This window comes from Zeugodacus cucurbitae, chromosome 6 (assembly GCF_028554725.1).
Source record: "Zeugodacus cucurbitae isolate PBARC_wt_2022May chromosome 6, idZeuCucr1.2, whole genome shotgun sequence".
In the NCBI taxonomy this organism is placed as follows: domain Eukaryota; kingdom Metazoa; phylum Arthropoda; class Insecta; order Diptera; family Tephritidae; genus Zeugodacus; species Zeugodacus cucurbitae.
The window spans coordinates 38,219-110,307 of NC_071671.1; the positions used below are offsets into that span (position 1 = coordinate 38,219).

Genomic DNA, 72,089 nt, shown 5'->3' on the forward strand with positions numbered 1-72,089 from the left:
AGGAGCGTGACAATCATATGAGTACCATAAAAACCAAATTTTTCACTTTGACACGCTCCTGAGGAGCGGGTGCGTCCGGGTGGTGGCTCAAACGCTTTGGGCCACCTAGTAGGTTCCATTGGCTACCATTAGAGCCATTTTTGGCGAACCTAGCTTCACCAGGAGCGTGACAATCATATGAGTACCATAAAACCGATCTTTTCACTTTGACACGCTTGGACACGCTCCTGAGGAGCGGGTGCGTCCGGGTGGTGGCTCAAACGCTTTGGGCCACCTAGTAGGTTCCATTGGCTACCATTAGAGCCATTTGTGGCGAACCTAGCTTCACCAGGAGCGTGACAATCATATGAGTACCATAAAAACCAAATTTTTCACTTTGACACGCTCCTGAGGAGCGGGTGCGTCCGGGTGGTGGCTCAAACGCTTTGGGCCACCTAGTAGGTTCCATTGGCTACCATTAGAGCCATTTTTGGCGAACCTAGCTTCACCAGGAGCGTGACAATCATATGAGTACCATAAAACCGATCTTTTCACTTTGACACGCTTGGACACGCTCCTGAGGAGCGGGTGCGTCCGGGTGGTGGCTCAAACGCTTTGGGCCACCTAGTAGGTTCCATTGGCTACCATTAGAGCCATTTGTGGCGAACCTAGCTTCACCAGGAGCGTGACAATCATATGAGTACCATAAAAACCAAATTTTTCACTTTGACACGCTCCTGAGGAGCGGGTGCGTCCGGGTGGTGGCTCAAACGCTTTGGGCCACCTAGTAGGTTCCATTGGCTACCATTAGAGCCATTTTTGGCGAACCTAGCTTCACCAGGAGCGTGACAATCATATGAGTACCATAAAACCGATCTTTTCACTTTGACACGCTTGGACACGCTCCTGAGGAGCGGGTGCGTCCGGGTGGTGGCTCAAACGCTTTGGGCCACCTAGTAGGTTCCATTGGCTACCATTAGAGCCATTTGTGGCGAACCTAGCTTCACCAGGAGCGTGACAATCATATGAGTACCATAAAAACCAAATTTTTCACTTTGACACGCTCCTGAGGAGCGGGTGCGTCCGGGTGGTGGCTCAAACGCTTTGGGCCACCTAGTAGGTTCCATTGGCTACCATTAGAGCCATTTTTGGCGAACCTAGCTTCACCAGGAGCGTGACAATCATATGAGTACCATAAAACCGATCTTTTCACTTTGACACGCTTGGACACGCTCCTGAGGAGCGGGTGCGTCCGGGTGGTGGCTCAAACGCTTTGGGCCACCTAGTAGGTTCCATTGGCTACCATTAGAGCCATTTGTGGCGAACCTAGCTTCACCAGGAGCGTGACAATCATATGAGTACCATAAAAACCAAATTTTTCACTTTGACACGCTCCTGAGGAGCGGGTGCGTCCGGGTGGTGGCTCAAACGCTTTGGGCCACCTAGTAGGTTCCATTGGCTACCATTAGAGCCATTTTTGGCGAACCTAGCTTCACCAGGAGCGTGACAATCATATGAGTACCATAAAACCGATCTTTTCACTTTGACACGCTTGGACACGCTCCTGAGGAGCGGGTGCGTCCGGGTGGTGGCTCAAACGCTTTGGGCCACCTAGTAGGTTCCATTGGCTACCATTAGAGCCATTTGTGGCGAACCTAGCTTCACCAGGAGCGTGACAATCATATGAGTACCATAAAAACCAAATTTTTCACTTTGACACGCTCCTGAGGAGCGGGTGCGTCCGGGTGGTGGCTCAAACGCTTTGGGCCACCTAGTAGGTTCCATTGGCTACCATTAGAGCCATTTTTGGCGAACCTAGCTTCACCAGGAGCGTGACAATCATATGAGTACCATAAAACCGATCTTTTCACTTTGACACGCTTGGACACGCTCCTGAGGAGCGGGTGCGTCCGGGTGGTGGCTCAAACGCTTTGGGCCACCTAGTAGGTTCCATTGGCTACCATTAGAGCCATTTGTGGCGAACCTAGCTTCACCAGGAGCGTGACAATCATATGAGTACCATAAAAACCAAATTTTTCACTTTGACACGCTCCTGAGGAGCGGGTGCGTCCGGGTGGTGGCTCAAACGCTTTGGGCCACCTAGTAGGTTCCATTGGCTACCATTAGAGCCATTTTTGGCGAACCTAGCTTCACCAGGAGCGTGACAATCATATGAGTACCATAAAACCGATCTTTTCACTTTGACACGCTTGGACACGCTCCTGAGGAGCGGGTGCGTCCGGGTGGTGGCTCAAACGCTTTGGGCCACCTAGTAGGTTCCATTGGCTACCATTAGAGCCATTTGTGGCGAACCTAGCTTCACCAGGAGCGTGACAATCATATGAGTACCATAAAAACCAAATTTTTCACTTTGACACGCTCCTGAGGAGCGGGTGCGTCCGGGTGGTGGCTCAAACGCTTTGGGCCACCTAGTAGGTTCCATTGGCTACCATTAGAGCCATTTTTGGCGAACCTAGCTTCACCAGGAGCGTGACAATCATATGAGTACCATAAAACCGATCTTTTCACTTTGACACGCTTGGACACGCTCCTGAGGAGCGGGTGCGTCCGGGTGGTGGCTCAAACGCTTTGGGCCACCTAGTAGGTTCCATTGGCTACCATTAGAGCCATTTGTGGCGAACCTAGCTTCACCAGGAGCGTGACAATCATATGAGTACCATAAAAACCAAATTTTTCACTTTGACACGCTCCTGAGGAGCGGGTGCGTCCGGGTGGTGGCTCAAACGCTTTGGGCCACCTAGTAGGTTCCATTGGCTACCATTAGAGCCATTTTTGGCGAACCTAGCTTCACCAGGAGCGTGACAATCATATGAGTACCATAAAACCGATCTTTTCACTTTGACACGCTTGGACACGCTCCTGAGGAGCGGGTGCGTCCGGGTGGTGGCTCAAACGCTTTGGGCCACCTAGTAGGTTCCATTGGCTCCTGGTGACGCTAAGTTCGCTACCAATGGCTCTAATGGTAGCCAATGGAACCTACTAGGTGGCCCAAAGCGTTTGAGCCACCACCCGGACGGAGCGTACAAGTACAATCATTCACATGATTTCTGCATGCGGTAGAGTGAGCGAGGCTACCTCTACTGCAGTTCTTCACTGTTAACTACTATTACTTACTCTTCTGCAGTCCTCTACTGCAGTTCTTCACTGTTAACTACTATTACTTACTCTTCTGCAGTCCTTCTATAAAAACCTCCCCTTACCCCCATCCTCTACTGCAGTTCTTCACTGTTAACTACTATTACTTACTCTTCTGCAGTCCTTCTATAAAAACCTCCCCTTACCCCCACCCACCTACTGTAGAGTTATTTTTATTGTTAATGTTTATTTTTGTTTGTTTGTATTATAGTTGTTTACTTACCTGTTCGTCCGTGCCGTAAAACTAATTTTCTAAGACTGCCTAATCCTGGATTCGAACTCGCTACCTCTAACCTATCAGTATAAAGTCCTATTGTCTGAGCTAATCCAGGTAATGGTGGCGGCGAGTTGGAAACTCTTTAATATGTTACACTTCATATATATTATTGTAGTTACAGATGATTTGGTTTAAAACCCTGCTTCAATATTTCATATAATATTGACATATAGGGGAAACGCAGATAGCAAAGACACAGAAATAGCAGATATTTAAATGTGCTGGCAGTCAATGGTAAAGAACCTAGGAAAGTATGTGATGTGATAGGAAAAAACGTATAACAATTATTATAGCACTATAAGCACTATAATAATAATTATTATACGGTATTTGCATATACGCGAATAAAAGTATACATACAAATCTACATTCTTCAATTTCTAATATGAAAATATGTAAATTAATATAAAATATATTTTATTTTTTAATCAATATAATTATTTTTCATTTAATATTTGATTATTTTTAACTAGACCTTATATAATAAACAATTATTTTCTATAAAAATTTTTGATTTCAACATATGTACATACTTTTCATATAGAAATTTGACTGGCGTACAAGCAAATTACATACGTGATACATAAACACATATGTATATATTATTTTCATACGTACTTTTGTTTGTATGTTTACGTAAGCAAACGGGAGTTAGCAAACGTACATACATACATATGTACACTTCGGACTTCTCACATAAGAAGTTCTACTGAGTTCTTACATTCATACTTCTATATACATTCATTCATAAGAACTGATAACAATATTATATGTTGACCCAATCTATACTACTATTATAAAGAGGAAAGATTTGTGTGTATGTTTGTAATGAATAAGATCAAAAACTACTGCGCCGATTTCAAAAATTCTTTCACCATTGAAAAGCTACATTCACCCCGAGTAACATAGGCTATATTTATTGCCAAGATCTCAACTTTCTGGAAATAGTTCCCAGGTGAATGTATCAAAAAGACTCGCAGCTGCTTGCTGAACAAAATTTTAAATTCTCTATCTGCAGCGGCTTGAATAACAAAATATTAGAAATATACACTTTCGCACTAGGGACTCGAACTCTGATTCCCAACGCCTTCATAATCAGAGAGAAAGACAACGGACATCAAAGGCTGGAGGTCGTCATAAGTTTTAGTTCATTACAAATAAAATATAATTTCACGTTCGGATTTTCGTCATTTTTCTTATTTTATAATATATGAACTCACACAATAAACGGGAATATATATACATACATATGTATGTGTGTATAAACTTATAACTTTTGAATTTTTTATTTAAACCCGTGCGAAGCCGGAGCGTTCTGCTAGTTATTAATAAAATTAATAAAAAATTATGTTTATGATGAACGTCGAACCTGGGGAATTCGACTCATTTGGACTGAGTAGGCGATTGAAAAGTAAAGTCCTCTCTCGACAAACAAAACTCAAACTCTACATCAACAAACTCTATGTCAACATCAGATGAGACGACACTAGGAGTTTTCGTGAGGAAACTTTTGCGCAACATTTATGGTCCTCAAAACACTGGCACCGGCGAATACCACAGACGATGGAATGATGAGCTGTATGTGTTATTCGACGATATAGACACAGTTCAGCAACGCTGGCTATGTCATGTTGTCCGAATGGACGAAAACACTCCAGCTTGAAAGTGTTCGATGCAGTACCCGCCGGAGGAAGCCGAGGTGGAGAACGACCTGGTTACACATGGGATCTCCAAGTGGCGCCGAACAGTGAGGGAAAAAGAGAAGTGGCGCGCTATCATCGATCCGGCTATAACCGGCTAAACGGGGTATACACCATTAATTTATTATTAACAGCAACACGCCACCGCCATATGGGCCTCGCCGCTGTTTCCAATTATGGGTGACACATTCATCTCGGTGGCGGTAAGTGGCAACGCCACTCTCGCGCCGCACTCGCTCGCCCCACACACAGATGCAGAGCCGACAATGGCACGCTGCCGCAAACACATCAAACCGGCAAACAACACAGCTAACGGTACAAACACATAAGCAAGCGCGCGTGCAACCGTTAGACCGCTAAAACGTTTGCCGTTTGCCAGCAGGGCCGACACAAATAATTTCACAAATAAGCACGTTCCTCATGTTGTTGTGCTCCCTTCGGGTGGCGTTGGCACGTTGATAAGTGTGTCAACAGCAGCAAGACGTTGTTCGTCATAAAAGCAGCGACTTAAAATATCTTATTTAAATAATGAATGAAATAACGGGCACACCTCCACCTCCTATTTTCTATAACTACTACTACTATTTTTTACAATTTCTCTATAATTTTCTCCTATTTTCTATAACTACTACTACTATTTTCTATAATTTCGTCCTATTTTTTTCAATTTCTCTATAATTTCTCCTATTTTTTATAACTACTACTACTATTTTCTATAATTTCGTCCTATTTTCTGCAATTTCTCTATAATTTCCTCCTATTTTCTATAACTACTACACACTATTTTTTACAATTTCTCTATAATAATTTCTCTAATGCAGATAGCAAAGACAATGACATGGAAGATATTTAAATGTGCTGGTAGTCAATGGTAAAGAATATTTACAATGGGGATAATATTTGACAATGTTGACATATAGGGGGAAACGCAGATAGCAAAGACACAGACATGGAAGATATTTAAATGTTCTGGTAGTCAATGGTAAGGAATATTTACAATGGGGAAAATATTTTACAATGTTGACATATAGGGGGAAACGCAGATAGGAAAGACACAGACATGGAAGATATTTAAATGAGCTGGTAGTCAATGGTAAAGAACCTAGTAAAGTACGAGATGTCAAAGAACGTATAATGATAAGCAGCAAAAAAAGGGTCAAAATATATTTTTAATTTGTAATTATATTAATTTTAAAATTTCTATAAAACATCTTGAAATATAAAATAAATTGCAAATGTAAATCTTAATGAGCAAGCACATGGAGAATTGACGTGAGAACACTTATTTCCCCTTTGTGTCTAATGATCTCAGTTCTCTCATGCTGTGGTGTATTATTTTTCTTTCGAAGTGGCGAGTTTTCGATGTTCCCTTTTTTTTTGGAAAAAACTTAACCATTGCGAATGAAAAAAGGTGATGAACAAGGCAATGCCTCTAGATCAATATACAACTTAATCTATGATAGCTTATGATAAGGCAACATAATTATGTTGGCTAAGTCTTCCATACAAAATAATTAATAGCTTAATTTGCTGGTCAAATAAAACACGCCTAATAATTATAACTTATAAGTTATACTTGATGAAGACTTATGTATTTAATTTAATGAAATCAATTTAAATTAGTATGAGTTTACGATAAATGAAAATATGTGGCATCTTTAAAAAGCTGTCACAGATGGGAAAGCACCATTGTTTTCCGTCTGTGTTTCGTTTCGTTAGTAGTTGGTATAGAAGTACATATGTGTTTATAATTACGCTTCAATAATAAAGAAAATTGCACAATTGTCTTAATAATTTGATTTAATAGTTTAATCTGTAGTAAATATATATAATTTATATTAATAATTTTGTGGCGAGGTTTGTGAACCAAAGTTATCTAAACCTTTTTAAGGAAATATGTTTTAAATAATTTTATATAAAATTTGTTAAATTTTAAATTTATATAATGAGTGAATGTATAGGGGAGCTAAAGTTGGTATATATCTTCGAATGATGCTCTAACAACCTTTTTTGGTTTGTTCGACTAAAGTAAATTCGCAGTCATTCGTCATTAAAGCTCAAAGTTCGAGCAAAATGCGCATAAAGTAAATTTCTTTAATAAATATGTACACTCATATATTCATTTTATATTAAGCAAGTGAAAGTAGAAAATTTTGATTGTGAGTATTAAGAACTTAAAAATGTGTCTGCTAATAAGAATGAATAAAGTTGTATGAGTTTCCTTGTATATATATTCCAAAAAAATGTTTTCATACGCTAACGATTTCGCAAGCAAAGTACATTTTGTATACATACAATACATATGTACAAGTGATTATGTTAGTAAACAATTATCAGCTGCGCGTTTGCATATACGTATGTATATATTAATTAATTTATAGATTAGTCCGAAATCAGCTGTTCGCTCTTGTTTTGTATAATATATCTCGTTGATGTAACACTTTGGCAATATTCTTTATTTACCATCAATTTTTCGTACCTGTATTCTTGACAAATATATGTGTGTTATACATAAGTATGTATCCAATCTTTGCGATCTATGTATCTATGCACCATACATACACCCTTCTTTGCTAGTATTTTGTGTGTATCTGTAATAAATAAGTATGTATATCTATATTTTCGTGCATTTTATTTAGTGGTAGTTGTTTTTGACTTTGTGAGATAGGATTCTATTATATTTTCGACTTGAGCCAAATTAACTCCTTGCACTGACTGTTCAATTTAGTTGACAGTGTTGTGTCGAATTAGTAAGTGGCTGAACGATTCTTTACAGAAGCAGTGGAATACAAGGAAATTGAATTTGGAATATTAGAAACTGAAAATAAATCTAATTGCTTTATATTGTTTGAGCAATCGTTTTTAAATAGGTAAAAAAATGTTGGTACAATTTTTTTTTTACAAACACACCTACACTTTATATATATAAAATTTTGATTTAAATTATTTGTATGTTATAACTTAATATATGTTTAAATATGTATGTATGTATAAACATATATGCATGTAAATTATAATTACTTGTATGAAAGTTTCTTTGTCCCAATTGGGTATATAATTTGGTGTTATATAATTATAAGAAAAAATTGCAATTATCTAATTTATTGCTTGATTACCTAAATAATATTTTTATAATGATTGAAATTAAACAAATAATTCAGTTTCGGTTGTAAAAATTTACATGTGAAATAATTCAAGGTTAATGTTGTTTTTCGTACTTAACTTAATCACCATAAAATCGACACAAAAATTTTAACTAAATAAGAAATATATATAAGAAAGGCTTATATTAAGAAATATTATATACATATAAGAAAACTTTTGCAAATATATTTATAGATGTATTATGATGCAGACACATTTACAAAAACGTCAGGTCTATACACCTATATTTATATTTACAAACAAAATAATACATGTATACATATTTGTTTCAACTCATTACTTTGTATATTTGAACATACCAGTCATATATGTATGACGTAATTTGCTTTGTTTTATTGCCAGCATATACTCAATAAAAACTAAATAATTTCTGAATTCTTTCAAGGTCAAGGTGTGCAACATTTGAAAAATTTTATAATGGACTTGTATTAAATAATTATATGCTCCCGATTTTGAGTTAAGGTCGTTCTGTGAAGATTTTTATTAGAATATTTGTATTTAGAGAGTAAAATATTTAATACATCGTGCACTGAAATTTAATTAGAATACTTGTATATAGGGAGTAATGTATTTAATACACCCTGCACTGAAATTTCAAGAGAAAGTCGTATTTTAAATTACTATATTTCTATTACAGAAGAAAAGCTTGGAAACTTTCGCGCAAATAAATAAGACTGAACGGAACTGAAGCAATTTCCTCAGCTTTAAAAAATATCTTATATTGTACATGCACGCAACAATTGACATAAAAGCAGATAGTCGTTAAAATTGGTGTTACAAGGACTTTTTATTCAAATCATCTGGCTATAAGCTTTTGGTGTTTTCATCGATACGTATATTGTTGTATAATGTTTAGCAGTATTGCGTCGTTTATCTTTGGATCAAGTACCACCGAAAGCACAAATTGTAAACCTATTAAAATTTCTGAATTACAAGAAGGCCAAAACTGTAATCTTACTCACGATAAGCAACGGGAAGGACGCTCTGAAAAGCATTCTAAAACCAATGAAACTAACGTTGAGTATCAAGGGAGACGTAAAAGTAATAAACGCAACAATCGAAAGAATAAAAACAACAAACATGTCCTAAATAAAATAAAGCCAGTTAATTCCGGACCAAATTCCGTTTTAGATGTCTTAACATCAGCATCGTCTGATGCCGATTTTGATTTAGGTGATGATTGGTTTCTTGTTGAAAAAGAGGGTAAGTGATTATAAAGATACTTTCTGCATAACCAAAGAAATTAAATGTAGTAAAATTTTGTACGGTTTTTGACATAAATGCTGGATTCCGTGCAAAATGGAAATGATATATAGTAAATATGTAATAATATGTAAATATATTAAAATGTATTATATACATATATTCGAATTTTATAGATAATATTTGTATGATATATGCAATCTGTCCTTTGATTAGAAGCAAAAGTGTTAACTCCTAAAATTATTTAAAGTGAACTCAAAAAATAGCAAATAATTGATATCATAATATTTTTATTAATGTACGTATATAAATAAGTTTTCCTAAAATGTATTGTTTGCTTCAAGTTTTTTCCCTTATTTCTTATACGAATTTTTTAATGCTGGAATTAAACTTTATTTTTTGAAATTACTTTGTTTTATTTTTTAAGACGTGAATAGCTCGAGCTCAAAAGAGGATTTGAGTTTAGCTGAACATTACAATAGAACATCAACGCCGATTTCGGAGATATCAGATTTTTCAACAGTGCACCAAGACAATAGTAACAACACGTATCAAAATCAGCAAAAGAATTTTGAAAAGCATAATTGTGACTTAACCTCTGGATTTATCGGAGCTAGTATTAGACCTACTGCAATAAGTAAATTTCGTAATACAACTAGCAAATCTGACGTTGATGGCTCCAACAAGTCGAGGTTGTTTGCTGATAACAGCGTCAATGAACCGCTGCACACTGTTGCCGATAATAAAGATTTAGGACATAACCTTAGCTGTGGCAGTAGTGATAGTAATGGTTCTGGAGCTAAACTATTTACAATGGTCGATTCATGGTATATGACACCTCCGCCATGTTTTGTTTCTACTGGCCCTATTTACATGGAAATGTCACCATTTGAAAATTTACTTATTGAACATCCTAGGTAAATGATTAAATTAAATGTTATATGTTACCACTGTTATATACTACCAACTTTTAACTTAACGGACAAACATCAATTTGTCTCCATGCAGTATGTCAATATATCACAGTATTAAGGCTGCTCAAAAAGCTTCTGAATGCTTTGCAAATTTTGATCTCGAAGCAGATGAAATAAGTCAGACTCAGGCAGACACAAAAGAAAACTTCAATCCTCTAGAGTCACATGCAATAATTTTTGTCAAGCCATCGTCAGCTTTATTAGGACAAGTGAGTTCAAAATGGTGTCTATTACATTTAATATAAATTAACTTTTTGTTTCTTTTTAACTAGAAAACTGATCCAAGTATCGGAAAAAGTGCTAAAACTCCGCGTATTGACAATTGTAATGCGACTAAGCTAAAAATGGAGCTATTTGCCTTGAATAGCCAAAAGGTGTGTATATAAGAGTGTCATTTTTTTAAATAATTTTTAGCTATGAATGATACATTTGTTATTAGGGAAGAATATGGACCTATTATTTGTTTCACTATATATTAAAAGTAATATGTTCAGTAATATTGTTGAAGTTGTAGCGGTTATTTAAAAATATGCTTAGAGAAAACGGTCGAAATTATCCAACAGTAAGCCCAGATAATTAGCCGTTTCTTGTCATAGTAGAAGTGATGTTAGATAACTAGTCTTGAGTAAACCAATTTTATACTTTATACTTTAAAAATTCGGCTATTGAAGCGGAAGAAGATTTATTTGGAATAAAACAATATGCATCACTTTTATAAATTTTTAGTACTAAATCACATTATGCTAAGCGAAATAACCTTAGCCAATATGTATTAATGTAAATATAATATTTCAATGTGTTCTTGTTTATTTATATTTATTCTTCAGAGTTTAGCAATTTCCGACCGTCGAAACCTTCGTCGTAATGCCATTTTGCGTGCAAATCAGGTGCGTGAAATCCAAGGCAGGAGTGCTCCTCGGCGTCGCACTGACATGCAACACTCTCGAGTTATTAGTGGAGCTAATAACAATCGTAAATGTTGTTAAGTACATTAATTATTATCAACAAAGCTAAACTGCGAAACGGATATATTCATATAAACCGATATAATAATAAGAATAGAAACCATGTATTTAGTATTATATATATAAATAAATTTTATTATTGTTTTTGAATAATATAAATAAATATATTATGTCCAATGCTCAGATCACTTCAGTTATTAAATATTGTGTATTTACAAATATGTACGTATGCAGTCCATAGTACAGAGAATCGAAAACTTGTTAGTGCAATTTTATTGCAGTTTAGTGATTGAAGGATTATTTAAAAGACCCTATTTTGTTTAAAATAACGAAACAATTATTTTAGTTTTAGATAATGTAAACCATATTATATTTTCTCACTTTTAGATAAATATAAACATTACTAATGCATAAACTTACCAAATTATTAAATAAATTTAAATACAAAATAATAATATATATATTAATTACAAAATACAATTTCTCAGCCGTACTTGGAATTTATTATTGATAATCTTAAACATATTTATATGGTTATTGTTTGAAGGTGAAATAGAACCAGGAGAAATTATTTATCTACAACATTATTAAGATAACGTCGGATTCATTTTGTTTGTATATGAGTGGCTAAATGAAAATATGTAATACATAATAGATGTAGGATAAACATCGGTCAATATGTAACAAGTTATTCTTTCTTATATTTAGCATGGTTTTGTGATTAAAAATATCCTGTCCATATTAGACATGCGCGTATTATAACGGATTATTACTTAGTAATAGGGAGGGATGGGTATACATATAACAGGTACATTTGAATGAACAAATACACAACTCCATAATATATTCACCCTACCTCCAAATTCGATATTGTGTCAGAATTTCTAATAATACATTAGAATGACATTGATTTTGGAGCTTTGAATATAGGATACATTTTAGTACACGATCCCCCAAATAAAAACTAAAATGTTTAGTTAAAAAAAAAATTTACAATAATTAATATCGTATACTAAATCCCAGCCGGAATATGTAACTTAGTTTCTATAATATTCCTATTAAAGATTTATAGATCTATGTTTTTTTGTATTATCTTATTGACTTCCAAATGATTTTAATAAATAAATTACGTAATACTATTATTAATTTTTTCAGTACATTTTCTTTTGGGCCTATGGAAATATTATCAAAGATATACGGTATGTTTGTAATAATGATCACACCTGTAGAAGAGTTTTTACCAGTATGTATATCAGTTTTGTCAACTCGCCCTTAAGAAACTATAATTAATTAATGCTATAGCTATGTCTAGATGTCTAGATATTAAAAACGCATGATAAATTATCCTGGCTAGAAATCGTTGGTAGAGCTCTCTGGTAATTAACCAATGGTTGAATTACTGGATTATATTTAGATGAACAGTTGGTAATAGTGATTTTTGATTTAATATTATACGTTCTCTGCTGATAGTCATGTTTACATGTCATTTATAAATTCACTAAGTGTTTCTTTTTGTGTATGTCAATACGCCCTGTGGTTTTTCGCAGAGGTAACATTGTGAATGCATAAAGTCGAAAATACGTTTATTGTCGTCTCTTTCGCAGAAGTTGCAATTTTACTTATTGACAGACGGTCAGCACAGCAAAGAATGCATTATCAATTGATAAATATACAGTGATATAGAACGGCAAGGGAATTAACTTATTTCCACTATCCAGAGGAGTAATATAAAAATCCATACTGGAAATATACCGAAACCGAAGGTGAACAAATTTTGCTTCTAGTCATGAAAACATTGGAGGATATTCAAAACGAATTTCCCCTACACTGGCTGGTGTGGATCAACAACGTAGATGAGTTAAAACGGGTGTTGAAAACGGAAACGGTGAGGAAGTGAATGACGATAATGAAGATGATTCGAAATAAAGATTGGTGATGGTGTCTATGTCAGTATAAACAAAATAGTGGGATTTATATCCATTAATTACACAAATTTTCAGCATCTGGTTTCGAATAACCAAAGATTTATTGTTTCAAAACTTCATAAAAGGGGGTGCTGTGCTACCCGGTGAAATGTCAATTTACATCAATATGCTAATTTAATTAGAGGTATTTGTAAATTTACACTTACATTTCTGAATGGAAATTGCCTGGGATTATTCATAAGCGAATCCATTTAATTTAAATATTGTCCTAGTTACGTATACTAATAACTACTATCTTCAAAATGCCATAATATTAACTAACTAAAGGATCTCTAAAAATTCCCAACCAAGCAGTTTTCGAAATAAATTAACATATATTGCACTACTATACATACGATATATACAATAATTAACTGTACTCAAGAATTAAAATCAGACACCTGAGGCCATGGAAGATCTTTATCCCTCAACAGAACGTATAATGTCCAATAGCACGGAATGTATATATTTGTACTTTGCGTTAAATAGCAGTTGGGACAACAAAAAGTTTAGGAAGAACTACCTACAATAAAATTGATATTTTGATGTCTAATATACAGTAGAACTTCTCTAAATGGAATCACCATAATCTACAAAAAAAACTTCGAGTTAGAGAGACTTCGACTTTTAGAAACTTTCTTTAAAACATGCTCCTTTAAATTGTTCCTTGATAGTAAAATTTTAAACTTTGTATTATGTCCTGGTCGAAAAGTTCGATTTATGGGAGAAGATTTGTATGAAAAGATGTCTATTGCCAATGTAAGAGTTCGAGTTATGGAGAACTTCGAGTTATAGAAGTTTGAGTTATGGAAGCTACTTTGTATGAAATATGTTTTCTAAACGCTATTGCCAATTCAAAAGTTCAAGTTATGGAGATCTTTGACTTATAGAAGTTCGAGTTATGGAAGTTGTATATATATGTACTTATTGTTTTATAATAATCTATCCAATAATTATACGTTTTTGTTCAATAGATTGACAAAGAAAAAGTCGATAACCATGGACGAACACCATTAATGTTAGCCGTAAAATTATCACATTTACAGTGTGTCAAGTGCCTTTTAGCGGCTAAATGTAACGCCAGCTTCGAACATGAAGGATGGTCAGGTAAAAAATTTGCAACACTTATTTTCCTTTTATAAAATAATATACGATTTTAAACGACTATCTCTCAGTGGTACAAGAAGCCGTTTGTTCAGGAGATGAAGCTATATTAACTGCTATCATAGAGGTCCGCGATTTGCAGCGTCATATTCAACGAGTAACACATGTACCGAAATTGCTACAACACTTATTAGACGCTCCCGATTTCTATATTGAAATGAAATGGGAATTCACATCTTGGGGTAGGTATTGGTTTAACCTATTAGAGTCATAGAAAAGTTGAAATCGTAACTTGATGTTAACCTAATAAGCTTAATCAAATATTCCAGTACCCCTCATGTCTCGGCTTTGTCCTAGTGACACCTACAAAGTTTATAAACGTGGTGCGAATGTCCGAATCGATACCACATTGCTTGGTTTTGATAACAATACTTGGCAACGAGGGAATCGCTCTTACATTTTCAAAGGAGAAAGTAAGTAAAAATGTAAAATGGAAGTACAGAGAGTTAAGGAAGTATACATAAATTCAATTCTCGACAATAGTAGTATATTATTCTTGTTACAACGGCATGTTATATTTATTGATTGACTTTTGCATGTTGTTTTGGTTATATCAAGCTATACATACATATATCTACTTGGCTTCGTTCATACTTGATCATTGTCTTAACTATATGCTTTTTTAAATTATACTCTTATAATTATTTGTTTTTAACGTGTAGAAGATTCTGCCGTAATGATTGAAATCGATCACGACACTCATGAAGTAATGGAGGAACAAATGAATAGTGATATAGGAGACATTGTGGCAATACCACCCCCGATTGGAGCTGTACGTGCAAGGCTAAATGCGCCTGTTATTACGAATAACATTGAAATTGATAAAATTAGCTTTGAACGTAACAAATCAGGGATTTGGGGCTGGCGTAGTGAAAAGTCCGAAGTAGTTAATGGATATAATTGTAAAGTTTATGGAGCGAGCAACGTTGAGTTTATAACGCGCACACGAATGGATCATTTAAATGAGGACCAAATAAAGGTACGACAATTTATTTTCATTGAACACTGTAAATATGTAAAATATATTTAAAAATATATTCATTTTAACGCAGAATAAATGTGCGCGCACGCCATTGCATAGCTTTTTAGGTATTGCTGATGATGAAGTTTCCAGTATACGCTCTAATGAGGGAATAAATTCCAAAGAACGGGTAATATTTCATATGAAAAATATAAAAGTATATTATCATTTTCCAGGCGACATCCAATAATATGTATGTATGTATTAATGTGAGTATTGTTTGACTTATTCGTAAAATATAAAAATTACAATCGCACTGCAATAGGTTTGTTCAACTTGTACAAAGAAATTAAATTTTTTGTCACAATATCCCGGTTTAACGTGTTTTGATTTTTTACAAATTTTAATGAAATATTTAGTGTTATTTATATAGAATCCATGTTATATATATATATATTTATAGAACTTGGTACTTGAGTTCAATGGTACACTTGATAAGGCTAATATTTCAGATGTGCAAAGTTAAATCAGTTAATTAACAGTAAATTGAAAAAAATATACTAGTTATAAATATCTTTTCGGAATATCGGTAAATATATAATGCATTATAACAAAAATAAATGAAAATATTATGTTGGACATTCTTTAGTTTGGTGCCGAGAATTATTGAAACCTGATTATTTCAGTATATAGTTCATAATGAATAGATCGCCAATTGTGAAGGTTGGCTTAATAGAGCTGTTCCTGTAACGCTACCCAATATAGTGATTTTCACGCTTATAATTATATTGTATTATTGCTGATTTGGAAATTTTTACTCTATTTAAGACACCTTCTCCGTCCGTTGAATCTCGATTTCGAGAAGAAAGTTTTGAAAATTGTACGGGGGAGGAGAATGCCAGTTGCAGTTCAGGTACGAATTCACCCAAGTACGTTATTACTCCAGAGGAATATTTTTCTGTCGATGTCGATTTGGACGGACGTGACGTTGGGCGTTCCAAGAAAATCACTACTAAGGTATAATTGTAAACCATTTTTTTCTTAACTTAAATGTATAGCTTGCTTCATATGTATATGTACATAAATTCATTTTTTATGCAAAAAGTTGTTGAGTAATTGATAGTGCTACTAAACTATCATTGTAGTTAGCTTGCTCTATACTGGTTTAATATTAATACCTTTTTATAGGTTCAGAGGTTTAAGGCTAACTTATGGCTCTCCGAAGAGTTCCCTATGCGATTGCAAGAACAAGTTCTTCCTATATTAGATTTGATGTCAACTATGGCGAGTCCACATGTTTCCAAATTGAAAGACTTTATCACTATGCAACTGCCGTCTGGATTCCCGGTGAAAGTTGAAATACCGTTGTTCCATGTCTTAAATGCATGTATCACATTTGGTAATGTGTTTGGAATGACAAGCGCTGTAGAAAATGTAACTACTATTAATGAAGACGATCGCATAACTTGCATTGTGGATGATCGATGTTTTGATATACCAACCCATTACGCCAATAGAGGTATATATGTTGAAAAGATACATATATTCTTTTAACTCCACTATTTTTCAGATGTGGACTTAAGGCGACAATTGCCGATAGATGAGGATGATATGTTACAATACGCTATTGAACAAAGCATGGCGCAAACCACGAGTAGAGCTGTTTCTATACCAAATATTGCAGAGGATTCGGATAAAGTGGATATATGGGAAGCACTGCGTGGACAAGGAACTGATGGAATTCCAGACGAAGACGAACAGTTACAAAGGTATATACATATATATATTGATTTCTTATGTATATAATATTGTATATATTTCAATTACTTGTTATATATTTCTATTTAAACTATTTTCCTAATTTCGCACGACATATCGCTAATTATTGCCGATTTGTAGACTAAAAATTCCCTCTAAATCGTTTAATAATATGCGGGCATCCCCAAACCGTTTCACAGCTAACAATCTAGAATTCACAAAGACAAAGATTCACACAAACACATTAATAAATAGCGAGAGATCGCGTGATTCTTTATCGCCAACAGCTACACCTCATCGTGGGCGTACTCCAACACCAACGAATCAATTCAAACCCGACATAGCTTACATGAAAAAAATATTTAAATAGTTGGGCTTTTATATATATTATCGTCTGTCTGCTTTAAATGTCATTGGCAACATTTTCGCAGTGTTTAAGATTCCACGTCACTGTGTGAAACGACTTTATGTATTCATACTTACGTTATCAATCACTATTTAATAAATTCAATATTAGCTAATTTATATATGAACTCACTAGAAAATTTAAAATCATTCGCATGATATTCATATACGAGTACATAATATGTACATATATGTAGTTAGTGAATGTCTTTAGTAAATGCTACTTGCTTCGTATTTCCTATCCGCTTGTTCTTCTAAAAATAGAGTTCTACAGGAGTCATTATACGGTGCAATGCAAACTGGGTCCCCAGTGATAGATGATGATGATGATGATGGCGGATTCGGCTACGTGGATTCTGATTTGGCAATGGCTTTGCGTCTTAGCCGTCATGATCAGGAAGAATATGAATTAGAGCTTCAGCGAGAACAAGAAATGCTTGAGCAGGCCTTGAAGCTGAGTATGCAGGAGAACTAATTTTCTAAGTACTTCGGGCAAATTGAATATAAATATTTAAAATGTTGATAACATTCAGCCATAATGTTATATGACGGAATCACTTGTGGCAATAATAAGAAATATTCCTTAAATAAACCGCTATTGTAAAATGAGGCATTATGTAAAATTGCAGTAATTTATTACAGGGTTGTCTTGTGTATAAGGGGCTCGAAAACAGTGACATTACACGTTATACAAGATGGAGGGATTATTACACAAATTTTAAGTCAGATGTTTGAAACCATCAAAAATGTACACAAAGCATTTTTTTTAATTTGAAAAGAATCGGATGTATAAAGAATATCCATATGAGTAAAAGATCCGTTAAAATCCAAAAGCACATAGAAAACCAACCCAAAAATATTAGGAATATTTCGTACTTTTGTTTCAAAAATACACTAGGAAAAACATCAACGACCTGGATCGTGTTTCGACAGGGATGAGAACCCTCGATCGATTCACTAATTGCTGTTTTGGATGTAATTTTGACGGATAGTTATGGTCACGTATGTTGAGTAGTCAAATACTCGGTTATTGCTATTGACACCTCTTCATTTTTATTAATACCTTATTAACACAATTAATCATGTAGTGAGTTTTAAACAAAACATCATTTGTTAATTTTGAAGTTATTTATCAATAAAACTGAAAATATTTCATAATATATTTTAGGTATAAAAACTTAATGAATAAATTATTAATTACTAGATATATTAGTGACGGCGATAATCTGTTATATCCACTGCATACATTACCTAATATGAACACTAGATCTAATAACTTTGTTTGAAATCTAAATTTTGCAATACAAATTACTGCGAAATTGATATATGACAACATCCTTATCCAGGCTTACAATGTTAGGTGTATATATATAGAGTAATTAATAAATTTAATGAATTTATAATATTCCAAGGATCTTTTAAAACATACACTTTAAAATGAGTGTGGTTATATTTCACATGTATTTGATGGTTCACATTCTCATTCAATTTCAAAATACGTTTTATAAGCATAAGACAAAATTGACATGTGTTATAGATTAAATAATGTTGTACTTCGCAAATAATTTTTGTTGTGTATTGTAATAAGCGAAAAATGACAAAATATATTATCATTCATCAGTATATCTGCGTGTGGTGTAGATCTCGTAAAAGAATTTGTGAATATCAAATATAGTTAAGAAATGCATTGTGTATTTTAGATATATTTAAAGCACTTTTGTTTGTCGTGCGGTATTCGTGTTTTGAACAGTATTGAATCAGCACGGTATTGAGTATTTAATAACGGTGTATAGCCGAATACCTAGGAAGAAATGATTTAAATTTTAATAATTGTTTGAATATAACCTGTATATATTAATTTTAAAGGTTTATATTTATATTGTACCTGTGCAAAAAAATTTATACATTTGTGGCGTTCTTGGAAATGTGTATCGTCCTCGCTGAGCGATACTGGACAGCCTGGGCATCGAAACGTCCATCTTGATGTTACCTTTACTGGGGGTTTACGGGTTATATGCGAAACTAAGAAATTCATAGCTATATCTTCACAGTTCATGTATTCATCGACTTTATCACGTATAGCTTGAGGTAAATGATAAGTATAAAGATACATATAATATTTGTGTATAAATGCGGCTCCCGTTAGCACCATGCTGAGTTCACAACTGTAATTGGAATTATAGTTCCAATTTCGATTTGAGTTCAAATCCCATGCAAGAAATCGACCGGGAAATCCTACAACGCGATCGCGATGTTCTCGCCAAACTCTAAAACCAAATAATATTTCATCATGACGTAAATGAGCATCATCATCAACAGAGAGAATCGCTTCTGTTTCAATAACGTCGAAAGGTAAAAAACGATTATTCAAGGAATTTCTTGGGGCACGTACCACCGCCACTGGTACTCCAATGTCGGGCCAACGCAAGTCATCAAGCGGAGGTTTGGGGGAATTCCAGACCACAACTACCTTATGCAAATAAGGCAGACCGTAAAGGCGACCAAGAGAGTCCATTAGTACTTGTTCGCGTTCATATGTAAGCATAACAATGGTGAATTGTTCACGTGGATAGTTGCCTCCGAGTGCTTCACTGAACTCTTTGCCAGCACCACCGCTGCCTTTTCCAATGGGCCGGAATCCCATATGGGAACCAAGAAATTTTGCTTCTGCAGGCAAAACTGGATCAAATGGCAATTGTGGATACATGTAAAAAGGGTCAACCTAAGGTTAAAAATATAGTAAAACATTCAACTAAAGAACGTATCTTTATTCACTCACCCAAAGATTCCATGCCTCACCAGATTGCATACGTAAAATTGTGTAATTACGACGAAATGCTGGACTGGGGTACGGCGGTTCTATAGGTCCCAATGATTCCTCTGGTTCCGTATCTAAGCCTACAGGGGGATCAGATTTTAGCGGAATAAATGTATTGTTAAATACACTCTGTGCGATAATAGGTAGGACTGGACGTGGTGGTATACCAAGGCGGTCACGTAGGCTAGCTATTATTGTATCGACCGTTGCTTGCACTGAGCTTAAGTATCTCTCCCAAATCTGTCGACCTTGGCGGCGCATTTGTACTAAATCAACATCTTGCACTGCCCGTAACAAAAAATGCAGTTCGGTAATGCGAGCTTTCGGCAGCAAAATTGTTAAACGTCGCCAATCTATGGTTTCTGCATAAGGTAAGCGGACTTCGTCAGCACCGAGGATTACAGGAATAGCACCAGATCTCAGAGCTTCATAAAGCCGTGCTAACATTAGAGTTGAACTGATTCGTTCTTCCAATGGCGGAAGAATTAATACAAAAGTCGATTCTTTAAGAATTGATTTTCGTGATGAGTCAGTACCGCAAAGTGCCCAATCAATAAAAGCCTGTTCATCTGATTGCTCAGTGGCTGGTATACAATGAAATTGCAATAAAAATTTGTCCTGAGTGGAACCTTTGGACATGTCAGCAAGATGATCTAAAATAAAATCATCTAATGGATGTAACTGCACTGTTTTATCTGTGGGACGCAATTCCCCTTGAAAAGATAAAAGATAACTACGTCGTGCTGGAACCATTGGGGCACATTCCTGCCAAACATCACCACCAGGTGGTCCAAGAATAGGTGGTACTACGAGATCATAACCGTGTCGGAATTGCAGTCTTTCAAATGATGATTGCACTATTATCGCTCGCATAGTATTTTGATTAAGAAAAGCATTGGTTCGCGGTGAATGTAAATCGCGCCGTGCGAAGTTTAACAATACGTGATTTCGACCATCACCACCCCAATATGGCAATTGGTAAAGTTTCTCAATATCGATGGGCATTCCCATTAAATGAGATTTGATATCGGTCTTGTGTTCTTCTTCTTCCACTGCGTATCGGTTGTTCTTCATTAAATCATTTTCCAGCATAGCTTCACCTATAAGCACCAAAAATATGCAAGCCATTTTAGGATCATGTACAATGTGAGCGTTGTAGCCGAGTGTTTGTTTAATAGTAGTTTTCAGAAATCCATCAATGTCGTAGCCACTCCTCAGTACATTATTTAAATCAGGATCGTATAAATATACAGGGAATCCAGATGTTAAACTACAACGAGAATAGTCGAAACAGTTATACATTTCGCAGGACAATCCCGCTTCTGCAGTTATTGATGACATTTTTCGAGGCAATATATTGGGGTATAAAGTACGGGGTAAAGCCAAATCAGGAGTATTCCGTTGTATTGCTTCTCGCTGAGCTACTTGGGCTTGTTCAACAGATATTTTTAATCTTTCTAGCTCGGTTTGTTCCCGCAATAAATCTTGCTTTAAATCTTCTATTTTTTGGTTATATTTTCCTATTTCTGATTGAAGTTTTTGCCGACGCGATTCTAGTTCCCGTAATTCTACGGAAACAGTGCTCTTTTGCAAACAGTTATTATGTGTAAACAAATAATATTATTTTACAAGTTTACTTTAGATATATTAATTTTACTTACTTTTATGTGCAGCATTTCTTCAATACGCATCTTCAAATCGCTAGCTCGCATAGAACTAAAGTCCTCATATGCATCCAAGAGGGGTCGACTGCGATGAATATCTGCAGATGGCACATCGTTTGTAGGCTGCTAAAAATATATATTCGGACGTGATGTTATTTTTGTATGCAATAATGATATTAATCAACTTACATTTAGTAAACTGTAATGCGCGAAAAGAGGCCATAATACTAATATGAACAATGTAAGCAAAAGAAATTTATAGACGCGTTGGAACCGAAACCACGTAAATATCATTCCACTTGTACCACTTCTAACATCACATTCAACTCCAGTACTGGAAATAGCTCCTGAGCAAAGACTACTTACACGGTGACGATTGCTTAAAAGTTGTGAATAGTTGGGAGACAACTCCAGGCCTAATTTGGACATTCTTCCAGTATACTTACTGAATTTGCAATATTTGTAATTATAAAATTTACTTTCGGACACACATCCTTATATTTAAATGGATTTATTTTTAATAATGTGAATTCCAAACCTAAACAAAATGTGTTGGTAAATATAAGGATGTTGGTGCTTATTAAACAGCTGATGTTCAGTCTATGATATATTCATTCACAATTGCATAGTTTAGATTAAAGATAGTGGAAGCATATGAACACTCTAATAAAAGAAAGGGTTTCAACAATAATATTGGAAAAATTTTATTTAATTATACCATTCCCTTAATGATAATTATATTATCAAAATTGTTACATACATTTCGATAAATTATTTAGACGATAAATTAATTTTTTTTGTTTTCGTATCTGTAGTGAAGATCTTTACAATCGTCTTCCGATATTTTTATCCAACCATCTTTCTTTAAGTGATATACACGAATTATGCCACCGGAATAAGCATCTCTGAATGTTGCATGATATATAGCTCGTCGTCCTAATTCGTATGCTTCTTGGTCTTCTAAATCATTTTTGTAACCTGAATCAAGTACACCATATGCATAAATTGAACCACTTCCCACCGAAAAAATATTTCCTTGTGATCGAGATCCTTCCGAATCAACATAGTATAGACCGGCTCCTTTATCATCATAACCAGCTAGCATCATACCCATACTCAAACCCATGCCTTTATACTCATGAGCAATATTGGCCATGATTTTACTTGCGGCTGCTACAGAAATGTGCTTTTTGTTTCGTAGTTCATGTAGGCGGCATTCCTTTGCAAGAACACGATCCCAGTATACACAATCAGCAGCTCCACCAGCTAACGTACCCAGCAAATACTTGTTGATTTCTACAATTTTTTTCATTTCCTGAGAACCAATAAACTGACCACCAGTTGCACGAGAATCAACCGCCAATATAACACCTCCTTTGTACTTGAATCCCAAAGTTGTAGTACCGTGGTCATAATTAATTTTAATACCTTCCTTTGCTCCAGCGTCATGTAGAGATTTTATATCCACCAACTACAATAAGAAATCACATTAAATACCTTAATTAATAATAAAGACCACAGAACTCACATTACCAGACGGCGGAGCCAACAAGCAATAGGGGTTCTCAAGATTGTATGTCTGACATGACAACGCCATTCTATCTTTCAAGTATGACGTGTTTGTAATTCCAGCTATTGCTGCTAAAGCCATTTCAGAAATTTAAATAGTTTTACTTTCTTCTGTAGACGAAATTTAATTAAATGTCTTAGTTGCAGATGACAAGCAAAATTTTATCATCTAATAAATAATGACGTTCAAAATAACTTTTATTTCATTTGAAACGGTCTAGCTCACAATAGAATTATTTAATGTTGCCAATTTAATTTACCTTATCGTTTAGAATCCAAAATTTGTATATAAATTTATAGATTGTGAAGAACATTCTAAAATATCCTGTGGTTACTCCCCAATTGTATTTCAATTAACAAATATGTAAAATTCGTATATAAAGTTTTTGTCGAGTTTTGATAATAATGTACGTTGTGAACCATTTCTTTTTGTGAATTCCCAGCAAGTCATGCCCAGCAAGTCATGGGTACTGAAACTCCAACACATTCAAAGAAATTTTAATAACACCACTACATACACACATACACAACAAAGGGTAAAATGTGCATAAACATTTAACTCAACTCTTCTCTTATACAGCACCCTGAATGATAGAAAGAAACAACTAAAGTTCTCGTGTTTGAACAAGTTTTGTTTTGAGCTATATCATGGCTGCTTGTGAAGTATTATTTTGCGTGTTTTATTTAATTCAGTGATCTGCAGCCTAATTAAAGTTTAAATTTTTGAAGCACGCATTTTTAAATAAGTAAAACGTAAAATAAAAGTTTTCTAAAGCCAAAATATGGAATTGAAAAGGGTGATACAGAAATACTTCATTGCACTGTCAATTCGAAGCACGCAATAGAAGCTACGCCAACAATGGTCAACATCAATGGCGAAACCATTTAATACGTAAATAATTGTTGAATATAATAATATTATCTTGCCTTAAATTCTAATTAATTTTCCACACAGATATTTCAAACCTCATATGGCGCGTTAAAGGTACGCAAACTTATTGGTGTCACTTATTGTACCAGCGTAGAACTTTCGAAGCGATGGAATATATGCTGCAAGCAAATCCAAAACTATGGACGCAAACGCTGCTACATGGAACACAAATCATTCACACACCAGATATTACGTTTAATGTCACTTTTTTGCGTGCAATTAAACCTTTTGGTCAATACAAGCACGAGAATTGGAACGACATGGCGTGTGTCAACTGGGTTTTGCCAATGAGCTAGAGGGCAAAGCAGTTTCAGTATCTTTGAGCTTACCGGCACTTGGCTGTGCCATTAGCAGCTAAAACACAGAAATTAAAGGGTAAATTTAAGTGAATGTTTGTGCTCATAGAAATTTAAAAACTTTTTGTATGTTTAATTAGGAGGACTTTTTTGATTCATTTTCACCTTGTATTGAGGAACCATAACGTTGTTGTATCGCTTTACAAGGACATAAATTCACCGAAATTAGTTCAATGGAAATACTAGAGCAAGAGCATGGATGTTAAGACTTGAACGGTGCCGTGTTAGATTTAGAATTCCTGAAACATAAGGTAATTATTACCAACTTTTATTACAAACTTTATAAAAATTCAAATTTTACTTTATATTTTATTGAAACCCTCCTCCCAGATGAATCTAGTACTAGTGAAATTAATGAAAGAACAGATCTTATAAAAACTCCGAAAGAAACCAAGAGTCCTCACATAATGTGCGCAGCTTACACTTCAAAACCGTACGGGGTATTTGACATTTTCCACTCTTCCTCCAGCCTTTGTCCGATAGCAAAAATTTTTCAAATATTCATTTTCACCTACTTTATACATATGTATATAGTGTAGTACGATAATATATGTATAAAGTAAATATAATAATAAACAACTAAATGGCATGATATTTTCAATAAATATGTAATATAATTAATGATTTTGTTATTAAATTTCATTCATTTGGGATTTTGGTAGAACTAACCGAAAACAGAGGGTATAGTTTCTGAGCTTTTGTGGGTCGCAGTACTGAAAGTGCACGTGGAGTTTTGGTTCGCAGTATTGGGTCTTTCATCCGTGATTGTACCAATACCATTCCCCAAATTGTGCAAGAGGTATATATACATTACTAAATGATGAATGTAATGTGCAAGAAAGGGATGAACGATCACACGTACACAATAGTTTCGGGTACTTTTGTCAATTCGCCCTTAAGAATGGCATAGAAACTTTCATTGAAACTGCGGGTACCGCTCCCTGGCATTTCACCGGAGAATTCGCCGGTACCTGTCTTGCAGGGTTGCGCATAATATTTTGATCACAGTAGAATATACGCTTGGATTTTAATTGTGAATCGTGTTCATAAGTATCAGAAGTGAAAAGCGCGCCTTTTCGAGAGTTTAATTTTTTCGGTGAAATAATTTTAAACGCTTTTAGAATGTTTAATGTCGATAAAAATAATGAGCTATCTCATGTTCTACATTCAGGGATTCTTAGCTCAAAGGGGAAGTCTGTGGAGTCGTTGATTCGAGAATATGGTGAAAAGAAAAACCTTCCTGATTTGCATAGCTTAATTGAGAAGACTGACACAATGACGGTAATTAATTATATGATTTATTTGAAAATGATTATTATCTAAATAGGTGCGAATATTTTATGATTAGTTAGTTGCTATTTTGAATTCAAAATTTGGACGAAATGATTGTGTATCCTTTTGGAGTTACATCCTTGAAGGTCTAAGTTTTGGATACAGTAGTCGTCATCTCGTAGAAAAACGGTTTGCTTGCGTAAAACATATGCTTAAAGGTTTACAACGTGTTGAATTAAGATATAAGCAAACTTACGATTTGATAATACGACTATGCCAGCATATATCAACATTTCCTTCTGACCAGTTAATTTATATACTCGAAGTTTGTATAGACGGAATACGCATGGGTGATCGCAAATATGTGTGGTAAGTGTTATATTTTTATATATGTATGAAATTGTATACTCTATTATGGTTTATAGTTGGAAAGATTTACTACCAGATGTACTGGAAGTGTTGGCGAAGCAGCCACAATTGACCGTTGATGGCATACTTGTCAAAGGGAGTGAATTTCGTGCAAATATTATCAATAGCCTAACAACTATGAATTGGCCCATAGAGATATTAACGCCGATTGCGGATATGTTAAGGTAATTAACAAATAGTACATTATGAAAAGAAACTGAAATAACTTGAATTCCGTAGGGCGCTGAATTTGAAAAATACTGAAGTAAATGCCGTGCTTAACAAATTCGGTGGATTGGTTCAATCATTGACTCCTATTGATTTACCGCCTTTAGCTTTTCAATTGTTCTCTATATGTTCGACATGTACAGAAGTAATGATATTAGTATTGGCTTTTGACAAATATTTCTATCGTTTTTATTACAAAAAGCTGTTTGCTGATATGGAAAGCAATTCATCTGACTACGACTCCATTGGTTCGTTATTAAAAAATAAATAGAAATTTGCGCATTTTAATACATTTAAAGTTCAATAATTAGATTCATATTCCGACAAAGAAATGCGTGAGGCTGAGGAGACGACTTTATATCATTTGAATTATTGCACACAATATAAAATAGGCGAAACTCAAATGTGTGCTATTCTGCGAGTAAGTATTTTGTTAAATTTGTTAAGGATTGAAATTCGTTTAACAGTGAACTACCAGTAATTTCTGTTTTTTAGAACTTTTGTTCAATGCCCGACTTAATATTAACTCCTTTTGTGTTAAGTTCAATTATATCTTTGAGCTCTGCAAACCGGGAACCCGAATCACTGCGCCATACTACATCAATACTTTTGAATTTTCTGCGCAATGTCATTCATAGTAATGAGGAAGAACAGAAGATGGCAGAATATTCGGCATGGTGTCGGGATACTTTGCAACGAAAGCAAGTAAAGTTGGATTATGTACTTTCAGTACTTATTGATCATAATAAGGATGGACAAGATGTTATAACACCAGGTTTGGTTGGTTTAGCTTTTACTTTGCTTAAAACAAAGAACAATGTGCCACTAAACTCGCTGGCTATGAGTTTTTTAACTAAATTTATACGCAAACGTTTTGTATTTGGACAAGGTGTTGTGAAAAAGTTGGCAGAGTGGATGATTGTAGAACAAGATCAGTTTCAATTTGGTGGTAAGAGTGGCGTGGAATTATTATACTTTTTTTTTAATAAAATGTTTTGTTTGGTAGAGTGCTTACTTATGTTGACTGTTGCAGATACATTTACAGTTTCCGAGTGTATAAAGACTATTAAATATGTAATGGAATTTTTTTTATGGGTATGCTAATGAAAAAATAACTATCATATGTGAAAGTATATATGTGTATATATTTAAGTTACCAGGTGATCATTCAATGCGTATGATGTCCTTTATACTGCCAATACTAAAAATATCTGCAGTTGTGCGTGACGCTTTCATTGAAGTTCTCCGGAAAGCTATTAACTCAAGGTAGGTTATTATTATTTTTATTATTATTTTTGAATGTTATTGTACTTTACAGTATGCAACATATTCGAATTGTGGCTGTTTATGGTTTTTGTATGATACTTAAGCAGTTGAACAATAGTAATTCTCAACGATCGCAATTAAATGCCTCCAGCTTTTGTACACAATATAGTATTTCTACATTCTCATTGATGTCCCAAGTGACTATTGACAATCGACAATATCCTTTCCGTCATTTCGATATGTTAACACTAGAAATAATGGACCTTCTGAGGAGTTGTTTTGCCAATAATATAGTTATGAAGAGTGTGTTATATAAAAGTATGATTGATACCAATTTATATGCAAATATGATTCGCCCAGGTATGCATCTTTTTTAATTTTAGATTTACAGCGCGCTGTAGAACTAAATCCAAAACTAGTGCCACATGTGCTTCAATTTATTGACTGGCATTTTCGTTCGTTTTTTCGCGCTCCCATTGCAACTGACGTTGATGAGGATTACTGCGTTTTATTTGATAAAGCTGTGCGCACTTCGCCTATGAATACTTACGAATTACAAATTCATGACAATCTTGGACTTTTAGTACAGTTCGTAAGCCATTGTTTATCTAAATATGACGGATTTGAAAGCGGATATGATGTAAGAGAAATAAAACGGTTGTTGTGTTTGGCTGTAGACAAAGTAATTACAAAAGAATTACAGTTCGAAGAAAAGGTAAATGTTAGAGAAATAGCATTAATTGTAGTTGACTATGCAAAACTTTCCACATATTAAATACAAAGATTTTTCGTAGATTGAAATTGTTTTACGTTTTTAGGATGACAACTGGCAACCTAAAAGGAGCGCAATGCTGGAAGTACAAATAAACTTTTTAGAAGGCCTAATGTCGTATTCTTTACTAACTGCGAATGCAAATAATGACACAATTAAACATATTTTGCCATTATTCAAAATACACTGCAAGGTCAGAGAGACGCACAAGGTAAGTTGTTTGTTATTTATATATATTTGTTTTATTTAATAACACATTTCTGAAGTCTTTTGCAAGCATCTCAAGGAAGCAATTACAAAAAAATAATAGGATCAATAATGAAGATGGATCTACAATGAAAAATATTACCATTAATGGTCTCGTAGTAGACAACTTTAATTGCACAAGTGTGGGAAATATTTGGGATTTTCCTGTAATTGAAAAGTTTATGCGACTTCTATTTGAGTACGTAAAATATGGACCATTATGTCACAGTTTCTTGTTTTATTGTATATATTTAATTTATAGAGATGTTGTGCCCTTTGCTACAAGTCATAATGCTGAAGTTCTTCGCTCAAATGTAGAATTTGTGCGGTACGTGTTCGAAATTACAGCACAGAAAGTGGCAGCTCTGCGTAATGAACCAGAATATAAACAACTGTCGCACAGTAAGCGCACTTTAAAATATCTTACAGACGTAACAAAAGTTATTTACGAACGATGTATTTGTCGTTTGCGAGATATGTGGTGTAGCTTTGATGAAAATACGGCCGCTTTATCTGCCGAGTGCTTTCAGCAGTGTCTACAAACTGCGGACGTAATTTATAAGAAAAAATTTGTTGACATATTTTTAAAAGGTTTCGGTGAGTTTACATGTTTAAATTTAACGGTCATCTTCCTTAATTTCGAGGTAAATTATTATTTTTCTAGATTTGCATTCAATTAATAATTGTAAGCAATCCCCTGAAATTTTACATAACATAATCGATGTATTCATGGAAGAGGAATATTCTCCAGATAAATTGTGTTCTCCGAGAGGTAATAAACATGCTGAAAATTCTGATCTGAAACGAATATTAGAAGCTTTGCTCCAGAGTCTTGAAGTGATTTATGATAATATTTCATTTACGGATCGCTTAACAACTGAATCATACAAGTGGTTACTGAAATTCTGCCAATGCAACGTAGTCAAGTCTGAAAAATTAAGTTTGGTGCATAAACTGCTATTTACTCAACGACAGAAAACAAGCTCTGGCGCCTTCTTTAACACGATAGCTATACAATTATGCACCATTTGGGGTGCCATATCTGATGAGTTTTATGACAGCGAGGTAAGTGGATATAAAAACTTTGTTATTGGCAATGTTTTATTTTTTGGAACTTTTGGTTAGTGTCCTCCGGCTTTTGCTCTAAAGTCATTGACCATGGAAAGTGCGAAATCATATTTCTTATATTTATGCCAGGCATTACGCAAACAAATAGATGAAGTAGAACACTTTATTCTAAAAGTTAATAATATAAACTTCAAATATCGTATTGTAACTGAAGATGAGCGCGATATATGCCTTAGCCAGTTGCGTTCGATGGAGCGATCGATATGTTCTCAGCTGCTTCATATCTCAAATGCATTAAAAAATCTTGTGAATGCATGCATTCCTTTAGGTTCGTTAACGGACCAGCTTTTAAAACTTTTAATACAACACTATATATGTTTAAAAAACATTACAAAACATTTTTTGAGTTGTGTTGAGTCATCGCATGTTTGTATGCAAACAACAAAGTGAGTAGAATAATATTGTTAACTAGATTTTTTTATACCATGATAATGGTCCTTGACTAATTTTTATAGATTCGAATATTTGTTGCGTGCTATTGGCAAATCGCTTCCCATAAATATTTATGCTCTTATTTCATATATTGAATCAAATGTTATCGATAAAGGCCAAGAAAAACATTTGAATCCAGGAGCAGAAAGTGTTAAAATATTGCGAGAAACGAAACTTATACCAAAAGTTGTATTACATCTAGAAACATTTAATCGTTTTGTGATAATTTTATCAAAGAAAACAAATAGCCGAATATCTAATTTTTTGCATCAAGGTACTGTTCATGATTTCCGTTTTCGCACACATACATTGACAGCGGCAGTACAGCGCACATTTTCGCTTAGCAGTGAAATTTCTGAAGATATGAGTGTTGAAAACGTGATGAAAGAAAACTTGAATGAGGAAAACACGGATCTAACGATCCATGAATTAATGCCCATTTTATCAAGAAAAACCAGTAAACAATTAATTAGAAATGATGAAGAATGCAATAATATAAATGAAGCTGAAGAAATACTCCAAGAAGATGAATCCAAATCAGCCTCAAATGAAATTTTAAATCATTCAGAGAATAATCGAAAATCGTCAAAAAGGAAATTACGCAGTTGCGATAACGACACGTATGGAGAATTCTGCAATATTGCTAATGTTGATAGTACGAGGCGGCCTTCCTCAACACCGGATAATGTTGAGGTTTTAGAGTATGAAAGCAATCAGGAATCTGCATCACAGTTGTTTAAAAACTTGGCTAAGATCAATAAGAAAGCTAAAAAAAGAACGCATAAAGAAATTGATGATAATGCGGTGGTGAACGCAGCAGTTATAATTCCACCTAAACAAAAACGCGGACGTACGTTAAATAAAAAATAGAATGTGTGACAATTTCTTAAACGCCGTTTTGTACTACATCGTATGTACCAGTAAAGTAAAATATTTCTTGGTAATAAAAAATGTCTTGATATAGATATTTATGAATAAAGAGTATTTTATGAATAAAGAAAAATAGTATTTTTTGTCTTTTCCCAAGTGGTCCAGGCATGTGTGGAGTGCAAGCTGTCCAATGTAATACCCAAAATTTTATGGTTAATACATAGGATGTTTTAGCATCATGGATTCCATGGATGGATTTGGACGTGTTTGTCTCCATGATATCCGATGGCATCTATGACTTCTTCCCTGGTGAATATTAGCGGTATGAAGTATTTTGGCTATTACACAGCCGTCAGGTAATATACCTTTTACTCTACCGTAAGGTGCAGTATGTATTGTTAGCTAAAATAACTCGCGGTCCATTGCCATCGAATTTTAGTCATAATTTAACAGTTTCCCGTTTAGTATTGAAGTTGGTTAAAAAAAAAAACAGAAAAAAGGTCAATAATTATGTATTATGTAGAAAATATTAAGGCGCTTATGTTTGAGGAGTAACTTTTCAAAAGAGGATATTTACATTTTTATATTTTTTTAACATACAGTCTTGTTCCTAGTGCTAATATACACAATTTTGTCACTTGGATTATGATCTGAATGAGATAATTTCCAAGTAAAAAAAGCTTTAAATCTGAGCGTCCGGATTGCATTTCTTATTTGACTGCACCTGCAGCCACTCAACAACACAAAATTGTAAAATCACTAATTAGTATCCACTGTTAGAGCTTTCACTCGAATTAATTGTAATTGTATAGTGTAATTTTGGTTTTGACATTCGGTCAGTTTTTTAACTAGCTAATTTCGAGAGTATTTTAACGACTCTATTGATTTAACCACGCCATAAATGAAAAAACCGTAGAAGATCGAAATAGTGGCGGAAGAAAGGATATTACCACGAAAAAACCTCGAGAGCGGAAATCTTAATAGCTGAGACACACATGTAGTTAGAATACTATTGTTCGTACGAATACCAACCAGATGTGTGTCACCAAATACCAGGATTTTACCATGTGAGCAATGTAGTATTTTGCTGGTAAAAATAGGTAAGAAACCTAGGTGAGAGCTTATATACAAAAGTTTTTTAAAATATTTTGTCAAAATGACTTTTCAATAATAAATAAATAAAATGGAAAATAAAAAAATGTTCACAAGTTTTTTTTTTTTTGAAACGTCAGGATCTTCGCCGTATTTTGATGGCCGTATATGACGGGCTTTTAAGATACATTTCAACTACTTCTGTTTTTTTGTGCAGAAAATACATATTAAAAATTGCTTTCTCCATTACACATATGTAAATATTTATTGTTTAAATTTGTTTGAAATATCTGATGTCTGTGAAAGACATGGTATTTCAGTTTACTACAAATCGATGTGTATCAATGTACGTAGTAAACACAATACCATAATACTTTTATCATGGTATTTTTACCCCATGTGTGTTTCGGATATAAAGGAATAAATTTGATGTTTTTGATTTAATTCGTGTAACTACGTTTCGACGTCGTTTTGTAACACCATTATATATTATTTTGCACTTTTGCAGACAAGGATCCTCTGTGTATGAGTTTTAAGATACATTGCTCACATACATTTTCAAAATTTAGATACAAATCCGTTGACTTTGGTTATACACAATAGAAAAGCCTTGTATAACTGAGAGACGAAGATTTAACAATAAATATTTGTCATCACGGTTGATAACTCCACATGAAGCACAACGGAAAAGTAACTCTAGGGCATTGAGTTCTTCATGTTTGATATACGGGGCCTTGAAAATTTATAGTTCGATTTTGACTATTTTTCCACAAGTGATGTCACTCGTGAAATACATTATTTGTGTAAAGTTTTATTCCGCTATCTTTATTTGTTCCCAATGAATATATTATAAAGTGAACGAATCTGATGGAATTCGAAATTGTATCATAAGGGAAGTAGTCGTAGTTCATGAGGTATGGTTTTTGATCTATAAGTGGACAACGCCACGCCCGTTTTGTCTGTCATTTCTTCTGTATATGTATATTGTCAAAAACGGCATATTTACAATGTACTACAAAACAAAAGGGGATATGTATTGTGTTTTTTTTTTAATTGTGTAGCTTTAAATGACAAGGTCCTATTTTTACTGAATTGTGTAGTTAAAACAATGTAATGACATGGTTCCTAAACACAAAAACTATTTTTCAGTACATCTATAAATATTTCCATTACAACGGTTTCTTATTTTGCGAAAAAATGTTAAGATATAGATATCCGCTTTTGAAAAGTCACTCCTCATTTATAACAAAAATATTTTGTTTCAAAACACAAAATCGGAATTTTATTCAATTGTAAGTAATTTGCCAATTATTGTTATAAATGTTCGACTTTGTATCAGCAGTCAAAGTGGATTTCAACCACATTTCCTGTAGCCACCTTATACCTAATATACGGATTTTCCAACTTATGGTGGTCTAATATAATATGTGAAATATTTTAGCCAAATTAAGTGGGCGTGTAGTCTTGGATATGGTATATATATACTATATTTGATGATATTCGTTATTCTATTGGACTTTGTGCCGAATATATGGGTATAAGGTGGCTATGTGATTGAAATCCACTTTGAGTCGAATAACATAAATAAATTGCGAGAGTGTAAAATGTTCGGTTACACCCGAACTTAGCCCTTCCTTACTTGGTAATATTTTCGTAGTCTGTTTTGTTACCAAGTAAATACAAAAAGCTGATGCTAGAAAATTCGTAAATAAATTATATTATTCGTAAATAAAAATTCTATAAATAAAAATTTATATATGTACATACATATGTATGTATATAAATCTTAGCTTTATATCTTTATATATCTCTTTATACAAAAATTTATACTTCATAACATGTGATAATCTAATATAATATTAAAATATTATCTTATCATTTAATTTTTCGCCTCCAAAATTACCATTTTTTTACTCCCGATTTCGCAGTTGATTAAATATATATATCGTTGAACATCCCTTAAGGAAATACATTATATTTAAGATTTTTGTGTTGTCTTGTTTTAGTAATGTGAGCACATCCAGATTTTATGGGTGTTCAAAAAGTTAATTAGGTAAACGACTGACTGACTTTCGCAGTTTGTTGTGTGTTTTATTGCGCTTAGCTAAAAGTAATTTGATTACATTTGATGAATATGCCCAAGCATTTAGACTTTTATTTTGGAAAATTAAATGGGGAAATCAAAAGGAACATTTAGTTAAAAATGTTCGCATGACGACTCTGAAGTTAACACACTCGCAATAAGAAAGTCTCTGAAATATAGCAATTCGCAAAGTTTTGTGGTTTTTTCGTAGATTTTTGATGTGTGCGTGTTGAGTTTTTATTACCTGACAATTCATATCCAATTTTCTTGTCCGTCACTCGCATTAAATTATTGAACTAATTTTGTATGTAATTCACAGCTCACGTTTAAATGTAATTTGAAAAGAAAAACAGTTTATACAAAAGTAAATATATATATATACTAGTAGACTCGACCACGCGTTGCTGTGAATACGGTATATATATGTACGTTAAATTATATTATAGTTAACCATTTGCCATATATATATATATATATATTTGCCATAGAGAAATATAATTAGAAACTGAAGCGTTTTGAAGAGTATTGTAGATTCTGACGGTATCATTGTAGTGTAGTGTAAGTACTATTGGGATATTACTTACTCCTAGTAGTATAAGTACTATTGTGGTAGTACTTACACCCAGTAGTGTATAAAGTGGTGGTATATGGTATATAAAGTAGTAGTATAAAGTAGTGGTCGTACTTTATTTCATCCGCATGTGTTGGACCGCATTGTACATCTATTCCCGAATCCACCTGAAGACACACACAAAATTTCACTGAAATCGGTTCAGCGTTTTTTGCTCGGTTTGGTTTTCGGCTACACTGATATTTTGAATAATATCTGTTTCAAATCTGTCATTCTCTGTTCTCTTATTATATTTCAGTTGCGTTTTCTTATACCACTTCTCATCACGGGAACGGGATAAAAAGTATCCTATACCCTTTTCCCGGTCCTAGGCTACGTCCCCACCAAATTTCAGTCCGTTTAGCCGTTCGTTAGTTATTAAGAGTGTAACTAACACGATTTTCTTATATGTACAAAGTAACTTTTCCACGCATTTTTTTAACTTTCTCTACGTGAGATCTATCCTTGTATTTCAAGGAATATTCTTAAAAAATAGTTTGCGAAATCGGTTCGGCTTTTCTCGAGATTAGTGTTTAGCAACACCTTCAGCGATTCATTTTTATATGTTATAGATTATGTTAAAACCAATATAACATCTACATATATTGTTTATGTTTAGCCATGATACAATGTTCAAGTGGCGAAGTTTCCTCCGCCTAAGAGGCAATAAATAAGGAGATTTTTGATTATATTGAGTTATTTATTAGAATAATATAAAAAACTAAGTATTTTAATGATTCTTTATTAGTTATGTATTTTGGAGCATGGGGTGCACTCTCCAGTCAAGCACCTTGTGATAGACGACATTTTTCGTTTTATAATCAACTTTGAAGGATTGACCTTGTCATATTTATAACGAATTCAAGACGGTTCGGAAATTGAAGTCGTTTAAATTCAAATCTCATATTGGTAGGGACTATTGAAATTCTTGAAATGAGAACTTCTTCACCTTCGAACTATCCTTTGAGTATCATCGTCCTTATTGTCCATAACTTTTTTTACCACCAAATGCATTTCTTGGCACAGCATTAGTTGATTTAATTTTCAAAGGATGATTACTACGAAGCCAATATTTAGTAGTAAATTGTGCGGTGGCAAAACAAGCACATCCAAAGAGTTTAACAATTTAATTGAATAGTTGGTGGCTTTGTCTTCGTTTATTACACAACCAATTGATTTGAATGAATGAAGTGTATCAATGATCTCATTCTGAACTATGTGGTTTAAGTCATCTACATCTTTATTATTAGTCGCCGAAATTGCTCGCCCACTCAACCTTTTATTTTTTTGATTGGTAATTCCCACAAACTGTGCCAATTACCGTGGGATAAGCCTCCTAAATATCGCCTATAAGGTTCTATCGAGTGTACCGTGTGAAAGACTTAAGCCCACCGTCAACAAACTGATTGGACCTTATCAGTGTGGCTTTAGAACTGGAAAATCCACCATGGACCAGATATTCACCATGCGCCAAAACTTGGAGAAGACCCGTGAAAATAGGATCGACACACACCACCTTTTTGTCGATTTTAAAGCTGCTTTCGACAGCACGAAAAGGAGCTGCCTTTATGCCGCGATGTCTGAATTTGGTATCCCCGCAAAACTAATACGGCTGTGTAAGTTGACGTTGAGTAACACCAAAAGCTCCGTCATGATTGGGAAGGACCTCACCGAGCCGTTCGATACCAAACGAGGTTTCAGACAAGGTGACTCACTATCGTGCGACTTCTTTAACTTGATGTTGGAAAAAATAATAAGAGCTGCAGAGCTAAATAGAGAAGGTGCAATTTCTACAAGAGTGTACAGCTCCTGGCGTACGCCGATGATATTGATATCATCGGAAGCAACAACCGCGCTGTTTGTTCTGCTTTTTCCCGCATGGATAAGGAGGCGAAGCGAATGGGTCTGGAGGTGAATGAGAACAAGACGAAATATCTCCTGTCATCAAGCAAACAGTCGGCGCACTCGCGTCTTGGCTCCCACGTCACTGTTGACAGTCATAATTTCGAAGTCGTAGATAATTTCGTATACCTGGGAACCAGTATCAACAACACCAACAATGTCACCCTCGAAATCCAGCGCAGAATCACTGTTGCCAACAGGTGCTACTTTGGACTGAGTAGGCAATTGAACAGTAAAGTCCTCTCTCGACGAACCAAAATCAAACTCTACAAGTCGCTTATCATTCCCGTCCTGCTTTATGGTGCAGAAGCTTGGACGATGTCAACATCAGATGAGACGACACTAGGAGTTTTCGAGAGGAAAATTTTGCGCAAGATTTATGGTCCTCAGAACATTGGCAACGGCGAATACCGCAGACGATGGAACGATGAGCTGTACGAGTTATACGACGACATTGACATAGTTCAGCGAATAAAAAGACAGCGGCTACGCTGGCTAGGTCATGTTGTCCGAATGGACGAAAACACTCCAGCCCTGAAAGTATTCGATGCAGTACCCGACGGAGGAAGCCGAGGAAGGGGAAGGCCTCCACTCCGTTGGAGGGACCAGGTGGGGAGTGACCTGGTTACACTTGGAATCTCCAACTGGCGCCGAACTGCGAAGGAAAGAGAAGAGTGGCGCGTTCTCATCGATTCGGCTATAACCGGCTAAACGGTTGAACGCCAATAACATACACAATTCCTTGTTGAGGAGTTCATTTTTCGATAAGACAAAATTACAGAAGTTTTAGGTTCGGTTAAATGCTTCCACGTTTATGCGCCATTGTGCATTCGTCCCATATGATGATTTTCTATGCTGATAAAACTTGGATCATCGCGGAGTGTTTTGCAATATTACATGTTAATTCTTCAACAGTTTGAAGATTAAACGATACTTTTATAAGAATTACCTATGGTTTTAAGAATTATATAAATCATGGTTTGTAGTGATTGCAAATTTATGTTGTCGAGTTTTACATGAATTACTAGACGAGTGATTGAAATATATTCGAAGCGTAGTCAGAGGAGAACCATCACAGTTTCCTTTCAAGCTCTACGCCTTAGTAAGAATTTGTTTAATTTTGTCTGCACTTTTCGAACCGGGTGTAATTAAAATTTCATCACCTACGTATGAAAAAAGTTTCTACTGATGTCCATATGCCAGTGCCTTTCAATTGAGCTTGGGTTTGATATCATATACACTTAATGTTTATATATATATAATATATTTTAAACTCAAACACTGAAGTTCCACATATTTTCGTGGAAAATAACTAAAAAAGCCTATGGAAACAAAAAATTAATCCTACTTAAAAGTATGTAATAAGAAGCGAAACAAAACTTGATGAAGCTTTTGTAATATTATATAATACATTTTAGGCAGAGGTCGACCCCTCGTATATTGTGTGCATATAACTAAAATACTACCAAAGTATATGAATAGGTTTGTAGCTCAATGTGGAGGTGCAAATTAATGGGCGTTACTGGCAACGAAATATGTACTGAATGAGAAACTGAAGAAAATCTCAAAAGAAACCCTAGCAACGCCTAAAAAGTTAAGTGTTCTTTTTGGTGACGGAAGTTGGACATTAGGTATTCGTTTGAAGGTGTCCATTAATAGCAAAAGTATGGCCTTATGTACATACTACAGAAGTATATACAAACATGCATCACATCAACCATATAAAAACCACTAGGGCAGAATTAAAATGGTAAAAAATGTGAAATGCTTTTAATTTCATTTATTAATTTGCCTACAAAGTATCGTTTGCTTTAATTTGCGGTGCGGGTGCAGACACGCGCAAACAACAGGATCAAGAAAAAAACCTTGATGAATGTTTTTGAGTGCGCGAAAACTGGAAAAATTAATTGTAAGAAAAAGAAAATGGGTGATGGGAGTCTGTTTGCGATTTGTATGTGTTGGCGGGTTGTTTTCCGACGGTAGGTGGTTGGTTGGTTTTGCTGTAAGAGTGGCAAAGTGTTTGTAACTTAAACAAAAAAATACTTCTTTTTATCTTTCGTTGCTCCAAGGAAAACTATATGCATACATAAATATATAAGCTTTTTGGAAACTTTCCATTTACTTTTATAATTTTTCTCTTTCATTATTGCTACTCTTTTCATTAGGAGTGTTGAATATGCGTTATGGTTATTGAATAAATTGAAAACTAGAAACCGATCTTTTTCCAAAGTGATTTTCGTTGGTCGCATGGTCCTAAATATTCGTTGATTTGCAAGCTATCTGATAAAATTGGGTGAATTGATTTCTTGAGCATAATTTATATATTCAACCTTTTGACTAATTGAGCTAATATGTTACCGTACCATATATCCAAAAAATAGGCAGTTTTGCCGTATAATGTTATCGATAATATTGACGGAGTCAAAGATAATGAGTTATAAGAAACTCGGTTTAACATTGAATTACATTCGCTTAAACGTATATATGTACATAACTGGTGTTTCCGTATATTTATACTATAATGTATATAAGCTTATAGATAATAAGTATGTATATATATATCCACATCTATGTGTATACATATATGTATATAAGTATTATATTGGATTGGCAGTTTTGTTATGATTTTCTTACTATTCGCCCTTATATCGAAGAAGCAATTTGGTCCTATGCATTTTTAATAGTCTGAATTTCATGGTTGAATACCTTTCCACTGATATTTAATATTTCCAATCTTTTACTTATATCTATATAAACGTTTATATACTTACATGACATGGATATATTATACTTTGACTTATGGGTTTTAAAGCTTAAATGTTGAATGTTTTCAATTTATTTTGCACTGCTGGAAATATTATGTACAGCCTTGGCCAAAAGTATTAGGAACCCCATTAATTACTGAATTTTTTGTTTCAACAAGTGAAATAATGAAGTTTTATAAGTAAAACAGTGAAAATACAATGAATTAGTGATAATAACATTAAAAAAAATAAAAAAAAAATATTATAAAATATTTTATGAATTTCTTAAAAATGACAATTTTTAGTTTTAGCTTATTTTTTTTTTAATTCGTTTCGTTTTAATTCGTTATTCGTTTAATCAACAGTTAAACACCCATGTAAGACATTTACAAGAAGAAGTGGTAACTTTGATAGCCACATTTGAGAATACTTGTATTTTAATGGGGTGCCTAATACTTTTGGCCAAGGCTGTATGTATATGTATATTATAGTTTATAGTAAAATTAAAGTGCTTTTAACTTAATAAATTTTGCCGTACTCGATGCTTAGATGTACGCTACATATATATATAGTACCTCAAGGCAATTAAGCGGCCACTCCAGATAGGGATGCAAACATCGTGAAGTGAAACATCGATGGTTCGATGTATCAATATTTCTTCAAATAGCATCTAAATCAAAAACATCGTCCATTAAAACATCGATATATTCTTGAACTTTCTTAACATATTTTATTGTTAGTGTAAAAACCTAAGGGGTACAGAAGCAGAAGCATACAGAAAGGAAATATAGTAGTTACTACGTCTAAAGTTGATACATTTTATTTACACTTAAGTGTCTGTTAAGACTGTTTATCAATGAATATCAGAATTTTAAATTTTCTTCTGCGTGAAAGGTGCTCTAACCTTAGCAAACAGTTGTTCACTCGGCACTCAAGTGGCCAGAATGTGTAAATATTAAGAAGCCTCGTTATACAACTCTGGAAGCACACATTTTATATCAATCTTCATCTTAATTTAATATTTTATTATTCCAAATTTCAAACGAGTGTTCTGTTGGACACTAATCCGAAGATTCCATTGTATTAGCGTCATTCTTTGCATATTTTATGAAACATATTTTATGAAAAACATAAGTGTTTTTTTTTAACCATGGCATCTTTAAAATATCTTACATCTTGAATCTCGGATCCTACGCAGTAGTCAACGCTAGAATTGAATTCTCAACAAAACGAATGCCAGTGTGAGAAAGCGTTTCAAAATATACGCTTTCGGGTTAAAAAAATCGACACAAAACAACGATGCATTTAGACATTTTGTCTTTGTATCTATGTCTTTACAGATCGGGCGGTGTGAATAGATTCGTTATAGTGCTAGAAATGCAATTCCAGATTGCCAAATACATTTTAAAAAAGAGAAATGCAGTTTTCTTCCAAATTAAATTTCTTCTCATCTGACCAAGTCATGTGTGTTCGGGCAAAATTTAGGCGATTCTGTTTTCACAACTTGTTAAGTGGTGGCTTTTTCTTTAATTTTTGCCTTTTAAGGTGTTTAGCTTTCTTAATCACCCTTACAATTATCGATTTGCCACTTTAACATCAGTTTTCTCTTTAATTTTGGCGGAGGAGTAGTGAGAGTTTGAAGCTTCTCTAAATATACCCCTCAGGTCTGTCTCGGTAATTGTACTATTATTGCAGCGCTTGAATTGTTTTAAAAGTCCTTTTTTCGAATTTCGAATCCAAGTATTTCGATTTTGGAGGCTAACTTCGAAAATCGAAGAATACAATTTTGTTACTTAGAGTCAATCTCCCGCAAACAAAATAGTTTGGTCCAATACCCAGCCGAGTGTTGTACAGTGTAATTGAACCATAAATAAATTATGAGTTAGGTAAGGTTTACTGGCTTAATCGCGACAAGGGTATCGAAGGATTCCACTTGGACAGATAAAAACACCGGTAATTTGTGATCAAAGTATGGAACGTACTTCGAAAAGCACTTTGAGACTCTCATAAACTTGTTAAGACGACTAATTTTAGAAAATTCGCCGGCTCGTTGAAAGTATGGCTAAGAAGATATTTCAATTTCAGCCTTGCGAAACCTGTACAATACACCATTGTTGGTGTTGTCCGTCGAGGCACCACGGGATGTTTTCTAGCCCCTTTCACCAAACAAATCTGCTATGGATAAATATAATATAACTGATGCCTTCTGCATTCTCTACTCTATGTCTCCCCTCCAATAAAGATTTCTTATCAGCTAATTTACCCTGTTCAAAGGTAAAAGGCAATACATATATATATCTACAAAATTGTTTGTCCAATATAATTGTACAGTTGCCATTTTTATACTCTTGCAACATGTTGCAAAAAGAGTAATATAGTTTTGTTCGCATAACGGTTGCTTGTAACACGTTCAACTAAACGAGTTAGTTATAGAGTTATATACACCAAAGTGATCAGTGTGACGAGTGGAGTTCAAAACTGAATATCAGTCTGTCCGTGCGTCCGTCTGTGCAAGCAGAAACTTTAATAAAAACTAAGATATCTTAATAAAGCTTGGTACACCTATTTTTTGGCATCATAAGAAGGTTGCTTTTGTAGATGGGAGAAATCGGACAACTGTCCCGTCCACAAAATGGCGAAAACCGAAAACATATAAAGTGCCATAACTAAGCCATAAATAAAATTATAAAAGCTAATGTGGTACAAAAGATTACAGATTGCACAGAATTGCACACTAAATTGAAGCTATGCAATTGATATTATTGATACGATTATCCGCATCAATGTAATTTTTGAACATTTAGTTTTTACATTTAATAAATTGCTCACATATGTATTTCTCATAGCGAATTCTCGGAAGTTAATTCATCTCGATAAGTTTAATGTATAAAACTCTAAATCTATGTCGAATATAACCGTTAAATGAACAAAACTATCATACATATTATAAGTTTTGCGTATATAAGAAATCAATAACTGAAACTATACTAATATTTTCTATATACAATATAGAATAATTTATATTACGCTGTCTTCGAATGTGTATTTATGTTGACCAATAATTTTTCTTTTATGTCTCCAAGGTATTAGGTTTTATGGCATTTTTACATACAAACGAAAAAAAAGTATTATTATATTCCTTAATTTATTGAATGTTCCCTAGAGATGTGTGCATTATAATTTGTATCGCAAAATTATTTAATTCGAAATACAATTCAATTCAAGATAGATTTTACAAAAATTTGAAAAAGCAAAAAAAAAAATAGTAGGACATAGTGAGTACACATGGCATACTAAAGCGGTCCGATATTATTGCTATGGATTATTTTGCTCTTGAAAAACTTTCACGGGCATAAATGGTCAAGAAATATGAAAACTATAATTACATTTCGCTTGAAAAATTACGTCAAAGGTATTTCGTAGTTGACGCCAATGCCAAAAATTTGTAAAAAGAAAATTGTAAGTAATAATAACTTACCTTTACGTTCCCCTATTATCATTATCAATAAAAACATAGTATGTAAATTCGTGTGTAAATATGTATATGCGAGTAATCGCTTTAGTCTATTATGTCGTAAAGTGTTGAATCGTCCTGTTTATTCAGTGCACATCCCTGATTTTCATAAATAGGTACAGCAAAAGATATTTCAGCATGTGGAAAATACTCGATATTTTCTTGAGTAATGTGTGAGTGCAGAAAATGGGGACAGAATGAAAAAATATACAACTTTTGGAATCAATCAAAATTCAATACAATCGCCGAGAATCCCTCTCAATTGCAAACAGATTGGTGCTTGTTTGGTGAATACATATGCAAAACGTTAGTTGTTGAGTGTTAACGACATTGGGATACCAATTATAATCCTGCCTTTCAATACGTAACATTGAAATGGAAATAATGTCTGCTGGGGTTGCTGAAAATTTGACCTCCAATATTGACCCCATCGCCCTGTTCTCACATCCATGAACTTGTTTATACCTATTTGCTCGGTGTAAATATATGTATATGTCGTTAAAGGTAGCATATTAAATATTTTGATGTTTGTGTCATACTGACCAGCATTCAATCGAAAATGAAATGTCAATCATTATTTAATTTTTTTGAATTATCCTTTTCCAATCTTTTACAATCTTTTACTTTCAGTTTTCCTCTGCAAAGGTATTCATCCGTTTTAAAATATATATTGATAAATACATACATCAGTATAGCGCTTCACCAAACATGCTTGGTTGTATGGTGCATAGTACCTATTTGGGTTAAAGCTACAAAATTGTTTTCTAACATACTTAAAACAATTTGCCTCAAAATAAGTCTCAAAAAATAATTTTCTTCGAAATAAAGAAACTTATGAAAAGAGCTTCAACTGTGGCAATAATCGTAGATTTACGGAATTTATGACTCCTCCGTTAAAATAGAAGAAAACGTAATACAATAATGATTAAATCAACTACTAAAAGGGTTATAAAGGAAGCTGAATGGTTAATAAGGAAGAAACTAAAGAAAACCCCACCACTTAATAAGTTTCGTAAAGAAATACGCCTAATTATTGATCAAACACGTTTAACCTTTTAAGTAGTGGCATCAATCATCTCATATTTTCGGATGAGAATACATTTATTTATGAAGAATTTTCATGACGTGCGCCATGGATGGACCCCATTAGAATCGCAAATACCCTCGGATCAAAAGTGTAATGGAATAGCGAGCCATATCATATTATGATATCTGCAAATTGCAGTTTTTAACACCAACTAGGAATGCAAATAAAACATGGATACAAAGACAAAATGTTGGTGTTCTGGAGTGACCGCTATACTCCCCAGACCTAAATATTATAGATAACGTCTGGGGATGGTTGGTTAGAAAGGTCAATGAGGTTAGCAATATACCACGAAAACTGAACTAATCGACGGTATAAAACTCATTTGGAACATTACACCAGATTTTATTAAAAAACTATAAATTGCACCGCAAATTACCAATTTCAATTGAAAATATTCGAATTATAAATGAAAAATGCTAAGTTTGACTTTTTATGTGAAATAAGCGGAAAAAGTTAAGTTAGCGTAGGTGGCGCTATTCTGATGACGCAATTTTTTTTTAATTTTTTTGTACTGTTGTAGTTTTTAATTCATTAAAATTTTTTAAAGAATCGTATTGTGTCCTTTTATAGCTTATTTTGAGGCAAATTGTTTCTAGTATGTTGTTGTAGCTCTAACCCAAATATTATGGAAAATATTTGGTATCAATCAAGCATGCTTGGAGGGGCGCTATCCTGATGACATACAGTATATGTTCTATTAAATTAGATTAATTAACAACATTAGAACAGCATCGTCAATACCAATCGTTTTAGGGCTTGTGTGAAAGCAAAAGGTGACCATTTCGAATAAAATTTCAGTTTCACGACATCCACGTGACACATTTACCCTTAATTTTTTTTTATTTCAGTATCATCTGTTAGTGAATATTTTTTTTTTATTTATATTTTTCTTGGCTAAATTTGTGAATGTAGTTTTAACGGGGTAATTTTATTTACTGATCTTGAAAAGCACCCTGATTTGTAATAAATGCATATATCTACATACTTATTAATGTACGAATTAAATGCAATCTGCATTGTGGTTCAAATTCTTACAAAAAGTGTAAAAATAAAGTGAGGAAGAAAATCCACGAATAATTTAAATGTGAAACTGAAAACAATTTTTCGGATTTCCAGTTCCATAACAACATTTTACAAACGTTTCACTTTATAAACGAACGAACAAATGGATAGGCATATAATCTGTCCTTTCTTTTAAAAATGTTTAAATGAACGAGTTTACATAGTTCTATATCTATCTTTTATAATATAAAATCAACTTGCGAGAGTATGCAAATTAAAAAAAGCTTGACTTTAATGAACAATTTAAAGTAGGCATCTAGTAGAAAACCAAACTATGTACAAGTACCCCATCACCAATGTTATTGGAAGTTTTCAAAGCTTGCACGCAATATGCACATAGAACATAACTTTTGCCTTGTACTTATTTACTTAAATTGCTCTATCATTAGAGACTCATTGAATTTAGTTGATAAAGCCAAATTTTTTTTTGTATAAAACTTGTGCTGTTAAAGGAAGCAAAAAATTATGAAAATGTTGTGTACAAATATTTGAGATTTCAGCTTTGAGTAGAACACTCATTTCTTGCGAAACAAGCAAACTTTTTCTGTATATACTTCAAATTTCTACTAAGAAGAAATAAAAATGTGAAGAGATGTGCCAAAAATTTAGTAAGAATTAAAATTATTTCCTGATGTCTCTCTTTCTCACTGTATGTACAAGTGTTAACTTGTGTAAAAATTATAAAGGTCATAGATATACTTAGTGTGTATGTTCCGCGAAGCTGTAAGGAAATTTATATTTAAAATGGGTGGAATCGAATCATTGCCATAACACGAAAATGGAGAGAATATTTAGTATTTGGAAGCTCCCTAACTTTTTTACATGTTTTAAAATATTTTTAAAAAGTCCTTATGAGAATGTATATTTAAATAAATATCCCTTTTTAATTATACAGGTAAGCTTTGGGACTAGTCTCGCTTAATTAATTCGCAACAGAATTCATATACAGCGGTCCTCTTTTTAAAGATTGCTCAAATAATTTGATGGACGGTATATATGTATATAAATAGTGTTTCCTTTTAGTAAAGCTTGCAATTCAAAATGTCCAATTTACTTCTTTTGTGAAAAATTAATATAAGTTATAATGGTATATACATTTTACAATATCCTATGTTTAATAAATGTGGTTTATAATTTGCATTATAAGTACATATACAGATGTATTTAAATATAAGTGCATATGTTTAAGTTTGTACATAAGCAACCAGAATCACAAAATCGGAATTCAATTATACACAAACTATTTTTGTTTTCGCAATTTGGTGATTATTTGGCACGTTTTAACATTGACAGTATTTGTTTGTTGTTCGTAGATGCGTAGAATCCAAATTTAGTTCGTTTTGTTGTTTTTCGCTTTATGCTCTGAATCTGTTGTTTTCATGTCCGATTTACCATGGTAATGTGTATGAACAAATCCCTGAAAAGCACTAGAAGTACATTTAGGTATTCGCCTACATACACCTACAACGTGTTTGAATATTTTATGTAATGAGAACATGTTGTTATTGTATCTTATATTTATTTATTTCTTTAGTCCAGTTATTTATATTTTGTGGATTAGGAACTAATGTTCGTAATACAACAATTGTTACTATGAATGAAAATAATTATTAGATAATTGCTTTTGTGATGTTCTTCATTATATTATCCGACAAGTAATATGCATGAATTTAATACTATAGAGCAGAGATGTCATATACCAAAATGAAGAGAACATGTTTACTCATACGCTTTTTATTTTCACTGTGCGATTTCGCTTTCAAAAACAAGAATCGCATCACCGACCAGTATTACTCTTTTTCCATTATCTCCATATAAGTACCCGAAAATTCTCATTTTATATTTTCGCCGCTGAGAATATTTCAAAACGTTTTTTCCCCAGGTTGGCACAACTGTCAATTTTTATTGCTATGTGTTATTTAGTTTGTCTACGGCGTCATTAGGAACAAGTCAACCTTTTTCGTGCGTGCGATTTATACCAATCGTAAACTTGAGTTTTCGACATGGTTGAATCACCAAATGTTTTTTCAACAATGTTTTTTTGGCACAAGAAATTCAGAATTTTATATTTTTAAAATATTATCATGTTTTTTGAATAATTCCAGTCAAACCTGTTTGATTGATCGCTCCAAATAATTTCTGCCTTTCCTTATTTTTATTTAACTCTTATTACGTAAAATACGATAGCTCAAATATGTGATATTAATGCTCTTTTCATTACATTTTACAAAAATAATACTCTTGCATTTTCTTGTCTTACATGTTACATTGAGTAATGTTTAAAAAGAAATGTTGTGTTAATATTTAAACAAAGATATGCGAATGATAATGGTTGCGGGTTGAAAAACTCAGAGAATACAGTTAGTTCAGTAACAAATGTTGGGTGTTCTGTTACACACTTTCAATAGGCAGGTAAATGTTGACACACATCTGTTAAAAGAGACAGTTATATTTGGCATTTTGAGGAGATATTGTGTCATTTCTTTCAAAAAATTAAAGGCAGTGAAGCGTTGCTGGACAATAGGATGCTGTGCTGATGAACTCACACAAATTCAATGCACCTGGTCTCGCTCAATTTACTCCGTTTAGTGATTATCGACTTTCCCAAGTGGTTTCGTGTGTCCTGTCTGAACAATTTTTTAAGATAAATTTGGGAGAAAAACAATTATACTTAAAAAATGGGTGTCACTAGGTGCATCTGCGAAACCAAGATAAAGGTTTCATTACATAGATTATAGGCAATTTATTTTTTATTTATTTATTTTATTGTATTTCAATAAACTATGAAATAATTTACAAAATTACTTGATATATTTCATTACTCATATAAAATACGAGTATATTAAAATCATAGTTTCATCTTATCGCATTCTAATACAAATTATAAATTACAAAGGGATTATTGTTAATTCGTAAATAGAACACATATCACATATTTATGTAGGTATGTACTTTGTATGTTCATACATGAATATACATAAGTAATGTAATGGCACATGAATTGTGCCATAACTCCATAAACACGGTTTTTCAGTTGAGTATGCAGAAATGTCCGGAATTTTTGTATATTTTTGTATATTGTATAAAAATTGCATTCTGATGCTTACAAATAAGAGTGTGACGTTATTCAACTTTTTATGTTGCATTATTTTTTAACCACAACAACGACACAACTTAGTTGTGCCAGAATTAGACATGTTTTTTTTCGGAAAGAACGACATATTTTGTGTTACAACAGATATTGTCATAGGCTGAAGTTGGTTTTCTTTTCAGAAAGAATGACAGATTTGCTAAAAAAGAGACAATTGAAAACTTTAAACCGTTCTCCTGAAAAATCGACTTTTTTGAGTTGTGCACTGCTCATGTAAATGAACAAATGTTGATAGAGGCAAGAGAATCGTCAGAAGTAATAAACGTACCATCAACATTCGAAACGACCCCAGTTCGCATGAGAATACAGAAAATACAGTTCAATTACATATGAGGGGAAAGGTGAGCCAATTCGCGATGATAATCAAATTTTTATACATTCTCAACAAAAGTTGCTAAGAGAGTATTATAGTTTTGTTCACATAACGGTTGTTTGTAAGTCATATAACTAACGAGTTGGATATAGGGTTATGTATATCAAAAGGATCAGGGTGACGAGACGAGTCAAAATCAAAAATTGAGATCTCTTAGTGAAACTTGGAACACATGTTCCTTGGGACCGTGACAGGGTTGCTTTCGAAAATGGGCAAAATCGGACCACTGCCACGCGAAAACCGAAAACACATAAAGTGTCATAACTAAGCCATAAATAAAGTTATAGAAGTAAAATTTGGAATAAGGGTCGCACTAGTAAGGGGCATATTTGGATGTAAGTTTTTTGGTAAGTGGGCGTGGCCCCGCCCCCAAATCGGTTGTTTGTATACACGCAAACCAATAAAGCTCTATAAACCAAACTTTCTGCAGTAGTTTCTTTTAGTCACTTCTTAATACAGTCCAAAAATGAAAGACATCGGAAGCTGCACTCAGATCTTTTTACAAAATGGAAAATGGGCGTGGCATCGCCCACGTATGGGTCAAAAACCATATCTCAGGAATTACCCGACAGATTTAAATGAAATTTGGTATATAAAATTTTCTTGACACCCTGATGACATATGTGGATGAAATCGGTTCACAACCACGACAACTTTCCATATAACTCAATTTCGAAGTCCATCTGATTCCTTCACTTTATAAGATATACATAAGGAACCAATAAAGATAGCAAAATAAAACTTTACACAAATACTGTATGTGATCCGTGGCTTCACTTGTGAAAAAATTGTCGAAATCGGAGCATAACTTTTCAATGCCCCGGATATCGAATATGAAGAACTCAGTGCCCTATGGTAATTTTTCACCGAAAATATCGGTAAATCTCTCAGATATCGCAATTTAATTTAGAGGAAATCGTTTTCTTCTAATAGTATGCCTCTGTACCAGAAATGGTTAAAATCGGATCATAACTTCCCCTAGCTCTCATATAGCTAATTGCAAGATTTTTAAAAATACGATGGGTTTAATAGCTTATAAATCGGTCAATATGTGAAATATCTTAGACAAATTAAGTGAGCAGATATAATGTATGTTGGTGATGAAAATTAGTGAAATCGGTTCAGGAATTACCTCTGCCTATATACTATATTTGATGATTTTCGTTTTTCTATTGGACTTATGCCGAATATATGGGTCAAATTATGTGTGATCTTAATAAAAATACAATGGAACTTCTATAACTCGAATCACCATAGTCCACAGAAAAACTTCGAGTTAGAGAGACTTCGAGTTACAGAATTTTCATTAAAACATAAATTTTTCAAAAAGCAGTAAAATATAGATTTATACACAGTTTTATTTATTTACATCGCATAGAGTGTTATGTTCATACGTTAAAACATGTAATTTGTAATTTTGTTCGTTGCAGTTTGCTATTATTTGGCTTCGGACGTCTGTATCCATGCCTGTTTTACATGATTTATGCAATCCATAAGTGTAATATCATATTTTTTGTTCGCCTCCATACGATATAGAGAAACTCTTGTAAAATTCTACGTTGATAGAAAAATTTTAAATTTTGTATCAAGCTCTGGTCGAAAAGTTCGATTTATGGAAGGAAATTTGTATGGAATTTGCCTGCTTTGCCACATCAAGAGTTCTAGTTATGAAGAACTTCGAGTTATGGAAGGAAATTTGTACGTAAATTGGTTTCTAAACGCTATTGCCAACTCAAAATTTCAAGTTATGGAGATCTTCGAGTTATAGAAGTTCGAGTTATGGAAGTTCCACTGTATAGCAATAAATTGCGAGAGTATAAAATGTTCTGCTGCACCCGAACTTAGCCTTCCTTACTTGTTAAAATTAATTTCTATTTTGCCACTATTGATTTGTCTTCAATCGATGGGTCAAATTTCGATTAGATGCGTCATAACCTCATGGTGGATGCAACAGATTTATAAAGTACAAGGTATCACTGGACGTTTTAAATTTTATATGTTCATACAAAATAGGCTTGGAAGAGGAGGAGAGTTTGGCATTTGCCTAGAGCGGTAAATTATCTCGGGCCGGTCCTGCATCAAATAAAATGTGATGAGCATAGCATATTCTATCATTACGGTTGCCTGTATAAATCGAAATATAGAGATTTACAATATAATATTTTGATACCAAATATGTAGGAGGAAATGGGAAATTTCGCTTAATCACGAATGTTTAATCTTACGCCCTCACCGAACTTAGCCTCCTTACTAGTATTGTTATACTAGTATATTGTTAAATATGTTGAATGAATATTTGTCATTAAAAAAACGATGTTTAAGTTGAGCATATCTCGTTGTTTCAATTTTCAACAAGCATAATATGTCACGTTGTGAAATAAAATATAAAATTTGGGTCGTATATTACAACTACGTAATTTTGTTTTCTAATATTTTGTTAGGAGCTTGGCTTGCGGATTATATCAGGTTTTACCAGTTTGATTGTTGCTCTCTGACAAAAACATTTATAATTCACTTTTTCGACATATACAAAAATATGTAGAGGTGGGAGGAATAACGGAATGCATTAACTTTTATCACCAAAATATACCGAATTGAGGAGTGTAGATGAGCGTTTACCTAATGCAATACCTGTGTTATCCTAAATATGAATAAATAAAATATTTGTCGACGTAAAATGAATACTCATATAACCAAGGTATACAGTTTTTTTAAATAACAGGATATGTTTGTTCAACTAAGCCAAAGTGGATTTAAAAATTTAATTTATGCACCAAAATATGCTTAGATTATTATAGATGTATAAAGCTACCCATATTATCTGAAGGCAGATCGAATTAAGTTTTGTTGTTCTATCTCCAGAGTTAAGATAGGAATAGACTAAATATGTTACACAGAGCATAAATAGTTTTATTCACCCAGCTGTTATTTTTAACTCCTAAGAGGAAACGAGACAGACATAGAATTTTATATATTAAAACGATCAAGCATCAGATGAAAATAAAGCTTAAATATACATACATATATATTTGAAAATCGTGGCCCTATCAAACATGGTAAGAAGTGCCATATAAACTGAATTTTAATAATTTTACTAGATTTTATACCACGGCGGGATATAGCGAATGTGTTGCTCTAGTTGGTTGGTATTAAATCATAAATATCTGTTAATTTGAAAGTTATCTTAATGAAATATAGTTGGCATGTTTTCTTGAGCAAAATTAGTTTCCCCTCTGCTATTATGATGATATACATAGTATGTGTGCCGGTAATGTTCAAATTAAAACATATTCATATTTCTGAAATAGAGGGGACGACGTGAACCATCCTTATATGTAGTATAGGTTAAGGAAAGTCTAATTAATACAATACCTAGGCACATGTTTATACAGAAACTAGGACATATTTCACGAGCTTTTTATTCTTAACAAACACAAAAATATACATATAGAGTTCAGCTGTACCCGAACGTGCAGTTTTGCTATCAATACTCCCTATCCAAAATTTAATATATATATTTAGTTCAAGTTTCTTTAATGTGTTACTACATTTCTTGTTCTACAGTATGTATATGCTTAGAAGGAAATTAACAACTTAATTAATTTCTTAGTCATTTATCTTTTCATTTCTGTTTTCAACACTCGCAAATGAGTATATGTACATAGTACATATTCACATACATCTGTATATTATTAGCTTTATAAGTAATCGTACGTATTCTACCAATTTTGAGGGAGATCAAAATATATTTTGTATATTTTTTTCCGTCTTTCCGTAAGTTTGATATTTAAAAGTAAAGTTTTGTGGTTTGATAAGACTTTAAGCGTTTATGGCCTATTTATTATTTTTTCGGGAAACAGTTTAATTTATTTATCAAATGTAAATAACATATAATGTAATCCATAAAAATTGATGTATTTATAATTAATAATGATTTTTGCATTGCAAACAATGTAACTATATTTTGGAATTTACTAGTCTACATACAATTGTATTTCTCGTCGTACATATACATATCTAAACGTAACGTAACAAACAGGTAAAATTAATAAGAACAGAAACATTTTTTTGCGATAATTAAATATGTCTATGCATATATTCGGTCTTCATTCAAAGCTTTGTGATCTTTTTCAAAGTTTTAATTTCCAACAGGTATTCATATGACATGTAAACTAGAGAGTAGGCCTCTTTAACACAACATTCTTTATTTATTTTTAGTCATATGCACAACTATTCTTTTTAAGAAAATACAATTTCTGATAGCATATGGTACAATTTGATGTAAACTGAACTCCGTTTAGTAATATATCTTTTTAATTCATAATTTAGAATTATTATATAAAATTTTTAGAAAAGTTGCTTGTTTCAGTTGCTAAAGAACATATCTGAAAAGTCTATAGTCATGTTATAGAAATACAAAACGATAGCATGTCGTCGAATACCCTTGGGCTAAACATGCCAACCCTTTCGTATAAATGTTTTGCTTTGTTCTTGTGCCAGGCGTTGTGACCCTGTGATTTTTTCAATTTGCATTTTTCCTCCCTTGTTTTTTAAATTTTGAAAATTCATTGAATTAGTTTTTCATATATATTTTTTACGCGTGTTTTGCCATCCCATTGAATGTGTGTATTAATCAGCTTTTTTTGTGCATAGTGTGAGTCCTTTATGCCAGGATACTCAAATATATTTTTGTTCACGGCAAATGCTTGGTGTTATGCACTATTCCCTTTTAAATCTTAACAAGTGAATATTCATTTGTTTCCTTTTTCAAAAAAGCATCGTTACTTGAGCAAGGGTTAAATTTTCAAAGCGATTATAAAAACTAACAGGGTAAGAATTTTTTGTAAAGGAGAAGCAGCATAAAATATTTCGTGTGGTTAGTTACACACAAAATGTTCAAAAGGTAGTTCACAAATTTGCATAGTTCTGATATATACAGGGTGCCCCCTAAATTGCAAAAAAATTATGATTTGTCACGAGTGACTTGTAAAATATGTATTGTACCCCAATGGGTGTTTCAAAACATAATTACATGCAATATATTAGTTACGTAAGATTCCTTTAAGTTTTGACTATCTACAAAATGACAAAATGTTTAATATTTATACATATGTATATGTATATGAAATATTGAAAGTCTTTAGATTTTTTATAAAAACGAGAGTTTTTATTATTACATACATTTTTATTTTCTAAAAATAATTTTATAAGTTCTAGCAAATATAAGAGCTATAGATGAAACACCATGTATATGTTTCCTAAGTGCAGAGATTCCGCACTATTATCATGAGCCGCTTATAAATAAAAAATAAGAATTAAAAAAACTTAGGGTAGTTTAAATAGGAAAAAATTAAAATTCACCCAGACAACAGAACAAAAAATTTACATAATACAAAAAGGGTTGAGTGAAGAGAGTTACTATAAGTTGAATGTAGAAATAGGCATACGAAATTTTAATATGTATTATACATTTAGATGCAAAGAGAGTTAATCAGAAAAACTGGAAAACGCACAGATGAGTTTCAAATGATGAAAAGGGGCTGTGCGGAGAGTCGGCGATGGAGTTGCAGCCGGCGAAACAGATATGCGATGAGGAGTCGACAGTATTGTCGCAACCCAAGCCCAAGCTATTTTTTTAATGTGGCTGAGTGGCTTCTGGATACATTTTTTTCACTTCGTACGCTGAGGGGTGACTTAATTTCACGAAAGCGAAAGCGAAAAATGTGTACACATTTTTAAGTGCTGTGCGTAACGGTTGAGCGTAGCACAGGGTAAACGGATGGGGATGTACAATTTTAATTTTAATTTGAAAAATATGCATCGCATAAGGCTTACTAGTTTGAGGTGACTGTAAAAGCAACCGTGTTCACTCGTGAAATTAAAGCAGGTCTTCCAATGTTGGCCTGTTTGTTTTCAAAGGGTAGGTGCGGAGTGGGAAGTATTTATTCGTATGTAAAGCACTTAGGCGAAATTATGTTAGAAACAGCAGACCGTTATCTCCGCTAATGTAAAATGAAAAACAAAAAATCGATTTTCTTCAACTTTAAATATTCTCCTTAAACTGTTTTTATTCCGTTAAGTCGTAATGCTAACAGACCTTCATCCCCACTTTTATGCAAAACTCATTTGGTGGCTCACGTTGCGCTCATTAAATAGGCAAAAAATGAGGGTGATACATTTTTTTCCTGGGATGACTGCCAGCGTACACAGAAAAATCTGTAATGAATCCTTTTGCTTCTCGAGCGTCGTAATTTCTGTATACTTCTTTCCATTAGAACGTGTGCGCTCCACGCGCTTTTCTCCTTTGAAGCCATCCTTGCAAGCCATAAGAAATTAAATTAACGTCAAATCGTTGGTGAGCATAAAAAATTACGAACAAAGAATAAATGATACTTAAGAGAAGTGTTGACTGAAGGATAGCAGCAGAAGGTAGTATGAGTGTGCTGCTGCTTAATCATCGCTCTCGTTCCCTTTGAAATTTATATTAAAGCACTAAAAATATTTGTTTGTCCGCTAGTGTTTTTGGAGGATAAAGCATAAGAGGCAAGGATTTACTTATTAAAAAGCTATAAAATTATGTAATTAAAAAAAATATATGTCTTTGAGAATTTCTGAGGTATTTCTTCATTTTTAAATTTTGTGAAAAAAATATTTGTATATTTATTTTGGGGGTATTATTTTTGTTTAGCTATTTGTTGCTGAAATTAACAAGTGTTGTATGGGGTCTAGAAATGTTTTATAAAAGTATATAATACTTTTAAGGTCCCCATTGAACATTTTAAGAGCTACACTACTAAGATGGCTAAAGTATAATATTATAACCAGAATAAAATATAATACTGGTATTATCATCCAATATTTAAATATATTTTTCATTTATCCTCATGTTGTTAAAATTTTTGTGTTATATGGTAATATAACTTAAACGCCAGCGGTACTATATGTGCATATATTACTGAAAAGAAGCATATTTATTATAACCACATGCCTGAAATTCAAAAAAAAAGTTGGCCTGTAATCTAACTAAAAAGTATGTCTCCAATTGCCTTGAAGGTGCAACATGCCAGAAGCTGATCATTCAAAAAAATGTCAACACCAAAACTGTTTACTATTTATTAACGACCTTTTCACAGCAAGCGGTATTTCAAAAAAAGTTTCTGAAAGCTTTGCAAAATATTATTCAACTGTTTCTTATTTTAGCACCATATAAATCCATACTTATTGAAAGACATCAAAGAGTTGCTAAGGGTATTGAAAATCTACGTTAGCAAAGAAAATGTTGTAGAAGACGTAACCAAAAATACCTTAAGCCAAAGTTGCTGCGAAAGAAGAACGTAATAAAATTTTTTCCAAAATATGTGTGTGTAAGTAAATGTACGTATAGATATATGTTCGAACGTTTGCAAAGTCGATGAGTCGACCATGAAGGAAGCGGAGGTGACAGGAATGAAAACAGTGGCAATGAAAGGATAATGTCAAATAACAAATGAGTAAAAGAAGATGAGGTGAAAAAAGAAAAAGTCGAAGATACATAAGAGTACAAATATCACCCCGTCAAATTATTTTTGAGGAAATAAAGAAACTGTGATACAGGCTAATGAAAAAATCACCTCTGGAAAATAATTGAAAGATAAAAATAAAATTAAAATATCGATTATCTGAAGCGAAAAGGTAGTTGATTAAATATTCAATAAGGAATAAGAAAAATCATTGTGAAGAAAATTTGTTGAATATGAACTACTTATATTATTATGAGTTTAATTATGTGAGTTCAATTTTTATTAAAAACAATTATGGATTCCCTTATAAAATTTATGTATGAATGTACATATATATGTATTTGATGTTTTGTTTTGGTTGGTTATATTATTTTTAATTATTTTTTTAATTGTAAGTGCAAGAGCCGGACTAGTAGGAATAAAGTCGGGTATAATATAAAACAACAATGACACAAAATATGTTGAATTAAAATATGTAAAAGTGAGACAGAAGGGAATCACAAGTATGTAATTTGACCAGTTACACATTAGTTGTTGGTATCTCATTAAAGTGCGATCTAACCAATATTAAATTACTCACATGGTATTTTGAAGAATGAAAGAAAAAAAGTTAAAAGTCAAATAGGGTTAAAAAATAGAGTAGCAAGCAGTACAACGCCTTATATTGCAAATATTATAGCTTTTGAAGCAGACTTTGCATTGGTTACATCTCTTTCACTCGACTCTGGAATAACATTCGTTATTGTAATTAATGTAGGTTTTTTCTCTAAAACTGCTTGTAGGCACTCCCATACCACATATATGAATTTGGATATTCTTCCTTACCAATTGAATTATTTTCATTGTCATTTCTTATGGTGCACATTACTATAAATCTGCACACTTCTTCACGTTTACGGAAATCATGTGTGTGGCGAAAGTGGTTGAAAGTAAACAAACCTCTTTCTTGACAATTTGCGAATGGAATAACCCCCCAAGGGATCTGGGAAAGTTATCCCTTTTTTCTACTGCTGTTTATTGTTCGGTTTTTTGCAAAGCATAAAATTTGCGTAGTTAAACAACGTTAAAAAGGAACATATCACCATTTCATATGTGAAATGTTGTTGCCAGGAAGTTAACCACACATGTGCCACTCAAATTGGGATTAGCCGCAAAATAACACCAAGCACAATTCACAAAGAATATTTGCATACATACATATATATGTTTTGTAATCAATGTGTTTACAAAATTGTATACCCACAAACATTTTAAATCGTTTAGGTGAGAAGGGAGTGATGTTGACAGAGTGCACAAAGTAGCATATGAGTTGACACATAGAAGACTCACATATCAGTACTTCATTTCTGACTTCATAAACTGTTGCATCTACTGGGTGGATGAAAGCAGCAGCGTGTGCCACCAAATATAATAGAACGTGTGTGCATTTATTTGTGTTTAGTTACATGTATGGGTGAACAGGTTGTCATATGTAAACTACATATTGATACAATTTAATGATTTGCTGTTATCATGATAACTTTGGAATACGTGGATCCGGCCGCACGTGGTTTTATTATTTTGTAGTTGTTAGGATGATTGTGTATGGAGTTGTAATATTCGTTTTCGTGTAATGCATTATAATTACAATTTAATAATTTTAAACATATTTGGGTAATTAGATGTGAGGTGGAAAATATGAATTCTTCAGATTTGGTACTTTGAATATCAGTTCGATACTAATTTATACATATGTACATATTCGAGTCGCTGTTGAATAAGTGTCAACCTGATCTAATGTGGGTGTTTTGATATACATGTTATATAAACATATATATATATACAGTATCCGACAAAATTATGGATACCCCACCACATTTTTTACTATTATTTGAATATTTCTTCCAAGAGTTCAGCAAAAAATATTGCACATACTATTGGTAGATACTATAAGCTATCAAATAATAATGGTATGATATTTACCGTTAGCTTTTGTTTCGCTTGCAGAATAAAGACTTTTTGAAGATTTACACACAACAAAAGTATGCATTCCGTGGCAATATTTGCCATTTAAATATGAAAATAGTTTAGTTTGGGGTTGCTGTAGCTACAATGGTCTATCAAATCTGGTATTAATCGAAGGTAAATGACGGGAAAGTCCTACGGAGTGATGCTGAATACAAATTTAGAGCAATCAGCATAAAAAATGGACTTGGAAGATACTTTATATACCAGCAGGATAATGAGCCCAAACACACAAGTTGGGTTAGAAAGAATGTTTTGATAAAAAATCGACAGAGAGGGAAAACATACCAGAATCACTTTTTCTTAAATTGGTAGACAGCATGTCTCAAAGTCTTTTGGCTGTAATTAACGCTAAAGATGCCAACACTAAATATTGAAGCTCTATTTATAAGCTAACCTTATAATACATGGGGGTATCCATACTTCTGTCGTTGTTAAATATTTGCCTTTTTCAGATGATCGCGTGTTTTACAACAAATAGTTCAAATGTACAGTATATAAATTTAATTTTTTTATTGCAATATACCTATAGGCAAAATAGAAAAACAATCAAAGCGATAAATTTCACTGCTTAAAAGGGTATACATAATTTTGTCGGATACTATATTTATAGATTTATGTTATAAAGAATTTAACGTTTTTTCTTCTTTATTACCACTTTATTCTTCTTGTCTACCCTTTTTATTTATTAATATATTTTTTTTACTATTAGGTCATATTTGAGTTACATTCATTGCGCTTCAAAAGGAGAACTATAGAATTTATTTGAAGTTAATCTAATTTACAGCACTCTTTCACGTTAGTTATTATCTTTTGACCTCGAACAGATTCTAACTCAATAAAGCGAAGAAAATGTTTGATAGTTAGCTAACATGCATACATACACACATATGTAACTATGGACGTAAGTGTATTATAACATCCTTTTTAATAATTGTGTATCTTTATTTAATAAATTGAATTGAGTCTTATGTACTTTCTCATTTCCTTGCCAGCTCCAACGCCAGAGCAATAATCCATAGAGTAGTATGCATAGAACCTAAGCTTATTTCAAATGTCTGAAATCCCAAGCGAGATTATTAGACGTGGTTAGAGATTACTAGAAAGAATATTTTATTAGGCTATAAGGGATCACTTAAAAAAATTATTGTAGCATTTTCAAATCTAAAAGAATATGTTGTGACTGTGAATTCTTTTCTTTGTCTCAGTCATTAACTGAAAATTTACTAATTCGTATTTTTATATTGGTGAGCTGTTTGGTGCGTATATTCTAGCAAACCCAAATTTTCAATCGATATATTCGAAATTGTTCTTTTTAAAAGGGGTTGTTTGTGACTTCGCTTTTAACACCATTTGCCGTGGTGGCGATTTCTGCTTTAACATTTTCGTTTTGTTAGAGTGTAAAAGACGGTTATAAAGTGGTTGTGATGCTTAACCATCACATTTAATAATACCAATCATACCATAATTTATTGCGATTCGTCAAAGCAACTACATAAGTATATATGAATATAGAAAGTAAGCGCAATTCAAAATTATCTACAAGTTCTAATATATTGTTTTTCGATTCGCAAATCGAATTTACTATTGTTTTAAATGTTAAATATCGTTTACTGAGTGGCCTTAAAGTTTACAGTAAGAATCCCCTCATTTTCATTGTATTCAAATCTTTGACTGCTTGTCTCATCACTCGGAATTTAAATTTACTAAACCTAATACTTTATAATTAAAAACCAAATAATCTATTTTAAACTTTTCGAGAAACACATACATATATTTATGCCAATATTCCTATATGTCAAATTTCTAATCGTCATTCCGATGCAAGTAATAGCATTGCAGTCTATAATTAAACAATAAATTACTTCTCTCATTCGTATTAATCTTGGAGTCTTTTTTTCAAAAACTATTTTTTAACTCAAAAGTGGTCGCAGGTGTACACTTTTTGTTGTTAATTTTTTTTGACAAGTTGAACAAAATTAAAGCAAACGAGCTAATATTTCGCGTTAAGTCACTATTAACGAATATTGCATACTGCTTTCCTTGTTTTACTACTACAAGTAATACTGTTCACCACCTTTCGTAGCAGCATCCTTAGTAAGAATTTTTAAGCGTATGCAAATGAGCCAGGGAAGGATGAAACCAGGGTGCGCTCCAAACTTATATACCCCCACGAATCAACCAAATTACTATTTTTTTGCCTAAGTCGTTTTTCTTTCGCTTTTGTTTACTTTCTCATTGTACGGCTGGTAAAATGTGCGCCACTAATGCAGAGAGAATGAGCTGAAATTTCTTTTTACGTCGCTCTGCATAAATTACGAAAGGAGTAAAAGTACGAAAATATAATGAAGAACATTTTTTCATTATTACGTTTCTCCAACTCGGTTTTTATAATTTTCATCATTTCCACTTTCTGGTTCTTTTCGTGACATTTGCCCCACTCCCACATGCATTTTAAACCCTCTTTTGAGATAATCAAATATCTTGTATTTGGGGGCAGCAGGAGTCAAAGGCAAGCAAAAATGTAACTGAGTCGTGCATAGCTTTCAAAGAATTGTCGTACTCGACTTTGCCAAAAAAGTGGTGATGGAGTTTCGTAGGGAATAAATAATTTCATGGTATTAATTTATGTTTGCTGTACTTCACGCTGTAAAGACAGTATAACGGTAAATAAGGGAGGTAAATAGAATTCTTTGCATGTATATAAAAAATAATTTTTAATCATATACACTGGTGGTCGGATAATTATAAACAGGATTATTTAAAAACTTTTGTATATTCGGTAACGTTCTGAAAATATCATAACAATTTAAATTTTTAACATAAATCTTCAAAAAAAACTTTATGCATTTTCGTATTTTGAGCTATTTTAAATTATCTATAACATAAAGTTGGCAAATATTAACCAATGCTTAAAAGCCGCTATGACGTGTTGAAAGGAAAAATAAAAGATTTGTCTAACATATATTATAGACAAATGTAACTATCAAAAATATCTCTCTTCCTTTTAATATTAACATAACATAATAATTATAACAAGTTATATAAAGACGGACGGACAAATTGATATAAAATATACATTCCCACTCAAATGAATGAGTCTCGCGCCAATGATCAATTAAGTGCTTTTAAAAATAAAATTGAAAAACTGAAGGGCCTATTCCTCTCAAAATCTATTATGGACCTTGTTCCTAAAACTCAAATATCTGTTCCAAGAATGGTAGATTTTAAATATTGCGATAAGCGTGTGTGAAATAATGGGAGGAGGCAACAAGGATTATTACAAGAAACTTGAAACTTGAAATTATTGAAACTATAAAAATATTGTATTAATAGGCCAATTCAAATTGTGAGATAGTATGAGTGTGTGAATATTAAGATTGTTGAAAAAAATCATTATCATTAAACTCTTTCAACCTATAATTGAATGGCTCTCCCAAAAATAGGTGCACATATAAACGTATTTATATATATACTATATAAAACACATGACAAAAAAACGTATAACAACGCAGAATCTGACGGAGGAGCGCAACCAACATGGCAGTCAACCAAAGTGAATGGTTGCGCGTCAACGCGAATGAAAGAGTCCCACACAGTTAGAACAGCATTAGAATATATTCTAAAAGAAAAGGACAAAATATCCTCGCAGTATGGGGAGCGGGGGTTAGCTACGTAATAACCTCAATTACAGGTTGGTGGTGGTATATAGTACTTGTGCAATGCGAAAGGGCTGTTTCTTCGTAATTAAGAATATGTAAATTTGTTTAAAAAACGTGCTACATTATCACTTTTGTAAGTGTGTGTGTGGATACCATATTTTTCGCGGGGAAGTGTTTCTCAGATTTTTGTATAACAAAATAACAAGAAATATGATATGTATATTAAATATAAACTTGGATATATTTTCGACACATACTATTTTTTTAATATTTATGAGTTTTGTACATTTATTTTGTTTTGATAACTATTACACTGTATAATATTTTTACAGTCGGTTAATCTAAAACAAATATCTGTTTACACATATTCACATTGTTATTTAAGGTTTCCTAAATATCTGACTTTTATTAATTAAACTTACCATTAAGATTATTGAGTTTACATACATATTATTAAATCAATAACTATTTATAAATTTGACTAGAAATATTTCTGAGTTCACGACTCGTTCAGCTGTATTGCTTAAAATACATATGTATGTGTGCCTAAACTGCTGCAATAAAAATGGTACTTCATATTTACTTGAACACCTTTAAAGTTGAAGGTGAGCAACTCTTATTTTCTACAAACTGAGAGATATGCAGTTCTTCATATTTAATATAATGTTACCCGAAAATTTTATATTGCACGTTGTTTTTAAATTTTAATTATTACATCCATTTTATATAAAACAATGGACTTTCTTATATTATATAAATATCTAGCATATTTGTATAATCTATGAACTTATTTTATTATATTCGTACATTACTACTAAAAATTTTGTGGAATTAATTACAATTTGATGCAGTGATTATCATATGAAATACTTAAAAAATGTAGTAGTGCAATAAATAATGTACTAATAATGTAATAATGTGTAATAATTTTTTAAATAATAAACGTATACAAATATAATATTTAATGCTAAACTTGTACTTAAAATAACGTCGAATCCTACTGCAATGCCTATATAACTAAAAAAATGTTTTCAATGAAAATGTCTTGCTTTGAATTGTTGACTAATAAAAAGGGTATTGAATTGAAATATAAATAAATTATATAAATTAAAATTCTGCAAGGGTCCGAATTTATTGCTTACTACGTAATGTATATCAGTGTCACTATTTTCTTGTAATTAACCAGAGGAACTTTTTATACCATACACTTTTGAATTATCAAAGAAAATTATACAGCTTTATCATAGTCTTAAATTTAGGATTTCATATGTACAAATTCAAAGAACCTTCGGTACAATAATTTTCGAAGCTTCTAGTATTGTGGTAAATATTACATTTATTGTTTATATATCAAACATGGCTTTTTTACTATTTTTATTAAAATATTTACTGCTTAATTATATAACTTTATATATTATACTTTTAAAAACTAAATTCTTTGGTTATACCTAAGCTCTACATATAATATTTTAATTGTTTTCAAATGTAAATTCATCATTTTCAAGCATTGTTTGTCACACATGCTTTAGTTATCATCATTAGTTTTTGGAGAGGTAAAAGAGGTAATTGGTTTTATAGTAATTTCCTATTTGTAATTTCAACACCGTCGACCTACTAAACATAATTATCATACAATTATTACAATAATAATTAACAAGTTGAAATGATAATATAATAAAAAAACAAATTTTGATTTCGTTTTAAATATTTTAATTCATTTCAATTTCTCTAAAAAATACAAAACACATTCGCATGACTAAAACTAATATATTTTAGTTTTAATAAATGCAAAATCTTTGGAAAAATATAAAACGTAAAGAATTTAACAAACGGAAACAATCAAATTTAACTAAAAACAATGTCTTATTAATATGATTTCAGTTCGTTTTAACTTAAAGTCAATTTTGATTTTGTTTCTTCAATTAGCTTACAACTTAAAAAGTAAATACATTAACTTAATACAACGATTTAATTTAAGAACAATTTAAATAAATAAGACAACATATATATATGTACTATACAATACATGAGGAATTTCGTAATTTACATATATATTTACAATTTTGTTTTAATATAATTAGCTTGATTAACAAATAAATTATCATCTTTAGATCGGCTTAAAAAGCTTAGTCATATATTTATTATTGTGTTTATTTTTCAACAATGTGGATTTGTAAGGGGAAGATCGACACGACAACTGTGCGTAAGAAGCCACACTAAATCCATCAAGCTCATTTTAACAATTAACTATTGATACATATTTACAATCCAAATATTTATGTTCTCATTATAGCTAATTTAGTATTTTTATATATTGACATATTGATTCTTTTGTATACATATTTGTTGGCATACTATATTAACCAAAGTTGTACTACCTAACGAAACGCTAAGTCAACTCTACTGAGGTTTATTTTGGTACCGAAAATTTTTGTGAATACCTAGTATCGCTATTAGCGAATTATTATACTTTTCAACTATAGTGAACCTGTGCCTGGTCGCAACCGTTAGATCCTATCATTGCTTTGAGGAAACGTAGAAGTGCTGGAAGCAACAATAGTGAATTTTCCCTCATTGTCCGCAATATTGATAAAAATGGTTTCAACTCTCTTTGCCTTGCGATCACCTTTTCCTACTCCATTAGGACTCCATTCTGTTTTATATTGGAAAAATTATGTTGTCGCATATAGTGCGTGGTGGCGTCATCCAGGTCATCCATATCAATACCATCATGCAACATGGTCATAGCCTCAGACTGGGTTTCATTGGTTGCAGAGGTTATCGATGAAGTTTTGTTGTTTCGATGCATGCTCAGGTCTTCAGGTTCAGTTTGCTCAGGAATTTCACTATGCATTTGCATGATTTGATTTGGCAAGCGAAAAATACGGTAAAGGTCTTGTGATCCCTTAGTACAATTCCGTCCAACATCAATGCTCATATCACTTTCGGACAGATCGAGAGGAGTTTCCTCATCATCTTCATCGTCGACGAAGGATTCGGCTATACTTAACGAAGTACCAACAGACGATGAAGTGGTATGGAGTTGGCCGTTGTGATGGTGTTCCATAAGTTCATACGATGTGACCGAGATATTGGCTGGACGTCCGACTTCCATAGACTCTTCCGAACCGTAGCTTGATCCCATAACAGACTTCTGGTCACATAACCCATAATCGCCACTGAGACCACTAGGGCTGAGTGCTGCATCTGGTGAAGTTGGCGGTGACTGTAAACTGGAAATTGTCGCCTGACCACATTTATGATTCAACAAGTGATGGCGTCTACGGAATTTCATATGACATTCATGGCACTCGAATGGCTTCTCACCATTATGTATCAACATATGTGATTTAAGCTGGTTTGAGTCACTAAATTTTCCGTCGCAAATTTCACAGGCATAAGGCCGCTCGCCAGTGTGAACGCGCAGATGACGTCGAAGATTTGCTACTTGAACAAACTGGCGGTCACAGTGTGAACAGTGGTAGGGTTTCTCACCAGTGTGCAGGCGCATGTGCGTCTTAAGATGGTGATCTCGTGTGAAACGCTTATGACATTCAGGGCATTCGAAAGGCTTTTCACCGGTATGAGTGCGCTCGTGATTTTGCAACACATGTTTGTATCCAAAAGAACGCGAACAGATTTTACATGTGAAACTCTTATCTCGGGTGGTGTCTTTCGTGGCAGAGGTAGCGATGGTAGTATCAGAACGGTTATGGTGATCAAGAGCTGAGTTCGGAGAAGAGCCAGATGATGGTGGTGAGATTGGACCGGCAGGACTATAAAAATCGCCAACATTCATCGACATTTCCATCGGAGGAGAAATCAAATCTTTCTTGACCGCGATTTTTCGTGGTTTTTTTGCAGATAGATCACTTTGTGCAGAGCATGTGGGAGTCGTCGCTGTAACTGGCGAGTGTGGACTTGTTGGAGGTGAATGTTGAGTTGCGTTTAATGGAATATGAGGAACCGCACTGGACCACATTTGACCAAATAGAGCAGGATGTTGCGGAAACAGTTGGGATGCCATAAGTGCAGCAGCCGCTTGCCGATTTGCTGCCAACAGTTGTGAAGGCGATAATATACCGAAAGCGGTTGCAGTAGCTGCGTGCTGGAGTCCGGGATATAAATTGTTGACAGATGTATTTGCAGACATTGGCGGTGACATGGACAGAGCATTATGTACATCTACTTCTTCGCGCTTGATACCAGCTAATGCAGCGGCTAAGCCTAAAAGAAAGAAGAAAAATATGATTAGTTCAAAGGAACTAAAGTGTAGTTGATCACGGAAAAACTTAGTGCTGAATTAAATATGAGCCACATTCCTATTCAAACACCTGAAGGTAAAAAGTGCTACCTATTTCCGGGCGGGAAATTGCAAAAATGACACGTGCCGCTGAAATGCAAACAATAATCTAAACACCAGACAGGACGAAGAGAATTATAGAGAATATTGGAACTTAACCTCCATTGTGAAACATTTAACAGGCGAGTGTAAAAATTGGTAATTTAGAGCGAAGTATATATTCATGCGTGAGTGTGTTCAACCTAATGAGAATGTATTAACGGCACATAACTGAATCCGTAAATAAAACATGTGCGAGTATATTTTCTAGATGTTTTAAAGAGAATGCGAATACTTAAAGAGAAAATGTATAGATTAATATATAATAGTAAACCATATATTTAAGGATATATGGCATCATATGTGAGAAAAATTTCTCACTCAAACGATGCAAAAGAACTGATAGAAAAGAAGGCACTGAAAAGGGAGAGGACTGAGGTATACATATATGAGGCAGTAAGATAAAACAGTCTGCGTGCTCTTTTCGGTATAAACATGTATTTCATCTACAATAATACAGCACTATTATTTAGTGGGCGTGAGAACGAGTTAAACGCCGGCTTTACAAGATGGATATCAACAAAACTATACAATATACATAAAAGCCTTTGGATTGTTGTTGTAAATATATGCGTCTGATGAAGATAATAATTATGACGAAGATGACAATGACAACATCATCAATTCAAATAATGGATATGAACATTGAAATGTCGTAATTGCGAGTATGTACTTCTTACCCGGTTTGCTTGACATCTTTCATTGGCAATCTGAACTATTTGACATGACATGCCGTGGAGAGTGGGCGTAAGGGGTGGTACGTACAGCGCCATTACTGTTGCTTGTGGTAATATAAATGTTAGCTTTGTATGCGTTAAAGGGGTAGTTGCCAGATTGTATAAAGCAGTGTATGCAATTGGATTGGGTTAATACTGAAGGTTGATATGTGTTATTGCAAGTATAAATAACATATTTAATGGCATTTTATAATACGCTTTAAATTAATATTATTAAAAGTCTTCCCAGCATGCTAAATTAAATATTCAATAAACTTATTATGTGCCAGTTTTTCTAATATTTGTTATCAACTTATTTGTGTAAATTAAAAAAAAAAACAATTAGAAATAAACGTATATTGTGATATACTTACTTCGTGTCTGAGCGTCCTGCAGCATCGATATTGCCATTATGCCTGCTAGCGATTTATTTTTAAACGGTAGTACTAACCCAGCAAGCGCTGAATTATCGTTGTTGAATTATCTCTCGTTTATTCTTCTTGAATAATTAATTTTTTGAGGTCGTTTTGTTAACTTTTTGATTAAATTCTTATGAGCACTTTTGTACTTGGAGGTAGTTTTGTACACGAATGAATATAATTTGTCTCTTAGTTAGATTTCACTCATTTACTGGTTTTCAAGAATATAGTTCACAGAAATTATTAGTAGATGAGGTAGTTTAATATAATTTGCTATTAACAAGTATATTTTTTGCTTGGTTAATATAATGAGGTATTTAGTTTTAAGTTATTCATCAACTTTTTCCTGGGATATTTAATTTTTTATTGGATATTCCATTCGGTTCACTCGTGGTGCATACCGGACGAGTTCTCTTTTCTCTTAAAGAAATGGTATGGTTTGCGTACCGTCACATCGATATATATTGGTAGAAATTACACTAAATAATTGTTAATGACTATGCACATCTTTTGAAGCAGCAATATGTGGTATTTCAAAAATAGTACATTTGTCTTTGCAGCATTTAATATATTTCACTTTACGGTGAGATGTTTATCTGTACAATTTTCTAATAATTTAACACATAGTATGGAATTTATAAGCAATTGATGGCTAATAAGTTAGTTTAACAAATGTTCTTATGTAGAAAAATTCGTGAAAGACTGATTTATAAAAAACTGTGAGCTTCACTTCTACTCACTACCAGAGCCAAATCACAACTGATATGATTCGGTTGCGTAGCTCAGCTTTAAGTAACCAAACAACAATCACAAGTATTTAGTGAAAAGGCAACATATTTTAGCATAGTGAGATGGAAGCAATTCAACAAGGAAACAACCACTCACAAGGAGGGTTGATTTTCACGCACACATTGACGCATCAACTGAGAGAAATAATGACAGCAACAAGAATTATTATTGCGCCGAATAATTGACTCAAATATTGAGCGACAACGCCTCGAGTTGGCAAAGACTTAACGAGTACAAAATGTAATTTTCTCCCATTTACCTTATCAAAATAAACATATTTTTGTATAATATTTGCAGCAGAACATATAAAGATATACATTTAATAAAGAACGAAATCCTACAAGAATGTAGGTAGACTTAGTTCTCTCAAGAAATACACTCATTTTCTCCACTCACACATACATTTTCGCAACTAACTAAATTATTTAGTGACATTAGCAAGGTTGTTTTGCTTATGACACTCAAATCACTTTACTACTCTGACATAATAATAATGTCATCGGTAGTCCTTGAAAGTATAACTTTTTACCTCCGTAATGTTATGTATAGAAGGATGCCCGTCATCAGACATGCCCTTGAACTTTAAAAAAATGCAGATCACCAAGTGTGTGCAATCTTTTTCTTTGTATTGTTGACGTGCATTGGCGTTTTAATGGGCGTTGTGTTGTCCTGCACCTTTTTTTGCTCTAATAACTATTCAAAACAATTATCTTTTAGCTTTATGTCATTTCCTACCTACCGTTATGTCGCAGGCAATATAAGGAAGTAACCTACTCAGAAGATATTGACAAAAATATATTTATATGTATATTTACGTATGCATGTATGTTGGATTATATTTACTATAGGTCTAAGTTTAAACTAACGCAAAGATTCTAGATAATATCTGCTAAAATAAATTTAATATCATGTGAATTAGCAGTGATTACAATATGTTATAATCAAGCATTTGCAATTTATAATGGAAATTGTAATTGTGATAAGTTTATTATATTCATACATGTTATAACATTTGAACATATTTCCTTAAATAAATAAATATGTAAATATAAAATGCTAATTCCAATTTCGAATATCATAATTTAATTAGTTCAAGTGTATTACTTCGTTAAATAACTCAAAAATTACTTCATTATGTGCATACAAGTAGTTCAAACCAACTCTCTTTCAGTCGTATGAGAATTCTCCTTCATCAGAACAGATCGTATTTCAACAGTTTTGAGCGAAGTTTCCGTACTTCCCCAATATACTCATTCACTCTTTGCGTAAAACCAACCCCCTAAATGGTATATATAAGGGGCTCCTCCTTTAACACTTCGCCAACACATACTGGGTTATCCAATACGAGCATAATCACCGAAGAAACGACTACATATGTATGTATATAGCAATCTTATTTACCTTTGGGCTTGCATAATTGTATGTATATACATACCTGGGGAATTATTCCTGCTCATGTACTAAGATATCTTGTATATACTTTTTGATTTATGTGTGTTTTTATCGTGATTTTTGTTCTTCCTATTTTTATGTACCCCTCAATATTACTACACACCTCCTTATATGCAATGTTTTGCATTAAAGTCTTTGTGAAGAGAGTGGGTGCATACTTAGGAATGTTCGCTCTTTCATTTTTTAAAATGAATTATTTATTAACCTATCACGTTGCCTCTCGCAACTCCTTTGGATTTATCATCTGCTATAACTTATTCTCTGTTCTGTTGCTCTTTCTATATTTTGATGTCGTTTATTCGGAATGTATCAAATTTCTACCTCACTACTCTCATTATATACAATTCATATTATATGAAATAATAAATAATTTTTAACTGGAAGAAAATACTGACCCGTAAGGACTAACGAGCTTAGATTCATTTAAGGAGAGAACGATCAGTACTTTATCCAAATTTAATTAGTTTTAAAAATACATATATATTAAGCCTATATAAAGATCCAATTTAGTAGTGTTTTTACCAAAAACGGCTTTCCATAGTAATAAACTCACATATTTTGAAAGTTTAAGCTTATTTGGGTATAACACATGGTTTAGAATTGTTCTTGCAGATACGCAAAACGGACCATAGACATGCCCACAAAATGTCGTTAATAATCTCCTGCGTATGTGGAGTTGAGGTGTTTGGACTGATATTTCAAATCAAAATTAGTTAGCATTAATGAATGGATTTTAAATACACATACATGTGTAATCTCGCTTATTTTCCAAAATGTTGAAAGAAACGCTTGCTTGACATTCGTTTTACTGAGGTTCCCATCCGAAAGGCTATTATACTTATTAAAGCATCGTAGTAGACATACATTTCAATACATAGTGTCAGAACAGAATATGGATTGCTTATTTTGGTATTTATTTTGATATTTATTTATTTTTATTGTGCGTGTTGTCTTAGGTTAGTTCACAAATATAAGCTATCAGGCTTATCGCGTAAACTCAAATAATAAGCAAAAATTGATAATTACGCAGTACCTCTATTATCTATTAGTTTTGAAATAAATGTGCTGCCGAATGTGTAGAAATTGAAATAAAGGGTTATCTTATGTAAAGCTGCAATAGCTGTTCGTTTGTACTAACTGTGAGTTGTAAACTGTAAATAAAATAAGGAATGACTCATAAGGGCAATGCTAACTTTAGTGGTTTCGATTTACTTTGATGTATAGGCATATATGTATGTATATAGATGTAAATATACCATTGACTTTTACATACTTTTAAAGCGGCTAAATATTTGACATACAATTTATTTGATAACTACCATTACTTACTCTTTTTAAGGAGTTAATATAATTTGTAGACTTATATATGTACATATATATATGACATGCGGATTTATTTACAAATATAAGTGATAAGTCAGGAATAAAATTTTCAGATAGAGTACATTTCAAAGGGGAAAGTAAACATTTGACATATTTCGGGAATGAAACTGAAATAAAAACGAACCGTTGCTTATCAGTATGAAGCAAAAACAAAATTGTTCGTTATCGCCACGGAATGTTTCAAGCTATAGTCAATATTTGGAATTAAATGAACAATGAAGCTGTTGTAGTGAATAGAAGTTTTTTACGATACTAGGTATAATCTGACTATTACAACAAGACCATGACTTTCTACAGTGACATGTATGTTATTAAAACTTTTACAAATTTAATTAAAATTGGCGAACATATTTTTGTCTTCAGTTAAATATACATATAAGGTTGAATAAATAATTATAAATCAGTTCTATCCATAATATGTTTCTAGTCCATATTTTTGCGAGTACGCAGTATGCATACGTGTATCTCCTTTTTGTATGCTTTTATTTATTCAAATTTTAAAGCAATGGAA

General features: G+C 33.1%; 6 protein-coding genes across 13 annotated transcripts; 3 read left to right on the forward strand and 3 right to left on the reverse strand.

The window, feature by feature from the left end:
- Positions 1 to 6,812: 6,812 nt before the first annotated feature.
- Positions 6,813 to 11,602, forward strand: LOC105213482 (uncharacterized). 5 transcript variants are annotated; one of them, XM_029041169.2, is made up of 6 exons: positions 6,813 to 6,969; positions 8,915 to 9,480; positions 9,908 to 10,397; positions 10,489 to 10,663; positions 10,727 to 10,828; positions 11,282 to 11,602. In XM_029041169.2, the coding sequence occupies exons 2-6, from the start codon at positions 9,126 to 9,128 to the stop codon at positions 11,438 to 11,440; spliced, it is 1,281 nt and encodes a 426-aa protein (XP_028897002.2). In that variant the 5' UTR covers positions 6,813 to 6,969; positions 8,915 to 9,125; the 3' UTR covers positions 11,441 to 11,602. The 5 variants fall into 5 exon arrangements, with proteins under 5 accessions (XP_028897002.2, XP_028897004.2, XP_028897003.2 ...); XM_029041171.2 differs by lacking the exon at positions 6,813 to 6,969 and adding an exon at positions 7,055 to 7,196; XM_029041170.2 differs by lacking the exon at positions 6,813 to 6,969 and adding an exon at positions 7,249 to 7,271.
- A 1,414-nt stretch (positions 11,603 to 13,016) lies between these two features.
- LOC105213481 (ankyrin repeat domain-containing protein 13D) lies at positions 13,017 to 18,294 on the forward strand. Of its 2 annotated transcripts, none has more exons than XM_011186354.3 (10): positions 13,017 to 13,304; positions 14,358 to 14,490; positions 14,559 to 14,729; positions 14,817 to 14,960; positions 15,210 to 15,526; positions 15,600 to 15,698; positions 16,337 to 16,525; positions 16,697 to 17,027; positions 17,079 to 17,277; positions 17,554 to 17,918. In XM_011186354.3, the coding sequence occupies exons 1-10, from the start codon at positions 13,206 to 13,208 to the stop codon at positions 17,630 to 17,632; spliced, it is 1,761 nt and encodes a 586-aa protein (XP_011184656.1). In that variant the 5' UTR covers positions 13,017 to 13,205; the 3' UTR covers positions 17,633 to 17,918. The 2 variants fall into 2 exon arrangements, with proteins under 2 accessions (XP_011184656.1, XP_011184655.1); XM_011186353.3 differs by lacking the exon at positions 17,554 to 17,918 and adding an exon at positions 17,936 to 18,294 and having other exon boundaries at positions 13,018 to 13,304.
- An 815-nt stretch (positions 18,295 to 19,109) lies between these two features.
- On the reverse strand, positions 19,110 to 22,734 carry LOC105213479 (exostosin-3). 2 transcript variants are annotated; one of them, XM_011186352.3, is made up of 5 exons: positions 22,343 to 22,734; positions 22,151 to 22,276; positions 20,451 to 22,073; positions 19,557 to 20,393; positions 19,110 to 19,472 (listed from the first exon to the last, which is right to left on the reverse strand). In XM_011186352.3, the coding sequence occupies exons 1-5, from the start codon at positions 22,580 to 22,582 to the stop codon at positions 19,368 to 19,370; spliced, it is 2,931 nt and encodes a 976-aa protein (XP_011184654.1). In that variant the 5' UTR covers positions 22,583 to 22,734; the 3' UTR covers positions 19,110 to 19,367. The 2 variants fall into 2 exon arrangements, with proteins under 2 accessions (XP_011184654.1, XP_011184653.1); XM_011186351.3 differs by having other exon boundaries at positions 22,151 to 22,279.
- Positions 22,735 to 22,832: 98 nt separating this feature from the next.
- Positions 22,833 to 23,937, reverse strand: LOC105213478 (proteasome subunit beta type-5-like). The gene is made up of 2 exons (XM_011186350.3): positions 23,682 to 23,937; positions 22,833 to 23,624 (listed from the first exon to the last, which is right to left on the reverse strand). Exons 1-2 carry the CDS (start codon positions 23,802 to 23,804, stop codon positions 22,941 to 22,943), a joined length of 807 nt encoding a protein of 268 aa, XP_011184652.1. The 5' UTR covers positions 23,805 to 23,937; the 3' UTR covers positions 22,833 to 22,940.
- A 2,096-nt stretch (positions 23,938 to 26,033) lies between these two features.
- On the forward strand, positions 26,034 to 40,536 carry Fanci_0 (Fanconi anemia group I protein). The gene is made up of 16 exons (XM_011186349.3): positions 26,034 to 26,290; positions 26,358 to 26,650; positions 26,707 to 26,874; positions 26,930 to 27,165; positions 27,229 to 27,338; positions 27,413 to 27,866; positions 27,924 to 28,012; positions 28,071 to 28,183; positions 28,236 to 28,501; positions 28,567 to 28,898; positions 29,002 to 29,166; positions 29,222 to 29,400; positions 29,464 to 29,798; positions 29,866 to 30,266; positions 30,327 to 30,715; positions 30,785 to 40,536. Exons 1-16 carry the CDS (start codon positions 26,132 to 26,134, stop codon positions 31,629 to 31,631), a joined length of 4,536 nt encoding a protein of 1,511 aa, XP_011184651.2. The 5' UTR covers positions 26,034 to 26,131; the 3' UTR covers positions 31,632 to 40,536.
- Positions 40,537 to 64,763: 24,227 nt separating this feature from the next.
- On the reverse strand, positions 64,764 to 68,702 carry LOC105213476 (protein krueppel). Of its 2 annotated transcripts, none has more exons than XM_011186347.3 (2): positions 67,910 to 68,702; positions 64,764 to 66,644 (listed from the first exon to the last, which is right to left on the reverse strand). In XM_011186347.3, the coding sequence occupies exons 1-2, from the start codon at positions 67,944 to 67,946 to the stop codon at positions 65,050 to 65,052; spliced, it is 1,632 nt and encodes a 543-aa protein (XP_011184649.1). In that variant the 5' UTR covers positions 67,947 to 68,702; the 3' UTR covers positions 64,764 to 65,049. The 2 variants fall into 2 exon arrangements, with proteins under 2 accessions (XP_011184649.1, XP_028896989.1); XM_029041156.2 differs by lacking the exon at positions 67,910 to 68,702 and adding an exon at positions 66,772 to 66,900.
- Positions 68,703 to 72,089: the final 3,387 nt, after the last annotated feature.

Coding starts and splice junctions, on each gene's coding strand:
- LOC105213481 (XM_011186353.3), top strand. CDS start 13,206: ATGAAAACATTGGAGGATATTCAAAACGAATTTCCCCTACACTGGCTG. Junction 14,961..15,209: donor TTACATTTTCAAAGGAGAAA/GTAAGTAAAAAT, acceptor TTTAACGTGTAG/AAGATTCTGCCGTAATGATT. Junction 15,527..15,599: donor TAAATGAGGACCAAATAAAG/GTACGACAATTT, acceptor ATTTTAACGCAG/AATAAATGTGCGCGCACGCC.
- LOC105213479 (XM_011186351.3), bottom strand. CDS start 22,582: ATGTCCAAATTAGGCCTGGAGTTGTCTCCCAACTATTCACAACTTTTA. Junction 22,074..22,150: donor AAGAAATGCTGCACATAAAA/GTAAGTAAAATT, acceptor TGTTTGCAAAAG/AGCACTGTTTCCGTAGAATT. Junction 20,394..20,450: donor GTGAGGCATGGAATCTTTGG/GTGAGTGAATAA, acceptor TTTTAACCTTAG/GTTGACCCTTTTTACATGTA.
- LOC105213478 (XM_011186350.3), bottom strand. CDS start 23,804: ATGGCTTTAGCAGCAATAGCTGGAATTACAAACACGTCATACTTGAAA. Junction 23,625..23,681: donor TGGCTCCGCCGTCTGGTAAT/GTGAGTTCTGTG, acceptor TTCTTATTGTAG/TTGGTGGATATAAAATCTCT.
- Fanci_0 (XM_011186349.3), top strand. CDS start 26,132: ATGTTTAATGTCGATAAAAATAATGAGCTATCTCATGTTCTACATTCA. Junction 27,867..27,923: donor AGATCAGTTTCAATTTGGTG/GTAAGAGTGGCG, acceptor TTTGTTTGGTAG/AGTGCTTACTTATGTTGACT. Junction 28,184..28,235: donor CGGAAAGCTATTAACTCAAG/GTAGGTTATTAT, acceptor TGTACTTTACAG/TATGCAACATATTCGAATTG.
- LOC105213482 (XM_029041169.2), top strand. CDS start 9,126: ATGTTTAGCAGTATTGCGTCGTTTATCTTTGGATCAAGTACCACCGAA. Junction 9,481..9,907: donor GTTTCTTGTTGAAAAAGAGG/GTAAGTGATTAT, acceptor TTATTTTTTAAG/ACGTGAATAGCTCGAGCTCA. Junction 10,664..10,726: donor CGTCAGCTTTATTAGGACAA/GTGAGTTCAAAA, acceptor CTTTTTAACTAG/AAAACTGATCCAAGTATCGG.
- LOC105213476 (XM_011186347.3), bottom strand. CDS start 67,946: ATGGCAATATCGATGCTGCAGGACGCTCAGACACGAA. Junction 66,645..67,909: donor GCAGGACGCTCAGACACGAA/GTAAGTATATCA, acceptor TCTTTCTTTTAG/GCTTAGCCGCTGCATTAGCT.